The sequence below is a fragment of the Schistocerca gregaria genome, chromosome 1 (assembly GCF_023897955.1).
Source record: "Schistocerca gregaria isolate iqSchGreg1 chromosome 1, iqSchGreg1.2, whole genome shotgun sequence".
Lineage (NCBI taxonomy): Eukaryota > Metazoa > Arthropoda > Insecta > Orthoptera > Acrididae > Schistocerca > Schistocerca gregaria.
The window spans coordinates 930,279,086-930,351,174 of NC_064920.1; positions in this window are offsets into that span (position 1 = coordinate 930,279,086).

The following is a 72,089-nucleotide window of genomic DNA, read 5'->3' on the forward strand; positions in this document are numbered from 1 at the left end:
AGGCCGGGTGGATGTACCGCCGAATTGCTCAACACGTGGGGAGTGAGGTCTCCACAGTACATCGATGTTGTCGCCAGTGGTCGGCGGAAGGTGCCCGTGCCCGTCTTCCGCTCACGCCCCAACATCGTGCAGCCCGCCTCCAGTGGTGCCGCGACAGGCGTGAATGGAGGGACGAATGGAGACGTTAAGCTTCACATCTGCTTTCTGCATTGCCCTCCAGGAAAACTGATTCCTGGCTTTGCAGACCCCTGCCCTTTGCAGCTGCAGGGGATTTTACAAGAACCATAGTGAATATAATACACTCCTGGAAATTAAAATAAGAACGTGAATTCATTGTCCCAGGAAGGGGAAACTTTATTAACACATTCCTGGGTTCAGATACATCACATGATCACACTGACAGAACCACAGGCACATAGACACAGGCAACAGAGTATGCACAATGTCGGCACTAGTGCAGTGTATATCCACCTTTCGCAGCAATGCAGGCTGCTATTCTCCCATGGAGACGATCGTAGAGATGCTGGATGTAGTCCTGTGGAACGGCTTGCCATGCCATTTTCACGTGGCACCTCAGTTGGACCAGCGTTCGTGCTGGACGTGCAGACCGCGTGAGACGACGCTCCATCCAGTCCCAAACATGGTCAATGGGGGACAGATCCGGAGATCTTGCTGGCCAGGGTAGTTGACTTACACCTTCTAGAGCACGTTGGGTGGCACGGGATACATGCCGACGTGCATTGTCCTGTTGGAACAGCAAGTTCCCTTGCCGGTTTAGGAATGGTAGAACGATGGGTTCGATGACGGTTTGGATGTACCGTGCACTATTCAGTGTCCCCTCGACGATCACCAGAGGTGTACGGCCAGTGTAGGAGATCGCTCCCCACACCACGATGCCGGGTGTTGGCCCTGTGTGCCTCGGTCGTATTCAGTCCTGATTGTGGCGCTCACCTGCACGGCGCCAAACACGCATACGACCATCATTTACACCTAGGTAGAAGCGACTCTCATCGCTGAAGATGACACGTCTCCATTCGTCCCTCCATTCACGCCTGTCGCGACACCACTGGAGGCGGGCTGCACGATGTTGGGGCGTGAGCGGAAGACGGCCTAACGGTGTGCGGGACCGTAGCCCAGCTTCATGGAGACGGTTGCGAATGGTCCTCGCCAATACCCCAGGAGCAACAGTGTCCCTAATTTGCTGGGAAGTGGCGGTGCGGTTCCCTACGGCATTGCGTAGGATCCTACGCTCTTGGCGTGCATCCGTGCGTCGCTGCGGTCCGGTCCCAGGTCGACGGGCACGTGCACCTTCCGCCGACCACTGGCGACAACATCGATGTACTGTGGAGACCTCACGCCCCACGTGTTGAGCAATTCGGCGGTACGTCCACCCGGCCTCCCGCATGCCCACTATACGCCCTCGCTCAAAGTCCGTCAACTGCACATACGGTTCACGTCCACGCTGTCGCGGCATGCTACCAGTGTTAAAGACTGCGATGGAGCTCCGTATGCCACGGCAAACTGGCTGACACTGACGGCGGCGGTGCACAAATGCTGCGCAGCTAGCGCCATTCGACGGCCAACACCGCGGTTCCTGGTGTGTCCGTTGTGCCGTGCGTGTGATCATTGCTTGTACAGCCCTCTCGCAGTGTCCGGAGCAAGTATGGTGGGTCTGACACACCGGTGTCAATGCGTTCTTTTTTCCATTTCCAGGAGTGTACCTTGGGCCACATTTAAGCTCTAATGCAGCTTGATGGTAACGGAAACATCCTGTCACAACTTAGTTATGCCTCTGACTGGGCAGAGAATGCCGTTTTTATCAAGTCTGACCCTGACCGCATTTTGGACAAGCCCTTCAACTCCCCAAACGTTTCCTCTAAATGCTCAACAAAAAAACAGAGGCTTCATTGAAACAAAGGGGACCCCCTCAGCTCTCTTACATACGAGGTACTGGGCTGAATAAGGTTTGCTGCCATCCTTAGCCTGGTGTTCTTCCCATGGTGTGGCCAGGGAAGGAAATGATTTAGGGTCTAACTTCCTTGGAGAGTTGGAATGCTCAGAAACTGCTGGTGTGTGATTACCAGCAAGTGGTGATGTGTTACACTATATCTACATCTACATCTACATGACTATTCCGCAATTCACATTGAAGTGCTTGGCAGAGGGTTCATCGAACCACAATCATACTATCTCTCTACCATTCCACTCCCTAACAGAGCGCGGGAAAAACGAACACCTAAACCTTTCTGTTCGAGCTCTGATTTCTTGTTTTTTATTTTGATGATCATTCCTACCTATGTAGGTTGGGCTCAACAAAATATTTTCGCATTCGGAAGAGAAAGTTGGTGACTAAAATTTCGTAAAAAGATCTCACCGCGACGAAAAGCGTCTTTGCTGTAATGACTTCCATCCCAATTCGCGTATCATATCTGCCACACTCTCTCCCCTATTACGTGATAATACAAAACGTGCTGCCCTTTTTTGCACCATTTCGATGTCCTCCGTCAATCCCACCTGGTAAGGATCCCACAAAAAAATGGTTCAAATGGCTCTGAGCACTATGGGACGCAACTGCTGAGGTCATAAGTCCCCTAGAACTTAGAACTACTTAAACCTAACTAACCTAAGGACATCACACACATCCATGGCCGAGGCAGGATTCGAACCTGGGCCCGTAGCAGTCTCGCGGCTCCGGACTGAGCGCCTGGAACCGCTAGACCACCGCGTCCGGCAAGGATCCCACACTGCGCTGCAATATTCTAACAGAGGACGAACGAGTGTAGTGTAAGCTGTCTCTTTAGTGGACTTGTTGCATCTTCTAAGTGTCCTGCCAATGAAAGGCAACCTTTGGCTCGCCTTCCCCACAACATTAATTATGTGGTCTTTCTAACTGAAGTTGTTCATAATTTTAACACCCAGGTACTTAGTTCAATTGACAGCCTTGAGAATTGTACTATTTATCGAGTAATCGAATTCCTACGGATTTCTTTTCGAACTCATTTAGATCACCTCACACTTTTCGTTATTTAGCGTCAACTGCCACCTTACACACCATACAGCAATGTTTTCTAAATCGCTTTGCAACTGATACTGGTCTTCGGATGACCTTACTAGAAGGTAAATTACAGCATCATCTACGAACAACCTAAGAGAACTACTCAGATTGTCACCCAGGTCATTTATATAGATCAGAAACAGCAGAGGTCCCAGTACGTCTCCCTGGGGAACACCTGATAGCACTTCAGTTTTACTCGATGATTTGCCGTCTATTACTACGAACTTCGACCTTCCTGACAGGAAATCACGAATCCAGTCGCACAACTGAGACGATACCCCATAGGCCCGCAGCTTGATTCGAAGTCGCTTGTGAGGAACGGTGTCAAAGGCTTTCCGGAAATCTAGGAATACGGAATCAACTTGAGATCCCCTGTCGGTAGCAGCCATTACTTCGTGCGAATAAAGAGCTTGCTGCGTTGCACAAGAGCGATGTTTTCTGAAACCATGCTGATTACGTATCAATAGATCGTTTCCTTCGAGGTGATTCATAATGTTTGAATACAGTATATGCTCTAAAACCCTACTGCAAACCGACGTCAATGATATAGGTCTGTAGTTAGATGGATTACTCCTACTACCCTTATTAAACACTGGTGCGACCTGCGCAATTTTCCAATCTGTAGTTACAGATCTATCGGTGAGCGAGTGGTTGTATATGAGTGTTAAGTAGGGAGCTATTGTATCAGCGTAATCTGAAAGGAACCTAATCGGTATACAATCGGGACCTGAAGACTTGCCCGTATCAAGCGATTTGAGTTGCTTCGTAACCCCTAAGGTATCTACTTCTAAGAAACTCATGCTAGCAGCTGTTCGTGATTCAAATTCTGCAATATTCCATTCGTCTTCCTTGGTGCAGGAATTTCGGAAAACTGCGTTCAGTAACTCCGCTTTAGCGGCACAGTCGTCGGTAACAGTACCATCGGCACTGCGCAGCGAAGGTATTGAATGCATCTTGCCGCTTGTGTACTTTACATACGACCAGAATTTCTTCGGATTTTCTACCAAATTTCGAGACAATGTTTCGTTGTGGAACCTATTAAAGGCATCTCGCATTGAAACCGTGCTAAATTTCGCGCGTCTGTAAATTTTAGCTAATCTTCGGGATTTCGCGTTCTTCTGAACTTCGCATGCTTTTTCCGTTGCCTCTGCAACAGCGTTCGGATCTGTTTTGTGTACCACCCTGATGCCATCCGCTCCGGAAAGGGACCCTCCCCACAAGCGCCACCCAGCCGCAGCAAAGGCCACCTGGCAGGATGGACATTGCTGGGAGTCCCAATGTCCCATTGGGACGGGCATCTACTCCTTGGCATATGTGGGGAGTTCATGCTGCAGGCATCAGCAGAGGGATCCCAGTGTGGTCAGGGTGCTAAAACCAACAGCGTACAAGGCGGTCCCACCACAACGGACTGGCTACTGTGCTGGGTATAAAGTGCAACCAAGCAAACCGCTCCATTATCATTGTCAGGGCAGAAAACGATATTGCACAGTGGATGGAGGAAAACGCACCCAGGAGGGTGACCATCCCAACAGCTGCAGAATGAGTGGAAGTGCAGATCCAAATCCTTCTGGTTTACTGGAAAGCACGAATCGGGAACAGCAGCAAGTTTCAGTGTCATGTCAATGTTAATTAAGGTCTCTTTCATGGATCTGTTATAACTTTCTGTTTTATGTAAGTCGATACATACGGACCTATATTTGCAAGCATCTAGCTGTCACCATCCTTTACGAACTATGGACATATTTCTAACTTTTTGTGTTTGTGTTGTTATCATTTGATCATCATTCACGAAAGTGGCGAGTTTGAGCTGGGCATAGGTTGGGAATTTGTACTGGCGCTGATAACCGCGCAGTTGAGCGCCCTGAAAACCAAATATCATCATCATATTTATCGAACATTGGAGTACCGGGCATTTAATTTATCTGATAGGTACAGTCTTGCAAACGAAATGGAACATCTGCAATCTGTGTTAAAAGGTAATTGACATTCCCCGTAGCAGATTAAAACAGCTTTAAGGAGGAACAAACGTGACCATTCACAACACTAAGAGAAGAAGAAGCTGTTGAACTCCAGGGCTTTGATCTCATATCTCGGCAATATTTCGTCGGCATTAGGGAGAAAACTAGAAAAAGGTATCCTAAATTAATCTTCCGGTCATCTAAAAACACCTGTGCTCTTCTCGGTTAGGTAAGAGATGACATGGGTTTCTGGGAGGCTGGAGTTGACAGAATACCATGTGAATGTACATTGTTCAGCCTACATTAGTCAAACCAGATCCACAGTACTTCGAAAGTGCGTTGAACATGATCACCTAGGTTGCATTTCGCAGCCCAGTAATCCGGCCATAGCCGCCCGGATTGGCCGCGCGGTTGCAGGCGCAATGTAGCGGATTGCGTGGCCCCTCCCACCAGAGGTTCGAGTCCTCCTTCGGGCATGGGTGTGAGTGTTGTTCTTAGCGCAGGTTAGTTTACGTTAAAGTTGTGTGTAAGCCTAGGGACCGATGACCTCAGCAGTTTGGTCCTTTAGGAATTCACATACATTTCAACACTTGAAACTGGTCATAGCCAAGCGTGTTATCTCCACGAGACATTCTACAGGTTATTCTACCACGGAAATCTTGGCAACGATGAGATCCTACTGCGGTTCAGTTAGTGAGGAATCAGAAGGAACGCGTTTTGCGGAAGATCTAAGGTAAGGAGGGACACTTCTTTAACATGTTTTTAATGAAAATATTATTTATCTAAAAACGTGTCAAGGGAGAATTATTTTATTAAGTTGACATTTGATTTTTGCCTGTACGGAAGGGTAATTTGACAGAGGCCTTGCGTGCTGTGTCACCGCAATAAATTCGCCAGTGACCCTCAGATGGGGTAATATTCGATGAGGACGCTGAACTCGACAGTTTGAGGTCGTATAGTGGTAACCTAGGCGGACGTACGTCCGAGTCAGTTATTGGTATAAACTAAGAGAGGTACACCAGCAATCTCCATCGTAAATCGCTAACCTGGAGGTGACTGAATGAATGTTTGTCAGAGCGGTTATGCGCTGTGATCTGTATTGATTTTTGTGACTCCGAGAATGTAAATTTAATACCGGCCGCGGTGGTCTCGCGGTTCTAGGCGCGCAGTCCGGAACCTTGCGACTGCAACTGTCGCAGTTTCGAATCCTGCCTCGGGCATGGATGTGTGTGATGTCCTTAGGTTAGTGAGATTTAAGTAGTTCAACGTTCTAGGGGACTGATGACCACAGCAGTTGAATCTCATAGTGCTCAGAGCCATTTGAACCATTTTTTTTCTTGTAAATTTAATTTAGTTGCGAGAATGTAAACTGTCAATAACTTTAAACCAAATCAAAACTGCATGAATATACGGAACACTAAAACTGAATCTAATGTGGCAGAATTGATTTGAAACTGGGTCTGGTAATAAAACAAAACTTGATCAACTTGAAAATAATGCTATCCCTGAAATAAAATTTCTTACCTTTATCTGCGCTATGGTAACGCTCTTCGCACTGCTCTGAGTTAGTACTTTAAATTGTATAGTTAGTGAACAGGTATTGTGCAAGGCTGTTGCTTCGCATACATTTTAACTAAATCGAATGCGACCAAGACAATAACTTCTTGAGAAAAATAGTTAATCAAAAGTGATATGGATCTGGGAACTATTACTGACTTGAGGTATGTAAAAATATGGCACTATCTTTAAAGCATGTATTTTGACTCTTTGAAAATTAATAATGCTCACAATTTAATCACTCAATAGACTGATAATACAATTACAACTAGCTTTAGAAAATCATTGCAAGTGAATGCTATCTATACATTATCACACTCATCACTTATGAATACGAGCAATGCATTAGTAAGAAAACAATTTTGTTTACCTTCATTATTTCCAATTTTTGTTGAGATTCCTTTTATAGTTAAGAAACATCGTAGTTTCCTGCAAATAAAAAATAATCCCTTCCCATGAAAAGGAAGCGTATACCGAGTACACATCACATATAACACGTCCATATACTCGAGAGTCCTCCATACGTCTCTCGATCTACAGTTACTCTAACACTGTACCCATAACACTGTACCCTAGAATCAGAAGTCGCTGTTGAGCAGCGACGCTATTACTCAATCGATACAGCATTTGACTGCCTCTAGTTCAATATACACATAGGAACCAAAGTAACTAGTATACCTGCCTGAAATCGTGTAGGGCCCCGGCGAGCTCGCAGAAGTGCCGCAACACGACGTGGTATGGACTCGACTTACGTCTGAAGTAGCGCTGGGGGAATGACACCATGAATCCTGCAGGGCTGTCCATAAAGAGTACGAAGGGGTGTAGATCTCTTCCGAACAGCACGCTCCAAGGCATTCCAGATATGGTCATGGATGTTCATGTCTGGGGCGTTTGGCGCCCAGCGGAAGCGTTCCAACAGTGTTTCTGGAGTCACTTGTAGCAATTCTGGACGTGTGGAGTGCCGTATTATTCCGCTGGAATTGCACAAGTACGTAGGAATGCACAATGGACATCAATGGAGGCAGGTGATCAGGCAGGATGCTTATGTATGTTTATTCTGTCAGAGTCGTATCTAGACGTATCAGGAGTCCAATATCACTTCCACTGCACATGCCAGACACTATTATATAGCGTCCTCCAGCTTGAACAGTCCCCTGCTGACATGTAGGGTTCATGAATTCAAGAGATTGTCTCCATACCCGTACACGTCCATCCACTCGTTAAGGTTTGAAACGAGACTCGTCCGACCAGGCAACTTGTCCTCAGTTATCAAGAGTCCAATGTCGGTGTTGATGCGCCTAGGTGAAGTGTTAAACTTTGTGTCGAGTAGTCATCAAGAGTACAAGAGTGGGCCTTCCGAAAGCCCATATTGATGATGTTTAGCCGGCCGGGGTGGCCGAGCAGTTTAGGCGCTTCAGTCTAGAACCACGCGACCGCTGCGGTCGCAGGTTCGAATCCTGCCTCGTTCATGGATGTGTGTGATGTCCTTAGTTTAGTGAGGTTTAAGTAGTTCTAAGTTCTAGGGGATTGATGACCTTAGAAGTTATGTCCCATAGTGCTGAGAAGCCTTGATGATGTTTCTTTGAATGGTTCGCACACTGACACTCGTTGATGGCCCAGCGTTAAAATCTGTAGCAATTTGCGGAAGGGTTTAGCTACTGGCACGGTTAAAGATTTTCTTTCGTCGTCGTATGTTCCGTTCTGGTAGGATCTTTCTCCGGCCGCAGCGATGTCGGAGATTTGATGTTTTACCTTATTCCTGATATTCACGGTAGACACGTGAAGTGAGCGTACAGGAAAATCCCCACTTCAACGATTCGTCGGAGATGCTGTGTCCTTTCGGTCGTGCACCGACTGTTACACCGCATTCAAATTTACTTAAATCTTCCAGAATGCACAATCAATTGCATTGACTGTAATACGCTGTATATGGGTCAGACGGGCAGGTCTACAGAAAGTAGAGTTACTGAAAAGACTGTAGCTGAATATGAGCTGAGGGAACGTCACAGATACAAAGTCAATTGCTACGGATAACCGACAAAGGAACAAAACTTAATCTATCAGAAGTAGTTGATATAAAGCAGCATTTATCTCAAAAGTCCCACTTCGGTCAAATTGGTCTGTTTCGGGTCAGAAATTTCCCACATGATGCAATCAACCAGCTGCACACTCTGTCACAGACATCATGTTTATCTCCACAAAAGTATACCACAATAGACTAGTCATATACCTTACATTGTCTTTACCCACAAACTTTGTGCTACATTCATAAAACTCGAATATTTCAATGTGATGCGTTTTCGTTATGTTCTATTTGGTACTACCCATCAGTAACCTGACATTTAAAGCTGTAATTTAGCATATTTGGTGTGTAATATAACTGATCAGCTCTCGATATCAAATCTCTTAGCGTATGTTATTACCAAAGAATCTGTCGTCGCGTAGATGGTGCAAAGTACAGGAACCTTATTATGCTTCCACCACAAGACTTGATGGGTGTATCCCCGTTTGCGCCCGTGGTAAATAGGCGATTTTCGTGACTTTTTGCAGTAAAATGAGAAGTAATGTTAAATCTGATGACATAGTTTTATTCTTTAAACTTTTTCTTGAAGAAAACATTTTTGCATCCACTTCTAACGCTTCCTGTGACCAGTGCCCAGGAGAAAGGACCTCTTACAGCTGCTGATTTCTAGACGTGCGTTATCGTGTGGGGATTTATAGGACTACCATTGCTAGGTCAGAGTATCACTACACAAAGGAAGCAGCTAATCAGAAAGCAGAGTGCTTGTAGAGTGCACATTAGGTTTTTTTTAGGTTAGGCCGTATTTTGAAGTGCTCTGATGAACACTCACTAGTTGATGTGCAGTAAGGGAGTTATATGACGTTCAGAATAAAGACACGATTGTTAAAATTAATCAAGAAACTGTCTAAGTATTCGTAATAAAGTTCCCGAATTTACAGCCCTCCAGGAAAGTTATAGCGGTCAAATTATTCTTGGGACTGAGAGCTGGCTGATACAGAAGGTGGATATTTAGCGAGTAGTGGAACGTATATCGGAAAGGTAGATGCAGTACTAGATGGAGGCCATTTTAACCTATAGAGTATAGATTGGGATGTCTAGGGATTCATTGTGGGGAATACAGAGATACGGTCTTGTGAAACAATTTTTGAACACGGTTTCTGAAAGCTATCTTGTGCAGCTAGCCCGGCAGCTACACGCAGAGGAAGTATCTTAGACATTGTAGCTACAATTATGTCGGACCTTATCGACAATATCAGTATAAAAATTGGGATTAGCGATCATATTGTCATTATAGAAACTATGATCCGAAAGTTAATAAATCACTCAAGAACCGAAAGAACGCCTTTTTCCCCCTCTTACCAAGGGGGAAACTAACCAACCTGCTTCACCTGGCTAACATGAACCTAAAGGAGTTGCCGGTAGCGAGATTGCGAACCAGTGAATTAACTGAGCTCAAGACTACCTAGGGACAACAAACATACCGTAGAGCAATTTTCCATGTAATTCGACTGTGCTGTCTACCACCCACATTGAAATTTCGGACGAAAACCTTATCTCCTAGGACGCCTCGTAAGGGCTGCCTCCACTGATTATAGCGTTTCTCCTGAAGATAGGTTAACACAGTGTTGTTACTAGTCCTGTCCAAATTCTGTTCACTGACTTCATGGGTAATACAATCAGGCAAAAGAATAATTATACTCAACAGGTTGCCAGGAGCAGAATTAAGAGAGGAAGCAAACATAAGTGATGCCTTAACTGCTCAAGAGACGTGATGCTGCGCAGAATTAAAGGCGGAATTGATCCAAGGTACTGACGTATCCCATTTGGAAGGCTGAAGAAAATACAGGGTTTCATGGCATTTTTAAAATAAAAACCTTTAAACACCCTAGAAAGAAATGCTGAGGCATTGTCACTAACAAGGGCCTCAGACAGTCCAAAACACGAAAATGTTTTATTTAAGTGGCGTCTGAGAAGAAACCTAACAAACCGGGAAAATCCATCGACAACGACCAATATGTAACGATTTCCTGCCTTAATGTGGGAAAGGGAGACCACGCAATCAAAAAATATTCAATCAGTGGGACCCTGTTCCTTTTAGGACTTAAAGCCCCTTACGTGAGTTCGTGTTGGATTTAGTTATCTTATGCCGTTGGAACTTGCCTACTGAAGAACGAATGTCTTGTATAATGAAGGCTAGGTTAAGTGACGGTGCACCTTAGTCACAGTCTGATAAAGTCCCAAGTGGCCACCCAACAATGAATTTCAAAAATAATAAAAAATGTGGGCGTTAGTTCGATAGGCAAAAAAATTTTAAGTTCAGTCAGTCTACCAACTTCATGACATAACATCCCCTTCCTTATTATATAACTGGGAACCAGTTCACCAGCCAACAAACACTTCCTAATAGGTCCTGAATAAGGATCCTGAGCTTGTTTAAACCTGAGGTCGGTAAAGAGCTGAGGTACCTATACTAAGAGAAACAGTCCTCCAACTCCTGAACCTCTTCATTAAACATGCAACCAAGCTCACAAGCAATGTGGTTGTCGGCACCGTTAATGTGACGATCTGTAAAATGGAAGGCAGATATATGGACAGACCAACCTGCAATCCTGCCTGTCTTCCTAGGACGTGCTTAGTTGTGGGTCACTAAATCAAATTCTATGTGCTCGAGACAACATTCAAATTTGTCAAGAGTAAGTAAGACATCCAAGGCCTCACACTCGAAAACCGAGTATTTAAGCTCAGGACCTACTAATGCCCTGGATGCAACAGTTAGAGGACGCCTGTAAAAGAACACTGACAACTTTGGCATCAGATACATCAATGTGAACTATGAACCTCCTGCGAAAAATCGGAACAGCCAACCCAGGAGAGTCAATGGGTGCAATCTTCATAGCTTCAAAAGCAGATTGCTATCTCTCTCCCCAAACAATATTTTCTCCTTTTTTTCGAAGACTCAAGTGGGGTAGGAAGTCAAGCAAAATTAGGTACGAACTTCCTTAATTAATTGGGCATGCTAAACTGGCCACCCCCTTTCTTACTTTTGGTAGGAGGAACTTTCTTAAATCGGAAATAGGCTCTTGATCAAACCTAGAACCACCCCTGGAAATCAAATGGTCTGAAAAAGAAATCTTCTGCCTAGTGGGAGTAATCTTAGATGGTTTACCCGTTAATCCTGCCGAACGAAGCCTCATCAATACCTGATGTAGATGGGAAAGGTATTCATTGAAGGAGCGACTATAATCAATATCATCAAGTTTATTATATACACAGACGGACTTCAGATCCTGTAAAACGTGTAACCACGGGAGCCCCGGTAGCCATTTCGAACGGTACCCGATGAAATTCGTACAGATTCCAATGCATAAAAAATGCGGTAACCTGTCTGGATTCCTCACTCAGTGGTATCTGATAGTAGGCTTGATTTAAATCAAATCGTAAAACAACAAACACTAGCGAACCAAGTAATAGAGTTACGGAAATCAGGCAAGGGATCTGATTCCAAAACTACTTTGTCATTACGGGTTCTATAATCAACAACTGACCTGTAATCCTCGTCCTGCCAGGAGCATGCGTGATGCATACATAGAAACTGATGGTCAAATAATTTCATTCCGCAGCGTATCGTCAATTTTCTGCCTCATTATTCTCATGTTATCAAGTTAAAGACGATAAGGAGCACGACGCACATTTTTTGTCCCAAGAATGGAATGAAAAAATACGGAGGTAATTGCAAAATAATTAGAAAAATATGTCAAACATTGAACCACTAGAGAAAGTAAGCTCAAAGTCTCCAAATATTACCAAAATAGGTGCACGCTGAAACAATCTGATTTAGAAGATCTGAAGATTAATCATAAATCGGATAATACTATCCATTGCAGAAGAGACGTAAAATATTTGGCGGAAAATTTTAACATAAGAGCTTATAAGTAAGAGCGTGGGCCAAACAAATTTAAGAAATACGCCGCTAGCACGAACAGCTTCACTAAGGTAACGTCAGGCAGCCACAAACACACCTGCGAAATATCGTAACACCATGCCTGTGCATAACAGCAACATGTCCCAGCGGTTAAACGGTGGACCCACAATTCAAAAAACTAAGAGCTGTTAACAAACACCACTCAGGTGAAACATGAGCAAAGGAATACCAGTTAAGAAAGTGTCATTAATAACTTAATGCATAAAGCCTCCAAATTGCCTAAATAATCAAACAGTATCGTCAGTCAAAATTACATAGAGCTAACACTGCATAATAACATAAATCAGTGAAGTAATGGCATAATAACCCCCCACCCCCAAATAAAACTACTTAAGTAAATGAAGTGAAATCATTAATCTCGGAAAGTTACCTCAAACAAAAACAGTCAATAAGCCACCTCGTCTATATAGCCAGTGACTTGCAGCGTCGAAGGGAAATTTCTGTGAGAAACGAAAGTTTATGAGAAAGAGAAGTGTACGTCTATGAGGTGGTACTTATTTGCTAGCAATGGCACTTAGGTTTCAGAGCATAATTTGAACAATATACATTAGTTCGACAAAATTTCTTAAAACAATTAAAATATCGAATAATAAATCCAAGAAAATATCCCAAGCCATTAAAAACAACTATTTAATAAACAAGATTTGCCGCAGAGCTTATGAGCAATTTACAGCACTTAACATCCAATTTCATTAAATAATAAGGTAACAACAAATAGTCTGACGGATCACAGGAAAATAAAATTGGTTTGAAAGCCACCAGATTTAAAGTACCAGACAGCTTGTGGAGTAAACAAGTAACAGTAAGTCAAAACTACAAGTAGCACCTCTAATGGCAAGCAGCCACTGTTTCGCGTATGGGACGAGCACTACCCATTAAATGGATCAAATTCAAACAGTCCAGATGTGGTTAGCAATAATTACAACGAGTGAAAACATTCTGAGATCCATAAAACGACTGTCACAGAGACGGGCATATCACAGAGTGAGCGATACCAACCATTGCTACGTGAAGCAGTCGTTATTCAGTAATTTCTGGTCAGTGCAGAAGGCCAGCATCCAAAAGCGCACAGCATGGACATGAGGAAAGGAAATTCAGTTCAAACACACTGAAGGGCGTGGTGAAAACTTCGATGCAGCCACTAACGGTGCACTCCCAACCAATCAGTCTCCGCACAAATAAGTCCAACAGGCACACACAGCCGACGGCCCTACCGCTATCTGTACTACCCTCTCGCTACGTATTCAAACACTTCCCAACTCGAAACGCTCTTGCATGATTTCAAGACTCGGCGCCAGCGATAACTTACAGGAAACTGAGGGTAATTCACGCCACCTAGCGGAGCGCCAGAAAATGAAGGGGCAAGGATGACGACATGAAACCGTCACGTCTAATTTATGTGCGCCGCCGCTGATGATGCTAAAACCAGATATTATTTCCTACATGTGCCGAATAGAGCACAGGAAATCGATTCTTCCACAGACTGTAGATAAAACCGTCCGCAAATCCTCAAGCGGCTACTTGCGGGCAAGTTGCCACAGTTACTGAGCATTTGCAGAGCTACAGTAACCGCAGCTACGTCCCAGAAGATGTCAACTAGAGATCACCTGATAGTCACCGTCGAGTGCTCATCGCCGAACAGCAAAGTGTTTATTATCAACTGAATCTGAAATACAAACTGTCTTACAGCACACCAGACTGGACTAGCAGATTAGCTAGTCATCACTGAGACTAGGTTCATTTCTCTCAATACAGTGCCACACCTATTACAATCAAATTAGAGAAGGGTATTTATGTCGCACATTATTTTAATAATGCTTATAATGGTGACAATGTTGTTTGTAGTTTAGTTACGGAAGCCCTTTGACATGTCCTGGTGCCAGCGCGCCGTTTCAGTACAAAATCTACTTTCCTGTGGTAGTGGAGTTACAGTTCCTAAATTAGAATACTTTCCAACTTCTCTGTAGAAGCATTCGGCGTTCATTTCCATTGTTATTCATATTACATCACTAAAGTCACAAAGAACAGGAAATAACGTCAGCATTAACACAAATACTGTGCACGCTATCTGTCGATTCACCACGTAGTAGTCTTCCACTTGTGTATATTTCTATGTATAAAAGGCGATGTCAAGACTGACTCACTCGCTCGCTGCTTCAACGTCGCAAAGACCAAACCACTAGGAACAGAAACATGAAATTTGCTGAAGGTGTTGACCTTATATTATAGGTATTGTTTATCGAGATATTTTTCAGAATTCCAGCCCTAAGGTGGTGAAATAGGGGATGAAACGTTTTCTGAAGATTTGTCACTGTTAAGGTAATTTTGAAGCTAAACCTACGAAAATTCATATTTGGTTCCTGAGTCAGAAATAAAGAATCACGCGTTTCATAATTTTTGTAAATTCATCCTCCAGGGAGCTGAAGTATGAGATGAAAGAGCTTATGAGAGTATTTCATTATGCAAGCATTTTAGAAGTTAAATCTGAAAATTTGTACTGGGATTTACTGTTAGAATTTTTTTTTAATGTGCATTTAACAGGTTAAAACATGGGGGTGAAATGTTTTATGAAAGTATTCCATTTCAAAAGCGTTTTTGGAGCTGAATCAATGAAAATTATTTGGATTATCCGCTTAGAAATTAAAATAATGTGTTTCATTGTTTTTGGAAATTCAACGCACACGAAGGTGAAATAGGGCCAGACTGATTGACTGATTCGTCATCACTCCGCCCAAACCACCAATGACAGGAACTTGAAATTTGGAGAGGGTATCTATTGCGCATGCGGCTTCACTCCCATAGACTGTATGGTCAGCACCGATTTGTTTTTTGTTTATCTTTAATCGGATTTGTATGTTATTCACGAATTCCAACATCTTTTAAACTTTTCATGCTAATTAGGGCCATAGAGGCATTGCCTTATTTAGCGTGGAAAGTCTTTCCCAAATGTACTTCAGACCATATGGGATTCTGGCAGCTGGAGTCCAAGGTGTCATTTTGAAATCTTATAGTGATATTTTCATAGAAATTTTCATCCCTAACACATATTTCCTGTTTCACCTGCTTACGGGTTGAACTTCCGAAGAACAATGAAACATATAATTTTAATCCAACCTGTATGTCAAATACCAATTTCCACAGATGCAGCCTTAAATATGAGCCTTTAACAGTACTTCATTAATGATTTATTTTCAAAATAAACTTTCACCCTCTATTTTACCCCTTCCCCTATTCCAAAATGTTGAAGCACGCATTTTTAATCAATATTAAAAGGGTACTAAACCATTTTTAAAGTTACACATCTGAACACTGGCATTTGACTTGTCAGAAATTAAAAAAAAAAGTGTCTTAGTATTTTTCGAAATTCAGTCCCTAGGGGTGGGAGGAAGGTGAAATATGGGATGAAATTTTTTAATAGCTATTTCTTTAAGAAACCACTTTTAAAGCTAAATCCATGAAAATTCGTATTTGGCCTCTCGGTTAGATATAAAAAAGGTGCATGTTTACTGTTTATAGAAATTCAACCCTTAAAGGGATAGTGCTAGTAGTGCTAGTGTTTGTTTTCCGTACCGTCCAGAGACAGGTAGTGCTATTTTCCTTGTTTCTACAAGAAGTGGTTAGCAATCACAGTTTAGTCAATAATCAACCGCCTTTAGTGAATTAGCAGTCTAGTTAAAACTTGATTAACACTCTATAGTAAATTGATTTCTTAGGATGGATAGGATGTGTGGCTGCTGTGTACGGACGCAGGAGGAGCTGGCTACTCTTCGCGAACAGCTGAGCGTGTTGATGGCCGCGGTCAGCCGTCTTCAGGCTGCTGCCTCGGAGTGTAGCGGCAGTGGGGAGTCTGGTGCGTCGCATGGTGCACCCCAGGTGTTAGATGCTTCACCCACTGTCCCTGCTGTCGAGACATCTTCGCGGGTACCGGGCGCGGTTGGGCCACCCTCTCCCCAAGGGGAGTGGGGGGTTCAGCGGCGTTCGCGGCGCACGAGGCGGAGGGTCAATGTGGAGGCTGGCCGTGTGGCATCGCCCGCTCTGCCTGTGAGTGGACATGTGGCTGCTCCTTCAGCAAGGTCCGAGCAGGCACACGGGGGGAGGGGTTTATTAGTTATTGGGAGCTCCAACGTTAGGCGGGTGATGGAGCCCCTTAGGTAAATAGCGGAAAGGTCGGGGAAGAAGGCCAGTGTTCACTCTCTCTGCTTGCCGGGGGGTCTCATCCGAGATGTGGAGGAGGCCCTACCGGCGGCGATAGAGAGCACTGGGTGCACCCGACTGCAAATTGTTGCTCATGTCGGCACCAATGACTCTTGCCGTCTGGGTTCAGAGGTTATCCTCAGTTCGTACAGGCGGTTGGCGGAGTTGGTGAAGGTGGAAAGCCTCGCTCGCGGGGTGGAATCAGAGCTAACTATTTGTAGTATCATTCCGAGAACCGATCGCGGTCCTCTGGTTTGGAGCCGAGTGGAAGGCTTAAACCAGAGGCTCAGACGATTCTGCGGAGAGCTGGGGTGCAAATTTCTCGACCTCCGCTATCGGGTGGAGAAATGTAGGGTCCCCCTGAATAGGTCAGGCGTGCACTACACGCCGGAAGCGGCTACGAGGGTAGCGGAGTACGTGTGGAGTGCACATGGGTTTTTTTTAGGTTAGTGAATTCCCTCCCTAGGCCCGACAAGACGCCTCCTGAGACGCGGCAAGGCAGGAGTAGGCAAAATGCAACAAGGAATAACAATATTAATGTGCTAATAGTAAACTGCAGGAGCGTCTATAGAAAGGTCCCAGAACTGCTCTCATTAATAAACGGTCACAACGCCCATATAGTACTAGGAACAGAAAGTTGGCTGAAACCAGACGTAAACAGTAATGAAATCCTAAACTCTGATTGGAATGTATACCGCAGAGATAGGCTGGACAGTGAAGGGGGAGGCGTGTTTATAGCGATAAGAAGTGCAATAGTATCGAAGGAAATTGACGGAGATTCGAATTGTGAAATGATTTGGGTGAAGGTCACGGTTAAAGCAGGCTCAGACATGGTAATTGGATGTCTCTATAGGCCCCCGGGCTCAGCAGCTGTTGTGGCTCAGCACCTGAAGAATAATTTGGAAAATATTTCCAGTAGATTTCCCCACCATGTTATAGTTCTGGGTGGAGATTTTAATTTGCCGGATATAGACTGGGAGACTCAAACGTTCATAACGGGTGGCAGGGACAAAGAATCCAGTGAAATATTTTTAAGTGCTTTATCTGAAAACTACCTTGAGCAGTTAAACAGAAAACCGACTCGTGGCGATAACATATTAGACCTTCTGGTGACAAACAGACCCGAACTATTTGAATCAGTTAATGCAGAACAGGGAATCAGCGATCATAAAGCGGTTACTGCATCGATGATTTCATCCGTAAATAGAAATATTAAAAAAGGTAGGAAGATTTTTCTGTTTAGCAAAAGGGACAAAAAGCAGATTACAGAGTACCTGACGGCTCAACACAAAAGTTTTGTCTCAAGTGCAGATAGTGTTGAGGATCAGTGGACAAAGTTCAAAACCATGGTACAATATGCGTTAGATGAGTATGTGCCAAGCAAGATCGTAAGAGATGGAAAAGAGCCACCGTGGTACAACAACCGAGTTAGAAAACTGCTGCGGAAGCAAAGGGAACTTCACAGCAAACATAAACATATCCAAAGCCTTGCAGACAAACAAAAATTACGCGAAGCGAAATGTAGTGTGAGGAGGGCTATGCGAGAGGCTTTCAATGAATTCGAAAGTAAAGTTCTATGTACTGACTTGGCAGAAAATCCTAAGAAATTTTGGTCCTATGTCAAAGCGGTAGGTGTATCAAAACAAAATGTCCAGACACTCTGTGACCAAAATGGTACTGAAACAGAGGATGACAGACTAAAGGCCGAAATACTAAATGTCTACATCCAAAGCTGTTTCACAGAGGAAGACTGCACTGTGCTTCCTTCTCTAGATTGTCGCACAGTTGACAAAATGGTAGATATCGAAGTAGACGACAGAGGGATAGAGAAACAATTAAAATCGCTCAAAAGAGGAAAGGCCGCTGGTCCTGATGGGATACTAGTTCGATTTTACACAGAGTACGCGAAGGAACTTGCCCCCCTTCTTGCAGCGGTGTACCGTAGGTCTCTAGAAGAGCGAAGCGTTCCAAATGATTGGAAAAGGGCACAGGTCATCCCCGTTCTCAAGAAGGGACGTCGAACAGATGTGCAGAACTATAGACCTATATCTCTAACGTCGATCAGTTGAAGAATTTTGGAACACGTATTATGTTTGATTATAATGTCTTTTCTGGAGACTAGAAATCTACTCTGTAGGAATTAGCATGGGTTTCGAAAAAGACGATCGTGTGAAACCCAGCTCGCGCTATTCGTCCACGAGACTCAGAGGGCCTTAGACACGGGTTCACAGGTAGATGCCGTGTTTCTTGACTTCCGCAAGGCGTTTGACACAGTTCCCCACAGTCGTTTAATGAACAAAGTAAGAGCATACGGACTATCAGATCAATTGTGTGATTGGATTGAGGAGTTCCTAGATAACAGAACGCAGCACGTCATTCTCAATGGAGAGAAGTCTTCCGAAGTAAGAGTGATTTCAGGTGTGCCGCAGGGGAGTGTCATAGGACCGTTGCTATTCACAATATACATAAATGACCTAGTGGATGACATCGGAAGTTCACTGAGGCTTTTTGCAGATGATGCTGTGGTGTATCGAGAGGTTGCAACAATGGAAAATTGTACTGAAATGCAGGAGGATCTGCAGCGAATTGACGCATGGTGCACGGAATGGCAATTGAATCTCAGTGTAGCGAAGTGTAATGTGATGCGAATACATAGAAAGATAGGTCCCTTATCATTTAGCTACAAAATAGCAGGTCAGCAACTGGAAGCAGTTAATTCCATAAATTATCTGGGAGTACGCATTAGGAGTGATTTAAAATGGAATGATCATATAAAGTTGATCGTCGGTAAAGCAGATGCCAGACTGAGATTCATTGGAAGAATCCTAAGGAAATGCAATCCGACAGCAAAGGAAGTAGGTTACAGTACGCTTGTTCGCCCAATGCTTGAATACTGCTCAGCAGTGTGGGATCCGCACCAGGTAGGGTTGATAGAACAGATAGAGAAGATCCAACGGAGAGCAGCGCGCTTCGTTACAGAATCATTTAGTAATTGCGAAAGCGTTACGGAGATGATAGATAAACTCCAGTGGAAGACTCTGCAGGAGAGACGCTCAGTAGCTCGGTACGGGCTTTTGGTGAAGTTTCGAGAACATAACTTCACCGAAGAGTCAAGCAGTATATTGCTCCCTCCTACGTATATCTCGCGAAGAGACCATGAGGATAAAATCAGAGAGATTAGAGCCCACACAGAAGTATACCGACAATCCTTCTTTCCACGTACAATACGAGACTGGAATAGAAGGGAGAACCGATAGAGGTACTCAGGGTACCCTCCGCCACACACCGTCAGGTGGCTTGCGGAGTACGGATGTAGATGTAGATGTAGGGGATGAAAATTTTTAAGAAATTGTTTCACTGTATTAAAATAATTTTAACGCTACATCTATGAAAATTGGTGTATCACCTTTCGGTTAGATTTAAAGAAATGTGTGTTAGAGAACGAAAATTTCAATGTAAATATCACCACATGATCGCAATAGTCATGAATAACAGGATTCTTGGACTCTGGGTATCAGAATCGCTTTTTGGTTATATGAACATTCAGAAAAGTCCATATTTCTATCACCTTAATCAGAGTCAAAAATTTAGAACGTTAGTCTCGCGATGTCGGTCTCGTAGGTTGTGTGATTTGCGTAGATTTTTTCCTTTTTCATAAATCGAATTGGGAAAGAAAAATATCTACGCAGACCATACAGTCTACGCTGCGAAGCACCGATAACAAAGCTAGTAATACATAAATGCGAATCACACAAGACTATTATCTTGATATTCTTGCTGCTGAGTGATCGTGATTCCGCCAGCTAATGCTGTGTCTGCGATTAAGTCCATGACATATGGAGCATCATCAGGTGTGATAGATTAAGTAATAGTTGCATATAAGTAAAAGCATTCCACTTTCTTGGGAGGTGCCAATGATGGTCGTATGCGTGTTTGGCGCCTTGCTGGTGAGCGCCACAATCAGGACTGCATAGGACCGAGGCACACAGGGCCAACACCCGGCATCATGGTGTGGGGAGCGATCTCCTACACTGGCCGTACACCTCTGGTGATCGTCGAGGGGACACTGAATAGTGCACGGTACATCCAAACCGTCATCGAACCCATCGTTCTACCATTCCTAGACCGGCAAGGGAACTTGCTGTTCCAACAGGACAATGCACGTCAGCATGTATCCCGTGCCACCCAACGTGCTCTAGAAGGTGTAAGTCAACTACCCTGGCCAGCAAGATCTCCGGATCTGTCCCCCATTGAGCATGTTTGGGACTGGATGAAGCGTCGTCTCACGCGGTCTGCACGTCCAGCACGAACGCTGGTCCAACTGAGGCGCCAGGTGGAAATGGCATGGCAAGCAGTTCCACAGGACTACATCCAGCATCTCTACGATCGTCTCCATGGGAGAATAGCAGCCTGCATTGCTGCGAAAGGTGGATATACACTGTACTAGTGCCGACATTGTGCGTGCTCTGTTGCCTGTGTCTATGTGCCTGTGGTTCTGTCAGTGTGATCATGTGATAGATCTGACCCCAGGAATGTGTCAATAAAGTTTCCCCTTCCTGGGACAATGAATTCACGGTGTTCTTTTTTCAATTTCCAGGAGTGTATTATATTCAATACAAGACAAAAAATTACTGTAGCGTAAGACTACCCAATACCCGTATGGTGACAAGCGTTTAGTATTTCCAGAGGTTGACTTCCCTCGCTTAAGGTATCAATAAACCGAAATGTGCTATAAAATATCATGCCTTGATTAGCGCCAGATTTACAGTGCCAACAGCTAATTTTTGGTGGTTTTGCGCTGGTTGAAGTTCCACATCACTTACTTGAACCTCTTGAGAGGTAGCAACCGTAAACGCTTCGAGTTTACCCGGTGGCGTCTCTCGTAAACAGTGAAGTTGTTGGATGGGGAGGGGGAGAGCAGACGGCGGAGAGCGAGAGATTCCAGTTCCGGAGAAACACGACGTGGACGCCTGCAGAAGTACGTGGTCTCGAAATTTCACATTACTTGTATGTCATGTTGCAGTTTTGAAGCGACTGCGAGCTTTTGTCTACACGTGCATATTCGAACCCTCTGAGCCACTGTGAAGTGCATGGAAGGGGATAATTAACATGGTACTACATCTTGCTCTAATAGTGCAAGCGACATGAGAAGAATGGCTGCTGAAAAGGCTTTGTGGACGCTTGTAATTAATATAATCTTGTGTTAGCGAGCGCTACAAGAATGATACGCAATGGGATGAAGTATAGATGCTTCACTTACTATTGACTCTTAAAAGCTAGCAATCAGGCTTTCGCAGTATAATTGACGTGTGTCTACATTGAAGCGTCTGCCGTTTCTGGTTTCTCCGCATTTCTGTAACAGTCTTCCGTGGGTCAAACGAACCTGTGACCAATTGCATATGTCTTCTGTGAATGTGTTAAGTTGTTGTTGTTTTTGTGGGAGGAGCGTCCGCCGTTTCTGGTTTCTCCGAATTTCTGTAACAGTCTTCCGTGGGTCAAACGAACCTGTGACCAATTGCATGTGTCTTCTGTGAATCTGTTCAGTTGTTGTTGTTTTTTGTGGGAGGAGACCAGACAGCGAGGTCATCCGTCTCATCGGATTAGTGAAGAATGGGGAAGGAAGTCGGCCGTGCCCTTTCAAAGGAACCATCCCGGCATTTGCCTGGAGCGATTTACGGAAATCACGGAAAACCTAAATCAGCATGGCCGGACGCGGGATTGAACCGACGTCCTCCCGAATGCGAATGAGTTCAGTACCTTCTACTCTATTTGGTACGGGTCCCACACATTTGAGCATTATTCTAAAATGTTTCCCTTGAGTGATATCTGTTTTGTAGACTGACGACATTATCCCATGATCCTGCAAGTGGTTTGAGGTCTGTCGCCTGCTTTAATTACGGCTAATTCTCGTATGATCCTTTCACTTCATATCTATACATACCTTTTTTAGTATTAGTTTACTCAGTTCAGTTTTTGCTTATTTATACTGCAGCCACAGGCTACTGTTTGTGAAGGATACAAGTTTTTCATTTCTATGTAAGTTATCAATATTTGCACTACAGTGAAATCTTATTATGATCTGACTAGTTATTTGTGGCGCTTTCTTTAGAGATGTTGATTTGCGTAGCTGCATTAATTTGGGGGGGGGGGGGGGGGGGTCCAAATATCTCCCAGTATACATAAGAAGGCTCCCTACCTCACGATAGTAATGATGTCTTTCATGCGGACACTTACTAAACAATTCATTAGGTATGGGAGATGAGGTAAATAGGATTTGTAAAGTGATTAATAAGGAATGAGATGAGAATTTAGTTTGAGACTAACACACATAAAACATGGTGCAACGAAACATTGTATTAGCTGTTTATGTTTCAGTGGAATGGCGTGCTTTTCAAGTAGTCGATAGATGACAGATGTTGTAGAGAATACCTTAAAATTAGCTAATATTTCGTATCAAACTTAGTCTTGAAATGTTCTTGAAATTGTAGTAAATGTTTCATGCAAAACAGAGTTTCAGTATTGTGATCCAGTGTTAACGCGATACTCGTTTGAATAAAAATGCGACCACAAATTTGGGTTACCCGCTATCGTAAATGAACTTTTCGCCGGGGAGTGACTACTTTCAGTTTTAAAGCAGGAATATTGAATTTTTTAAAGTTGTTCCACGTTGGTTAATTTATAACGCTCTTTCTCAGATGGATATAATTGTCGTACGATTGAGTTGCGCCATTGTAAACATACTAGTCAGTGATAGTGTTTGTATTCCGTAGATTCATATCGTCGTCAGAGATGCGACACCTCAATATTTATAGCGGAGGCGTATGTAGAGGATATGTAATACACGAAATATTGATTATAGTGTCACTGGTATTTGATAAACTTGTTTTTTGGTTGTGTATTCCAGGTCATGGGCTCTTGGGTCACGGGACTTATTTCCTGCTATAAAGATGTGCCACCTTGGTATCCGGCCAGATGGTTTTTACATGCGGCTAGTTGTTGGCCACTTGTGACTTTTACAGGTTACTTTTAGAACGTCCTCATACTAGTATTTTTAACTATATATTATGCAATACTATGCAAGCATGGTGGAATCGTCTGATCTCGTCTTTGATAGATCAATGTATTAAACACGGAAATCAAGAAAACTAAAGGAAACGGACGAAAATAAATGGAATTTCATTAATGGGGTTGACCTAATGTATAGAATAATTTTTCGTTTGTGTCCTATTTTGCTTCCAGTAATTTCTGGCAAAGAGTATTCTGTAATATATGAATCCTCTGCTGATACGCAGCAGCATTTTTTTCTTTCAACAACTTCTGTTTTCCAGTCTTAATTCCTACTTATTTCGTTTGGATATTCCCGGTTTCGAAAGTTCCGGAGGTTCCGTAGGTTCCAAGAACCCGCGCCTTATTGTTATGCTTAACTACAAACAGCATAGCTTTAATGTCTCTTACATAGCATAACGTGCAAGGAACTAAGTCCTGCCAACATACTCTATACAGGCATGAAGCCGAAAAGCTATCCGAGTATCGTCAGACTGTTTTAGGTAATGTGGGAGATTACCGATTAATTTATTTCTTTATCTCTTATGTTCAATAAACCCACATGTCAACAGTATTTAGGATGCATTGTACTAATAAAAAAAATTTACAACTTAATCATGATAACGTCATAAAAATCATTTTAATGAAAAATATCGCAAAATTTAATAAAGTATTAGGAAAATAGGAATTTCCGTTTCCGATACGGTCTCTGTATGCGTTCAGTTCACAATCGCACTGAATTATCGTTAGGGGAAGGACTAATTCGGAAGTATGTAAATGTGGCAGTAAGAGTACCTATATAAATCCAGTTAACAAATCATTCGGTGCCACAGTTAAGTCAACACAACTTAGAGTAGCTGAAAAAGCTGGCATAATAAATGTGAAATTCTCTGAAGTTTTTCACCTTTAGAGTCATAAGATACAACCAAGATGGCGACAAAACTTCTGGGGAGATGTTGCCTTAAGAGTTCTTTACTCGTAGTCGATATGTCTCGCAGTGATCCTTTCACAGGATAGGCAAATGTCTTATCACCACCGAGATGAGAACCGAAAACTGACTCAGTCCAGCTTGAAGGTCGCAAATATTCCCGAAAAGTTATCACACAAATGTATCAGAAATCGCTACCTTGTTATCTGAGTGATGACTAAGACGAAGTAAACTACAGTTTATGTTGGAACGACCTTCCTGCGCTCAAAAGCATAAATTCTCTATTCCACCCTTTAAGTGAGAACCATTCAGAATCTTTAATATAAATGACAAGAAACAATCCAGTGAATTTACTAGGATAATTCTGAACCACTCTAGAAAATGAATCAACGGTCGCGGTGTTTCCAAACGCTTTTTACAGTGTTTCCAATTTTCCATTAGACGAGCAACAGGCAGAATATGTCTGCTCAGCCGATATGTTACTTGAGATCGTAAGCACTGAGGAAGTTTGGGCTTCAATGATGCGGTGGTACCAGCTGACTGGGACCAGAATTATCTAGTATTGGTCAATACCTTTTAGTAGCATCTCTGTAACTATAATTTGGGTCTGCAGTGTAGTTACGAGTAATATTCAGATGCACTGACTGCTACTCAAACGTCATAAATATGGAGCAGAAGAAATTACTTCTTTCGTTGAAATTACAATTTACACAATGGGCAATGTTAAGACCAATAAATTATTATAGTACAAAATATTACGGGTTAAATAGTTATAATGTAAAATTTTGTGACGTCTGGAGATTGAATGGGCACTCTTCATTTTTGTTGTGAAACAAAAATTTTTTATAATTGTAAACTAATTATTGTGTTATAATATTGTCCGTTGCATGAAGTTTAATTTACAATGCACGAAAACATGTTTGTTGCACAACACAAACGAAGAGTGCTGAGCTTAACAGTTTCTCGACTAATGTCAAGACCTCACAAAATTTAGGATTATAATCATTTAACCCACAATATTGTGTAGTTTAATTATCTGTTCTGCTTAGAAAATGTTCATTGTCTAGATTGTAATTTCAACGTTAAGAAAGACGTTGTTTGATGAACAGTAGTCAGTTCATGTGGATTCTATCTTTGCTTATAATGTTTGGTTATCTAAGAACTACTGTCCCCTTCAGACGCTAGTCAGATGTTTCTGAAGATAGTCCAATAAACCGAAAACTAGTTTGACATAAACAAAAATCAGAAAAAAAGCAGTGTAATTATTATTCAGCCTTAAATATGGCTCTACCAAGAACTAATGAAAGAATCCATGAATAGCTATTTTTGAATATCTTATTTGAGCGAAATGAAAACCAAAAATCTCTTTCATAGGAAGAAATTCGCTTTTCTAGCATTACCAGACCATTAACATTATGAGTAAATAACAGCCATTTCAGCACTATAAGGCCTATAGTTGAAAACAGATTTTCTTATGACCGCTTTCATTGGCACCGCCTCTAACACATAGTAAGAAAATGAAAAGACATCTTAAAACTGACCAGAAAATGTGAACATCCAGAAAGAAATTCCGTAAGCTCTGAATGACGTACAGTTTCAAATCAGAAAATCAAACGGTGCGAGGAAAACTTTTGCAAATACGGAAAAATAGGACTCCAAATTGGGAAAGAAAATTAAAGAAGCGAATGACTGCAGTGAAAATCGGATTCCAGCTTCTGATAACATGAAAGAGAAAGTATTTGCGATGGGAATGTGAAACAAGGGGAAAAAAATGCTGACGATAATGTATGTGCTGAAAACGTCACTCTTAAGCAAAACTGACATTCTTCAATCAAAACCAAAAGAACGAAAAGTATCGACTACGCGTAACGATTACAATGTGATTGTCGGTGATGCTTTGTCAGTAAAAGCAAAAAGCGCCTCATCAATGAGCTTTTATCAGACAACAAAGTAAATAGGAATAGGTTACCCTAGGTAAGCGTGGGACGAAATTTCTGTGCAACACAACACAGTTGTGCACTTTACTCGAAGTTTACTTCTTGGTTGTTCACACTAAGGAAGCATCTCGGCTATCATAACATTCATATGAGAATAATCGAAGTGTAATACCATTAAAAGAGACCGCTATATTAAGTACAGGATGTATCAGAAAGAATCATAACTATTAAGTTATTTGAGATGTGTGCGGGAGCAACATATCGTTGGAAAGGAAAATCTCGCGAGTTTTACATGGTTCCCTCTAGGTGGGAGCAGTGTGTGCTCACTTCAGTTCTAGGAAAAATGGAGTCGGGACAGTAGACAGTGTTTTGTGTTCTGCGTTTGTCGCAATGCAGGTCAATAATAACTGATCAGCTTGACTTTCGTACTAGGTATGGTATTGATCCTCCTACAACATAGAGCATTAGACCATGGCATGAACAATTCCGAGAAACAGATATTTTTTTGTAAAGGCAAATCGCCGAACCGTCCCCGAGCGTCTGATGCAGACCTCGAACGCATCCCCCGTAGTTTCACAAGGAGTCCGCAGAAATCCGTTCACCGTGCAACTCGACAGCTCAACAGCCCCCGACGTCCTTCTGGCGCGGGTTGCGACACGAAACCATACAAAATTCAGCTACCGCAAGTTCTTCGTGAAGGTGACAATCAACAACGTGTGGAATTACGTAATTTCGTTCTTGGAAAGTAGCAGGATGACGGTTCTCTTCCACGCTTTGTGTTGACTAGGCAACATTCCAATAAAATGGAAAGGTAAACCGTCATAATCTGAGAACATAGGGTACGGTACAAACAGAAGACGTTGTACAGAATGAGAGAGACTCTCCAAAATGTAATGTGTTTTGTGCAGCTTCACGGGAAAAGGTGTATGGTCCATTTTATTTTGCTGAGAACAATGTTGCAGGAATCACAATTTCGGTATGTTAGAGAACTTTCTGTTCCCACACTTGCAAACTGATTCGAAAGACATAGATCAGTCCCACTAGAACAAATGATTCAACCTTACATTACTGACCTACGAGGTCACTGCACCTGACTGTGTGTGATTATTTCTTGTGGGGACTTATAGAACACTCTGTTTATGTGCATCCGTTACGAGTAACAACGAATGAACTGAGACATCGCGTAACAGCAGCTGTGCAAGCTGTAACTCAAGGCATGCTTGCTGCAGGGTGGGAACAATTTGAATACCGCATTGATATATGCCGTGGCTCTCAAAGGGGCCATGTTGAGCGATTATGAAAAAGTACGAAAAAAATACTTCTGGAGCTTCTCGTTCATCGAAAACAAAATTTGTTGTACATGTTTATTAGTTTCAGAAACACGGATTTGCCAAATCGGATGAATCTTTTTGATATACCCGTTACTATGGAGAATGCCACCAAATCTGACATGCTTTACAACGCCTGTTGTAATTCCGCTTCAGCTTGGATTCTGTTAGAAAGACTTAATAATGCTATTAAGATAGGTCCTGTCAGCATCAACTGTTCTCCACATTGCTCATCGGCTCTTGCTTAACTAAATAATTGAGGGTCATATAAAAAGGGCAAAACCAGAAGGACAATTAGACGTGGAGACTAGACACCTCGCTCTCAACATCACTGTGGAATAAGCCGAATATATTCAACATTGGTAAGGTAGCGAATTTAGGTGAAATGAGGTTGATTCTAAGATCAAACCAAAATAATAGCTTTAGTAAGTTCTCTCGTTTCGATATCTAGAGAGCTAAACTTTTAGACACGTACTTTGATAATGGAGAGTGGAGAGTGTCCACCGCCCAGTTCTATCGTTATCACAGTCGCAGTGGGATGCAGCATACGAACTCAATATATGATACAGTTGTATCTTTACCGGAAATATATCTAACTGGAGCCAGTTTGACTCCCTTTGCCTTGGTACTAACGAAATAGCTTAGGTGAGGCTCACCAATTTCGCTTCTGACCAGATAGATGATGATAAACATGAATTCTATACCACCATCATCTCTGTAGCAGTCAGGCTACCTCTACATAAGTTCCAATATCATGCTATTGAACTAGAAACCTGCACCACTTCCAGTCTCCACATAATGTCTAATTAGCATCCTGCAATTTCAGCCAAAAGCGCACCTAACAAGGGGACCCAGCACAGGTTAGTCTTTGAAAGAGTCAAAACTGCTTGGTGAAAGAGGGATGAAACTGAAGGGACACCTACTTGGTCATAGGTGCCAATTCGTAATACTTTCCGAGAAAACGACAAAGTTTTGATACTACTTCATCAGAATGAGATTTTCACTCTGCAGCGGAGTGTGCGCTGATATGAAACTTCCTGGCAGATTAAAACTGTGTGCCCGACCATGTCTCCGCAGTATCCTTTCTTTCAGGATAGCTAGTTCGACAAGGTTTTGCAGAAAAGCTTCTATAAAGTTTGGAAGGTAGGAGACAAGATACTGGCAGAAGTAAAGCTGTGAGTATCGGGCGTGAGGCGTACTTCGGTAGCTCAGATGGTAGAGCACTTGCCCGCGAAAGGTAATGGTCCCGAGTTCGAGTCTCGGTTGGGCCCACAGTTTTAATCTGCCAGGAAATTTCATTACTTCATCAGTACACAAGTGTTGCTTTAAACCATGCGAGTCCGTAATGTAGTGGCTAAGAACAAAGTTTGAAATTTTTGAAGTATGTGTCTGAATCGAAAGGTATTTTTTTTTTCTTTTGCTATCACGGATGCATGTGGCAACAATGAAATCAATATTTTTTATGATATCGAGAAAAACAGTAGGATTAATAAAGAAAGAAATATGCTTTCAAATATGATTGAAAGTACATTTTATCATCACCATTTCCGTATAACCTTATATAATTAACAGAAACTGAGAATGGATAAGTGTACATTCTAGTATTTCAATTTTTGCTTTGACGTTTTTGCTTTTATGCTTCAAGTGAACAAACGCATTCCGCAGGTGATATACACTCCTGGAAATTGAAATAAGAACACCGTGAATTCATTGTCCCAGGAAGGGGAAACTTTATTGACACATTCCTGGGGTCAGATACATCACATGATCACACTGACAGAACCACAGGCACATAGCACAGGCAACAGAGCATGCACAATGTCGGCACTAGTACAGTGTATATCCACCTTTCGCAGCAATGCAGGCTGCTATTCTCCCATGGAGACGATCGTAGAGATGCTGGATGTAGTCCTGTGGAACGGCTTGCCATGCCATTTCCACCTGGCGCCTCAGTTGGACCAGCGTTCGTGCTGGACGTGCAGACCGCGTGATATGGCGATTCATCCAGTCCAAAACATTCTCAATGGGGGACAGATCAGGAGATGTTGCTGGCCAGGGCAGTTGACTTACACCTTCTAGAGCACGTTGGGTGGCACGGGATACATGCTGACGTGCATTGTCCTGTTGGAACAGCAAGTTCCCTTGCCGGTCTAGGAATGGTAGAACGATGGGTTCGATGACGGTTTGGATGTACCGTGCACTATTCAGTGTCCCCTCGACGATCACCAGAGGTGTACGGCCAGTGTAGGAGATCGCTCCCCACACCATGATGCCGGGTGTTGGCTCTGTGTGCCTTGGTCGTATTCAGTCCTGATTGTGGCGCTCACCTGCACGGCGCCAAACACGCATACGACCATCATTGGCACCAAGGGAGAAGCGACTCTCATCGCTGAAGACGACACGTCTCCATTCGTCCCTCCATTCACGCCTGTCGCGACACCACTGGAGGCGGGCTGCACGATGTTGGGGCGTGAGCGGAAGACGGCCTAACGGTGTGCGGGACCGTAGCCCAGCTTCATGGAGACGGTTACGAATGGTCCTCGCCGATACCCCAGGAGCAACAGTGTCCCAAATTTGCTTGGAAGTGGCGGTGCGGTCCCCTACGGCACTGCGTAGGATCCTACGGTCTTGGCGTGCATCCGTGCGTCGCTGCGGTCCGGTCCCAGGTCGACGGGCACGTGCACCCTCCGCTGACCACTGGCGACAACGTCGATGTACTGTGGAGACCTCACGCCCCACGTGTTGAGCAATTCGGCGGTACGTCCACCCGGCCTGCCGCATGCCCACTATAACGCCCTCGCTCAAAGTCCGTCAACTGCACATAAGGTTCACGTCCACGCTGTCGTGGCATGCTACCAGTGTTAAAGACTGCGATGGAGCTCCGTATGCCACGGCAAACTGGCTGACACTGACAGCGGCGGTGCACAAATGCTACGCAGCTAGCGCCATTCGATGGCCAACACCGCGGTTCCTGGTGTGTCTGCTGTGCCGTGCGTGTGATCATTGCTTGTACAGCCCTGTCGCAGTGTCCGGCGCCAGTATGGTGGGTCTGACACACCGGTGTCAATGTGTTCTTTCTTCCATTTCCAGGAGTGTATATCATAAAGACATTCAAAGCATAAAAATCATGAGCACCGCGAGCGAAATGTGAAGCCACATATGGAAAAGTCCCATTTTTAGTGGGAATGTCATTAGAAAAACAACCTTCATTATTACGGATCCAGCCGTGTATTTTATTAATTGCATAGTTTCTGCTTGTGATTTTCGATTTCTTTGTGACGAGAACAGGTCACTTATGTACCATGAACCATGAACCATGGACTTAGCAGTTGGTGGGGAGGCTTGCGTGCCTCAGCGATACAGATAACCGTACCATAGGTGCAACCACAACAGAGTGGTATCTGTTGAGAGGCCAGACAAACGTGTAGTTCCTGAAGAGGGGCAGCAGCCTTTTCAGTAGTTGCAAGGGCAACAGTCTGGATGATTGACTGATCTGGCCTTGTAACAATAATCAAAATGGCCTCGCTGTGCTGGTACTGCGAACGGCTGAAAGCAAGGGGAATCTACGGCCGTAATTTTTCCCGAGGGCATGCAGCTTTACTGTATGACTAAATGATGATGGCGTCCTCTTAGGTAAAATATTCTGGAGGTAAAATAGTCCCCCATTCGGATCTCCGGGCGCGGACTACTCAAGAGGATGTCGTTATCAGCAGAAAGAAAACTGGCGTTCTACGGATCGGAGCGTGGAATGTCAGATCCCTTAATCGGGCAGGTAGGTTACACAATTTAAAAAGGAAAATGGATAGGTTAAAGTTAGATATAGTAGGAATTAGTGAAGTTCGGTGGCAGGAGGAACAAGACTTTTGATCAGGTGACTACAGGGTTATAAACACAAAATCAAATAGGGGTAATGCAGGAGTAGGTTTAATAATGAATAGGAAAATAGGAATGCTGGTAAGCTACTACAAACAGCATAGTGAACGCATTATTGTGGCCAAGATAGATACAAAGCCCACACCTACTACAGTAGTACAAGTTTATATGCGAACTAGCTCTGCAGATGACGAAGAAATTGAAGAAATGTATGACGAAATAAAATATATTATTCAGCTAGTGAAGGGTGATGAAAAATTGATAGTCCTGGGTGACTGGAATTCGGCAGTAGGAAAAGGGAGAGAAGGAAACGTAGTAGGTGAATGTGGATTGGCGGAAAGAAATGAAAGAGGAACCCGCCTGGTAGAATTTTGCACAGAGCACAACTTAATCATAGCTAATACTTGGTTTAAGAATCATGAAAGAAGGTTGTATACATGGAACAACCCTGGAGGTACTAAAAGGTATCAGATAGATTATATAATTTATATAGAGATTTAGGAACCAGGTTTTAAATTGTAAGACATTTCCAGGGGCAGATGTGGACTCTGATCACAGAAGAAATATTGAATGTAATTGATGAAAGGAGAAAATATAAAAATGCAGTAAATGAAGCAGGCAAAAAGGATTACAAACGTCTCAAAAATGAGATCGACAGGAGTGCATAATGGGTAAGGAGGGATGGCTAGCGGACAAATGTAAGAATGTAGAGGCTTATCTCACTAGGGGTAAGATAGACACTGCCTACAGGAAAATTAAAGAGACCTTTGGAGATAAGAGAACCACTTGTATGAACATCAAGAGCTCAGATGGAAACCCAGTTCTAAGCAGAAAGGTGGAAGGAGTATATAGAGGGTCTATACAAGGGCGATGTACTTGAGGACAATATTATGGAAATGGAAGAGGATGTAGACGAAGACGAAATGGGAGGTAAGATACTGCATGAAGAGTTTGACAGAGCACTGAAAGACCTGAGTCGAAACAAGGCCCCCGGAGTAGACAACATTCCATTGGAACTACTGACGACCTTGGAAGAGCCAGTCATGACAAAACTCTACCACCTGGTGAACAAGATGTATGAAACAGGTGAAATACCCGCAGACTTCAAGCAGAATATAATAATTCCAATCCCAAAGAAAGCAGGTGTTGACAGATGTGAAAATTAGCGAACAATCAGTTTAATAAGCCACAGCTGCAAAATACTAACACGAATTCTTTACAGACGAATGGAAAAACTAGTAGAGGCCGACTTCGGGGAAGATCAGTTTGGATTCCGTAGAAATGTTGGAACACGTGAGGCAATACTGGCCTTTCGACTTATCTTAGAAGAAAGATTAAGGAAAGGCAAACCTACATTTCTAGCATTCGTAGACTTAGAGAAAGCTTTTGACAATGTTGACTGGAATACTCTCTTTCAAATTCTAAAGGTGGCAGGGGTAAAATACAGGGAGCGAAAGGCTATTTACAATTTGTTCAGAAACCAGATGGCAGTTATAAGAGTCGAGGGACATGAAAGGGAAGCAGTTGTTGGGAAGGGAGTAAGACAGGGTTGTAGCTCTCCCCGATGTTATTCAATCTGTATATTGAGCAAGCAGTAAAGGGAACAAAAGGAAAATTCGGGGTAGGTATTAAAATCCATGGAGAAGAAATAGAAACTTTGAGGTTTGCCGATGACATCGTAATTCTGTCAGAGACAGCAAAGGACTTGGAAGAGCAGTTGAATGGAATGGATAGTGTCTTGAAAGGAGGATATAAGATGAACATCAACAAAAGCAAAACGAGGATAATGGAATGTAGTCGAATTAAGTCGGGTGCTGCTGAGGGAATTAGATTACGAAATGAGACACTTAAAGTAGTAAAGGAGTTTTGCTATTTGGGGAGCAAAATAACTGATGATGGTCGAAGTAGAGAGGATATAAAATGTAGACTGGCAATGGCAAGGAAAGCGTTTCTGAAGAAGAGAAATTTGTTAACAACGAGTATAGATTTAAGTGTCAGGAAGTCATTTCTGAAAGTATTTGTATGGAGTGTAGCCATGTATGGAAGTGAAACATGGACAATAACTAGTTTGGACAAGAAGAGAATAGAAGCTTTCGAAATGTGGTGCTACAGAAGAACTCTGAGGATTAGATGGGTAGATCACATAACTAATGAGGAAGTATTGAATAGGATTGGGGAGAAGAGAAGTTTGTGGCACAATTTGACCAGAAGAAGGGATCGGCTGGTAGGACATGTTCTGAGGCATCAAGGGATCACCAATTTAGTATTGGAGGGCAGTGTGGAGGGTAAAAATCGTAGAGGGAGACCAAGAGATGAATATACTAAGTAGATTCAGAAGGATGTAGGTTGCAGTAGGTACTGGGAGATGAAGAAGCTTGCACAGGATAGGGTAGCATGGAAAGCTGCATCAAACCAGTCTCAGGACTGAAGACCACAACAACAACAACATGTAACTGGCGAATGGATTTCTTCACCTGACAGTAAAAAATATGCGTCTTAGGGTTGTCAAAACTGCATTTAGTTTGACAGAATTACTTTTAATCAATACGTCGATAGGCCACTATCATCGGCAACCAGGCAGTCCTAATACAGAGGGTTGTTCGAGTCAATAATGTTCATAAAAGTCCCCATCTTTACATGATGTTATAAAACGTTCTCAGAACCCTACTTCAGTATGATTTTGGACTGAACGTAGGCACAGATAATTTCGAAGTCGAAAGGGCGTATTATCCCTCTAATTCGTGGCAATTTGTGATACTTCCTCTTGTTAAAAAGTAATTTTTTCGTAGCATTATCATGATAAGTTGTAACTAATTTGTGTTAGTCAAGCCAGCCGGAGTGGTCTTGCGGTTCTAGGCGTTACAGTTTGGAACCGAGCGACCGCTACGGTCCCAGGTTCGAATCCTGCCTCGGGCATGGTTGTGTGTGATGTCCTTAGGTTCGTTAGGTTTAATTAGTTCTAAGTTCTAGGCAACTGATGACCTCAGAAGTTAAGTCGCATAGTGCTCAGACCCATTTTATGTTAGTCAAGTGCATACTACGTAGAGTTCTTTCGTTAATTTATTGTACACAACGGATGAGCATAATAATAAGGCGAGGGGTCTTGCGAATTCTGTCACCGACTGTTGAAACACTGATAATATGTTTCAATAGCGTAGGTTGGTAGCTTTACACTCCAGTGTAATTCCTTGATACTAAATGATTATCATCATGCAAATCGCGTAACTGACATCCGCTCATCGTAGTAGCCACTACTTGAGTAATAAATGCTGGTAACATGGGAATACTGCAGTTTACAAGTATTAATGCAAGGCTAGTACTTCCGGGTAGTAAGCTATCCTCATACTGATATGGATTTACTTTGCACTGAATAAGACAACATTTTATTGAAGTGATTCGAAACTTGACAGTCCGTTTGCATATTCGATCCCGAGGAACCTTACAGTGTTTTTTTCTCGTGGTTGTAAACTATTTGGAAAGATATATACGCATTACATCTACATCTACATCTACATCCGTACTCCGCAAGCCACCCGACGGTGTGTGGCGGAGGGTACCCTGAGTACCTCTATCGGTTCTCCCTTCTATTCCAGTCTCGTATTGTACGTGGAAAGAAGGATTGTCGGTATGCTTCTGTGTGGGCTCTAATCTCTCTGATTTTATCCTCATGGTCTCTTCGCGAGATATACGTAGGAGGGAGCAATATACTGCTTGACTCTTCGGTGAAGGTATGTTCTCGAAACTTCAACAAAAGCCCGTACCGAGCTACTGAGCGTCTCTCCTGCAGAGTCTTCCACTGGAGTTTATCTATCATCTCCGTAACGCTTTCGCAATTACTAAATGATCCTGTAACGAAGCGCGCTGCTCTCCGTTGGATCTTCTCTATCTCTTCTATCAACCCTACCTGGTGCGGATCCCACACTGCTGAGCAGTATTCAAGCATTGGGCGAACAAGCGTACTGTAACCTACTTCCTTTGTTGTCGGATTGCATTTCCTTAGGATTCTTCCAATGAATCTCAGTCTGGCATCTGCTTTACCGACGATCAACTTTATATGATCATTCCATTTTAAATCACTCCTAATGCGTACTCCCAGATAATTTATGGAATTAACTGCTTCCAGTTGCTGACCTGCTATTTTGTAGCTAAATGATAAGGGACCTATCTTTCTATGTATTCGCATCACATTACACTTCGCTACATTGAGATTCAATTGCCATTCCGTGCACCATGCGTCAATTCGCTGCAGATCCTCCTGCATTTCAGTACAATTTTCCATTGTTGCAACCTCTCGATACACCACAGCATCATCTGCAAAAAGCCTCAGTGAACTTCCGATGTCATCCACTAGGTCATTTATGTATATTGTGAATAGCAACGGTCCTATGACACTCCCCTGCGGCACACCTGAAATCACTCTTACTTCGGAAGACTTCTCTCCATTGAGAATGACGTGCTGCGTTCTGTTATCTAGGAACTCCTCAATCCAATCACACAATTGATCTGATAGTCCGTATGCTCTTACTTTGTTCATTAAACGACTATGGGGAACTGTGTCAAACGCCTTGCGGAAGTCAAGAAACACGGCATCTACCTGTGAACCCGTGTCTAAGGCCCTCTGAGTCTCGTGGACGAATAGCGCGAGCTGGGTTTCACACGATCGTCTTTTTCGAAACCCATGCTGATTCCTACAGAGTAGATTTCTAGTCTCCAGAAAAGACATTATACTCGAACATAATACGTTAATGTGAAATGTATACCTTCCAAAACCAAAGTAATTTATTTAGTCACTATCTTTTGCCACGAAGAGTAACTCCGAAAGTATTATAACAGCTGAAAAGTTTGTGCGATAAAGGCTGCATGGGATAACGGGGGCCGTAATACGACGTTGGATTTTTGTTACTAGGGGGGGTTGCTTCTGAAATATGAAGGTCAACTTTGTTTTCTTAAATGGGATGCTATAGTTTGGTACTTATTTTCTGATAGCGGCTACCAAGACGAATCCAATGATGTCTAACAGTAAGGTCTTTAAAGGTCAACGAAGGTCATAAAGATGGCATGAACGTCCATTTACAGAGGTGTTCGAAGTGATAACCATTGGTATCAATGTAGTGCTGCAATCTTTTTTCATGGATTGAATGGTATTCTGTATCATATCGGCACTTATCGAAGTACATGCTCTGAGAATTCTCTCTCTCTCTTATATTGCGCAAATAGTAAATATTCGCCACATACGGCCTATCCATCTAACGTGCCATTGACTTGTAAACACCATTCGAAGGTTTCGCCATACAACACTAATAGGAACGGTAAGAATAGCATCTTCGAATCAAGCCAAATTGAATACGTATTCCTTCGAAGAACAAGTCGACATACTTCTCATCCACGGAGAATTCCAACGAAATTCAGTGAGATCTAGAGACTTATACGCTGAAAGATATCCTCAACGTACTCGCCAATCAAGTCTTCGGAAAATTTGTCGGCGAGAGTGATTTAGCATGACAATAGTGAGTTTAGGAATAAACGATATTTCCTTATATGTGTTGCAAACTAGTGGTCCACTTTAGAATCACATGAAAGAAAGCGCACTAGAGACTGCGATAAATAGTTTCCTCCATTTTCTACTGTCTTTCTTGATGTGAAATACGAGATTGTGTTTTGTGCAGCATGTGTAAATACTTTTAGTTCTACATGTTCAAGCGCTGCGTAATAAATTAAATAGAAGGTATTAAAAGTTCTTCAGTTACAGAATTATATATGGAATAAAATTATACATATTTTTAAGACTATTCATGTACCATGTGGGGGAGTCACGCAATGCATTGTCGGTCGTGCTCCATCTGTATCTCGGAACAGAAGAAGACCCGCTACTAAAGAACATATGAAATTAGCGGAGTAACTGAGTTTCTTTACTGTTTCAACATTTCTTACCCATTTTGAGAATCGCTTCTAATTTAAAACATATTTAACTTCTAACATGTGTTTTTAACAATACTTCTACTTAATTTCATTTCAGTTACAGGTTACTGGTGTCTAGGAGAGTAATAATGTAACAGATAGACTATCAACTACCGTATTAACAAGATTCCCTCGACTTTAAAACTTTTAAATTTCAGTAGGGTATTCCTTCCTAGGACCTTGACAAGTGTTCTGCCTTGGTTCATTTTCGACATTAGGAAAAACCTTGTGTTTCCAGAGTTGTTTTTACGATTTTAGGAAAAGACTGCAGCACACGAAAAACGAAGGCTACCATTTAAAAAATACATAAAAAAATACATAACAGTTCTATTACAGGGCTGCCTAGAGCTGAATGTCTGAAAAGCGTTCCAAGGTACAACTCACTCCCCTGCATGTCAGCTTTCCAGCGTCCGGAAACCTAACATCACAGAGCAACACATGCAGCCTACGTCCTCAGTTGTTTACTGTGTGTATTCCAATCTGTGTCTCACTCTACAATTTTTATCCTCTACAGCTCACTTTAGTAACCTGCCTGTTATTCCCTGATGTCTTAACGTATGTCTTACCATCCTGTTCCTTCTTCTTGTCCCTGTTTTGAATATATTTCATTCCTCTCCGATTCAGCGGAGAATGACCTGAGTTCTTACCCTACCAGCCCATTTAATTTTCAACATTTTTCTGCAACGCCGCATCTGTGATGCTTCGATTTCCTCCTGTTCCCGTTTTCCCTCCGCCCATATTTCGTTACCATTAGATGCTGTGTTCCAAACACACATTCTCAGAAATTTCTTCCACAAATTAAGGCCATCTTTTCGGCAGGAATACTCTTTTTGCCAGTGCTAGTCTGCTTTTTTATCCTCCTTGCTCCACCCGTCATAGGTTATTTTGCTGCCCACATAGCAGAATTCCTTAATTCCATATTTTCTTGACAACCACTCCTGATGTTAAGTTTCTCTGCTACTTCTCCTTAATTTCGACTCTCTTCGATTTACTTTAAATTCATATTCTGTAATCGTTATACTGTCCACTCCGTTCAACACATCCTGTAATATTTCTGCACTATCACTGAGTATAGCCATGACATCGTCGAATTTTAATTCAACTTTTGAACCTTTCTTTAATTTCCGTCATTGCTTCTTCGATGTATGGATTTCACAGCAGGGGTGAAAGACTACGCTTTTATCTTACACCCTCTTTAATCTGAGCACTTCGTTCTTGGTCTTCCCACTCTTCTTGTTCCCTCTTGACTCTTGTAGATATTGTATATCACCCATCTGTGCCTATAACTTACCCCTACATGTCTCAGAGCTTCGAAAATCTTTCACCATTTTACACTCTCGAACACTTTTCCCTGGTTGTCAAATCCAATGAACGTGTCAAGATTTTTCTTTAGTCTTCATTCCATGATCAACCACGTCAGAATCGCCTCTCGGTTGTCTTTGCCGTTCCTAAGTGATCGTCGTCTAACATATCCTAAAGTTTCTTCTTCTGTTACACAAAACATTTTCATTCGTTGAACTTCAGTAAGAACATACATCTGTCATACAGAACAATTTAAATTAAGTCGTATTATATAATTTAATGTGAAACGTGCTGTAATAGGTTTTAGTTCTCAAAAGCTACTGAAGTGTTGGAATGCAAAACCCTGACTAGAGTTTCTTTCAAACAAATGGCTTGTGTTCGGGAGGATTAGATGTACCTTTTCCTTTTTTTTTCGATTATTACTCCGCAAACTAAGTACTAGTTTACTGATTACATTCTCAGACCGTTTCCTAGACCGACGTTTTCTTAAAGAAAGGAGTAGTTTTGTTTTTGATTACGACTTCATGATCTCTGAAAAGAGAAATCTAACTTCCATTTTGTCAAACAATGAGTACATTTTGAAACAACGAAAATAGCTGTTATAATGAGACACATAATGACAATTAAACTATAGTAGAAAATATCACTGTTTAGTGCCGTCAACAGTCCTTTGCTGTTTCGGTGAACAAAAAACGATCTATGTTCCATCTTGATAGTATTGGCATCTATACATTTGCTGTTACTATCTGTTGGCTTTGCTTCAGAAGACCCGACACCCTTTTAGGAATCGGTTTTGACTTTATTGCTATCTACAAAGCCTAAAAAGAATATCTGGCGAAATCCTGTCGTTATGTAGGAAATAAAGCACGGTTCTTGTCTCTTGTTCGTGGATGCTTTTAAAATTGTAATTCACTGTAGTCAGCTATCGTCGCAAAGTTAAAATGAGATGAATAACAATCTATTTGAAGTGAATATTGATGAAGGCCGTTTCCGACCCTTCCAACGGTGGACCAAAAGTTGGTCAATACGATAACATGTCGATGCACTTACATACCTGAAGAGTTTTATTGAAAATTACAAAGTCCACGTAATGCTACGTTCAGTCAAATAAACACTTCTTTCATACAGGTAAATAACTACTCGACATCAAAGTGAAGGGCAGACACATGACAGGATGATAAATGCATTACTCGTCGTTTCCAGCCGAAAAGAGTCAGTTAACTTGATTCGCTAACCCATTATGAAATGACACGCATGTTTAGGTAATTCAGGTGATACGTCTCTACGTAGGGAAGTATCACAACCTTTTTGGTGACCCATTACGGTTGAGCGATGGCAATATATTGCCTTCGGGCGATGCAGATTAGCTGCACGTACGTTGCAATGTCCGGCGGACAGGATTCGATGGGTGAGCATCAGTCATACAGGAGTGCCAGCAGAGAAGCAATCTATCTCAATTAATTAGTTCTGTAAGCTCGGCGCCGCAGGTGCCCCGAGCCGAGACAAGCCCGGAGATAACGCGGGGACTAATGGATAGACTCAGGTGTGATGCCAGCGCTGGGGAGGTACGCTTATATTGTTCTTAAGGGCAATGAATAGATGCTTCTTAAAATAAGAATGTAGTTTTCATTGTGGGTGTTAATCTGAAGATGTAGCAGAAGCCTCGCTGTCAGCAGAATTACTCGCTGTGAGAAAATAGAAAAATCTTTTGTTAGTCTTAGTCTTTGACTGAGCCAAAATATCTAGATATTGCCAGCAGGATACCATGGTTCACACGACCAGGTAACACTACACTGTACGTAGAAACCTGTTAGTACGAGCCCGACAAGTCTATGATCTCTTGGTCAACCTGTGACCACAAATTCATTTGGGAATTTCACCCATGAATATTCCTCTCCCACTGCTTTTCACTCAAATCAAAAGCCACAGAATTTGATTATACGTAAACCCAGACGTAAGACAGATGTGAAAAAGGCAGGTATGTCCATTTTACCTAGCACCGAGTGCCTCATTGTACTTAAGAACCTTTTTAATGTATTTAAAAAATTATAAAATAAACGTAAATTCTGCTTTTTCTCTTTATGGTTTGTTTTGTATTCCTAATGAGATGGTCTGCATTCCAGCGGAAGTGTCTGGCCAGTGCACAGAACACCTAACGAATTTTTAAATGGCCTGTAATAGGAAACGCTTTTTTTACTACCCACTCTCACCTAACCCACAAATGAATCTTTTGGATAATTATGAAAAGGTAACTCGCGGTGCAATGAGAAATCAGTATTTGCTCTGTGTTTACTTCCAACATTCAAAGTTCTGACTATTTGTACTGTCACCAATAATGCTATGAAAATGCTATCGCGCAGAAATAGTGTGATAATTCTCTGTCAGAGTGACTGTGCCAGCAGCAGTTTGCATTGAAGGCACTCAAGACGCATAAAAATGTAGGAATAAAGTTCTCGTTGTCTTGTACAGTGTAATTACGTCGCTTTCTTTGTTCGTACTGCTTTTTGACATCTAAAGGTCCAGTGAATAGTTCTTTATCCTGTATGATGTCTGTATGAAACGCTCAAAACACGTTAATGTTCGTAAAATGAGAAAATTTCATCCTCAGTGCACATCTTCCAGGTCTAATCCTTGTGGTAATGTTCGCCTCAGAAACACGTCTGAAGAAATTACCGTGTCGCAATTTCAGTACAGGCTACCTTTCGCAAACGTAAAAAGGGCCGTTTTTGCTCCAACGGACACACAAATTGACACAAGAATATTGAAAAGGAAAAAACCAAATAATTGGGACTGTTCTATTAAACAACGTTACCGCTCCATGTGCAGTTAATAATTTAAATATTTATTAATTCCTTGTGTTAGTAGTTTGGGTAAGACATAACTTGGTTTAACATTGAACATTTAAATTTCCTTATGATAGCAGGGGACTGCGCAAAACTATTAATCAGGCTCGTTCTTCCCTATCAAGAACACAATTACTTGTTGACTGTAAGCAATCATTCATATGAGACTCTGTGTGGTCGCTCTTACCACAAGCACATGAAAGACTTACACAAAAAAACGAAACATGTTACCTTATCGGAGTCGCTCAAGGAAGTAGCGAATAACTTAATATTCTTGGATGCACAAATTAGTAATATTAAACTGTTACAAACCTAAAGCCTGTTGCTTTTGAAAATCGTATTTATTCTGGAATATTAATTTTTACATATTTTAATGTCTGAAAGTAATACATATAACATGTGCTCGCATTACTTTCGCTTCCAAAATAGCGAATCTCAGAGTGATGATTACTTCGTATCTGCCATGTGTCACTCCTGTCACTTACAAAGTCGATATAGGGTAAAATTTTTACTTGTTAAACAAGGGAGGAAACGAATGTGTTACTACTGCATTAGGGATATTCTTCTCATCGCAACAGGATCACAGTATTGGAATATAACGTAATAAAGACGATATTATGTAGCCACTCAAATCTATTTGTCAGCTTTCGAAAAGCAAAGAAGTGATGATGTGATGGACCTAAAGGAAGAACAATTACATACTTTGATGAAAATGACAGACTACGTTAAAAACGTGCTTGCATTAGTAGGAAAGCAGTGGACATTCTGGCAAAACTTTTACTCATGTCAGCGTCAGCAGTCCCGGAATCACTGACGTCATCATCAGTTTTTACAAAATTCCTGACACCAACATTAGCATTCTCAGAACGGTAAACGAGAAAATTGGCAGCGTCGCTCGTAAGAGGTTTAAATCATTTATTACAGTAAATCGATTTGTCTCCGTGTGAATATCTACAGTGCGAATATTGAAGACTCATACAATAAAAGCACATATCACAACTTCAACAAGGCGTCCATGCACAATAACATAACAACTAAAAAAAAATTTCCAACAGTTCTCATAGCTCCTCCCCTCCCCCCTTATTTCTCGGAATTCCTACCCCTCCCGCTCCATCCACACCCATGGCCAATGACACTAATCCTGCTCTCAACCAGTTTCGTCGGTCTCCTGGAGCAACGATGGTTTGCAAGTTCTGTGCCGTCGCCCATCGAACAATTTTAATTTTTATATTTAAATTGCGTGAATCCAATCATATGCTGACTACTCTTCGAAGATGAAGTGGCTCCTACTGCTGTCGAGTAATACGTTCTCCATAGTATTTAATTGGTTGGGTATGTGTTGTAACAAACTGATTTTTTACTGTGAGATATTTATTGTGTGATTTTATTATTATTGTGACAACCATGCGAAGCTGTAGTGAGAAGGGCACAGCATAAGATAATGACGCTATAACATGTCGAGAATGTTAGTCGAGTGGCACCAAATCCTGTGAGAACATACGGCCCCAAAATTATCTGAATTATCTCATGACGTCGCACCGGCGTATATATGGCTTACGCCGTGAAACTGGATCATATACACAACGAATGCACGGCGTGAAGCCAGTGTGACACTGGCGTACAGGCGTCGTCTCTGCGTCGTGTTGCATCAACGCCATCATTTAGTACTCAAAAGTATTTGTATGGTTTATCAGTGACGCACTGTTGCTCTCCATTCGAGGCGTGTGCCCTATTCTGAGGGCATCAGGTACTGTAGGAAGACGTAGAACTAAAAACAAAGAAAAAAAGACGAGGTAACATACTTTGGCACTGCAGTGTGTATGACTTCATAGCACATTCCACAAAAGGAATTGTCCAGTAGCACAAAATCAAGAAAATCTGTAGTATTCATTGTAAAACTGGCAGTTTGGTATGGCAACAAATTCAGAAAAATTGCGAATAAGTAGAATAGACCAAAATGCAGATGTACCATTAATAGAATTGCTAGATGTGTAAATATAACTATTCTTGCAGGTGCTCATTCACATTAGGTAGGTTTGTGTGTGTGTGTGTGTGTGTGTGTGTGTGTGTGTGTGTGTGAGTTGTACAACAGTAGCAGTAACGTAATAAAAAATTATGTATATTTTCTATAAGCACTCCAAAAATATGGAGAGTGTGCAAAGAATTTGCATTAAGTAATGGGATGTTGCAAATATCTCTTGTGGTAGAGCATTTGTTCAACGTAATATGTGGATTAGGTAATTAATACAGCGCCATTTCTAACATGTCAGTGATTGCTAAAAATATTGACTAAGTACTTTCGAAGGCCCAAGCTTACCAGGATGAATATTCCGAAGGCATGCAGAAAAATAATGCCTTCGAATATTTTATGTGAAAACCCTTAAGCCTTTCAAAACAAAAAAATCTTATTAACATTCGACGTCCTTATCTCATGCCTACGTGTTTATTTCTCAACTTGGCCACTCTCACAACGAACACATTTTGCCCAATGAGTGACCAGTTTCTTAATACCGTCACTGTAGAACGTTTGACTTCGTTGACGAAGCCACAATATATTCTCTCATTACTTCTTATCAGAGTAAAGTTCCAGAGGGTGTTCTATAAGTTTGGGAAACAAATGAAAATGGAATGGGGGCAACTCGGGACTGGAGCATGATGGATGACAACAAAGCTTAGTATCGATGCAGATGTCGCAGCGCTCGTATATGATCTAGTTTTGTCATGTTGAAGGAGAGGCTGTTACATGTTTGGACCAACTCTTCGAATTCGAAACTTGGTTTCAGGCACCGGCAAAGATACGATAGACTGCGCCAAGTCACACGCTTCAATTCGGAGTCCTCCAGTGGAAGACAGCTGCACATATGTAACCACAAAGAATAACGATGCAGATGTTGATAACGTTAAAAGAGATATCTGGAAGGGAAACGCAGTATTATGATCTTTCTAGGACAGATTACGTTTATTGGGCATTGTTGTTCAATCAATAGATGATTTGGAATTTTACTTGAAAGGTTGAGAAAACTGCCTCAGATTACTATAATTAATATGTCTCACTATAATCCTCTTAATAGCGACACTCTCTTTTACAGCATGAAATGGATTTTGGTTTAGTGCCTACTAATGAGGCATGTTAATTTTCTATGAGGAGAAGAATGGTAAGCAATTTATCTATGCATATCAGTTGCACGTGCAAGAATCATTTGGAATCAGACAAGAATTTAAGTCCTATCACGAAAGTATTTCATCACACAGCACGTCATGGTAACCGAAGATCCGACCGACCATACTACGACAAAAATCAAGTTTCTTCATTCTGTTTACGAGTGCTTGTTTCGTTTTTAACAAGTGCTTTGCGGTCTCGTACATTATCTCTTCGAGGCTGTATAATCACTAAAAGGTCGTTTCATTGGCCAACAAAAAATTTACCAAATGAAGTGTCTTACTTTCAAATACGAATGACAAGAGTGACTAGTTTATGAGATACACTCTCATCTTCCAATTTAACCTGATCTTACTGGACTAACCCTCAACTCAGAAGTGACATCTCTCAATAAGGAATTAGGTAAACGATTGGAGGGAAAAGGGAGGTATATGCGGGAGTCTGGCCGTCGTCGAACGAGAATTGCAATAATCACTGCTAAGTACTCTGAATAACTGGCGTGCAAGCTGCAGAAACAGGAGAACTCGCTACATTGTGGTCAAAAGAACAAAGTGGTCTCCCGCCCGCATTTTCCATAACTTTATTTCTATCGCGAACACAATTATTTATCAGTCAATTTCACTGTCGCAAACAGTCAGCCACATGCGATGAGGTCTCAGGATCTCACACAAAACAACGAGATGCTGCCTACTGGAAATTACGCACTCGGCAATATATTGTATTCATTTTAGCATACGAATCAAAGAACAGAGTGAAGAATCAACACTGACCAAACTGCTTCAAAATCAGCGCGAAAGGCGTTAATTAGATTTGGTACCCAGTGAGTCCACGTCTATGAAAACTAGGTAACGGACATGGCTCAAACACGAAGTACAAAGCGGTTCAAAACTAAGTGAATATGTCTATTCGTCGACTTGAGCTTCTGTGGCCTTCTATGTCGCCAGAGTTCTATCACCTTGGTAAGATTAGCATGGAGGAAACGCACTACCAATTTCCTTCAAACGTGGGCAAGAATGAGACAATGTCATTCTAGAGGAGAAACTGCTGCAGTCTCCCACATTGGAACTATGCTGTACGGGCAAAGGATGTGGAGGAAAAAAAAAATGACAAATACATTCCTGCTTATACCTTACGTAAACCGCGTTATCTGTAGATAAAATATTACATATACTTAAACAGAATAAGAATTCTTGGATCTGTTGAATAGAATGAACTGTCTAATGAGTACAGAGTAGGAACTGAGGTTGACCAGAGAAAGATAAAAATAATAAGAAGTAACATAAATGAGAACAGTGAGCAACTTTATATCTGGATTGGTGGTCAAAATAGGAGACGAAGTTAAGGAATTCTGCTACCTAGGCAGCAAAATAACCCGGAGCAAAGAGGACGTAAAAGCAAACTAACACTTGCGAAACGGCATTCCTGGCCAAGAGCAGCCTACTATTATCAAACATAGGACATTATTTGGAGAAGAAATATTTCGGAAAAAGTACGTTAGTGAAACGTTGACTGTGGGAAAACAGGAAGAGAAGAGAATCGAAGCATTCGAGATGCGGTGGTACAGTAGAATGTTGGAAATTAGGTGGACAGATAAGGTGTGAAGTGAGGAGCTTCTGCGCAGAATCGGCGAGGAAAGGAACATGTGGAAAGCACTGAAAAGAGGAAGGGACATGATTTCAAGACCACAGTTAAGTCATTACTGAATAACTTCCATGTTATTAGATGGAAATGTAGAGCGTAAAAACTCTACAACGAAAACAGAGATTGAAATACATCCAGCAAATAACTGAGGATGTATGTTGCAGTTGCTACTCTGAGATGAAAAGGTTGGCCCAGGAGAGGAGTTCGAGACGGGCCGCATCAAAGCAGTTTGAAAACTGATGACTCAAAAACAAAATAAATAAAAAAGTAAATAAAAAATTAAACGTGACATATTCTTTTCACGTGTGAATTAGCTTATTTCACATGAGGACTTCAGTTAACATGAGCAACCAAGTGGTGGCGGTGAAATAAGTTTTTAGCACACCAATAGAAAAAAACCACATGATCTGCCAGCGCAATGTTATATATGCTTTTCGATCACATGCGGAACCAAGTGGAGGTGGTGAAATTTTATGTTTTTCACACACAAAAAAGAACACTTACGCCAGAGATGATATGCACAAGTTGACAGACTAGTAAAATGATTTTAAAGCGGAATTTTGTGTGCCGATTCGATAGAGCATTTCCCTAAATATTCTAAAGGTCTATCACTCGACATAAACCGAATATGGTGCGTTGAAATGATACATTGCTATTAACGAGTCATAATCCTAACGTCCTGTCCCTAGTGAAGTCCTCTGCATGAAGCTCCGTACAGGTTGGGTAAAAAAATCTCACAGGCTTCTGCAATAAGCCAAAAAATATTCCAAGAAATGAAAATGAGTATTTCTCTACACAAAAAATTGTCTTAATAAATATCGTCACACATATTTACAAACTTAGTCGACCCCCATCTGAGTACTAATCCTCGATATTCTGCAATACGCTACACACTACCAGTACCGCTACAATCAGTATATCTTTTATTTGACATTTCATTTCTCTCCACCCCCAAAACACCAACTTAGGCACCAAATGTAGCTATGTATATATACATATTTGCAAAAGTGACAACTTATATTATAACATCATCCAGTAAAGCAAATTTCGGGACATATACTGTATTTGACCATTAAGAAACACATAGAAGGAACAGCATGTATACAAAAAGTGAAGTCCCCAGAATGTTGTATTTTTCAATCGTCACTCCGCTTGCTAGTAATGGCTGCACACGGAGCTCTCGCAGGTGCGACGTTTCATGAAAAAGTGGCTTTTGTTACTGAGACCACAATTTTGAAGTAAGAAGATGCTATGTATGATATTATTCGTAGCTTTTGTAGATAAACATCAGTGCATAACTATGCTGCAATGCGACGACAAGGTAACACCAGTGTTACGCTGGCGTAACACCAACTTTACTCCGGTCTTATGATGGCGCACCGCCGTTCATACGTATCATTACGACAAAGTTTTGCCATGTGCACCGCGTATATGCAGGTGCGTGTTCGCATACTTTGGATACAAGCCCTGTCACGGGATACGGGGACACTCGACATTTTGTAGGTCATGCATTGATGTCATTATTTTATACTGTATACTTCTCACCACAGCGTGGTGTAATTGTGGTAAAAGATCAATTTCGTTATAACGTATACCCATGTATAAAGCTGCAAAGGAAAGCTCTAAAGCAGTGGGAGCCCATTCATCCTCGAAGTGTAGACGGTAAATGGTAGCGTTCACACAATCTAATCATAAAAATTAAAATTGTTCCAGGGGTGAAGCGCTGAACTTGCACATCTTTGGCTGAAACGTCAGTGCTCCAAGGTGCAGATGAAATTGGATAAGAGCAAGCTGACTTCAATGCACATACGTAGTGCCATTGACCGAAGGGAAGGGGGAAAGAGCAGAGCGATGAAATTTAAGAAATGGGTCAGCGAGGGAATTCCGAGAATGCCGATGCAGATGTCATCGAATCTGAGAATGCTGATATTGATGTTGGCAACTCTGGGAATGCTGATGCTGATATCCGTGATTCCATGAATGCTGATGCCATCAATTCCAAAAATGCTGATGTTGTTGCTTGGAACTTAGGGAATGTAGATGCTAATGTCAGCGAAATTCTTCCAGCATGCACGCTGTTCTACTGCTTACATCCGTCAGATCAGACCAATACGTTGTAGAGATATTCACATGTCACCTGAAAAAGCGCATTTGTGTACCTTGATTTCTTATAATGATAGCTGAATCTCGTTCGCTTCTTTGGATGGCTCTTAAGAAATGAGCTTTGAAAAACAAGGAACTTTGTGGTCACACAGAGAGGGTCTGCTGCTTTCATGTATCACTCACCCTCTACTTCTTAATGACTTGGGTTTTGCGAGTACAATGTGTTACACAGTCCTTTTTGTAACTGCAATTGGCATAGGCAGCTGTTTACTGTCCAGTAATCACATTTAAAGTCGAATGGAGCATATTAATTGTCGCTAAAATGCTGCTTGAGTGATAAATAGGTGACATGAAACACTATTTTGGGACTTAAAAAGTTAATTAACTATCTAATTAGTAGATGTTAAAACTACAAAAGGCTTGCCTGGACGAAACCAATTAAATAACTTCTTAATGACTACAATGTATACAGTGCAAAACCATCATCAAGATTTGACACTGTGATGGTAAGATAAATTGCAGATCTGTTGAACAAAATAGTAAGAAATTTACAACTCAGAGATAAAAGAATATTTTGTAGAAACAATATGTAACAGGAACATTCTTTCATTTCACTGCTGATAATTTTACTCCACATTTATGATCTGAGGAAAATCTGTTCATATACATAGAAGTTTCATGTCTTTTTATTGGAAGCATGGCATTTAGGCTGGAAAAATAAACTTCCTCTTGTCTCAACTGGCCCCTTTCCTCCTCAGTTTCCTATTGTTTGCCTCCCACTCCGAAAATTTTGTTTTCTGCTTCTCCTCATCCCCTCTCCTCCTCCAATTTCTACGATACTAAGTGTGGTGATCCGCTCAATTAACATGCAATTTTATCCATAGATTTTCTGCAACTATTGGTATTTACATCCTCTGCTGTTACTCGTTCTGTAATAGATAGTTGGAGAACAATTTCATTCCCAGTCAAGGGTCAAAATATAACATTCTTATAGTATTGCCGATTTCGTCACTTGAAGAGCATCCTCAGATCTGTATCGTTTGTGCTTTGTTTAGCTTGCTATGCCATAATTTCCCAGGTTTTGACACAACGGAACGGGTTTTAATATATCAGATAAAGATTTAATGTTGAAACTTAAAAATTTGCAACCTTTAATTTTTTAAAATAAAGAACAAACCGCCTTCAGTCACAAGTTGCATTTATTTATTGCACTATGCATTTCGAGCCCTGGAGGCTCATCTTCAGGTGCTTTTTAGTGATTTACTTCATGTGTTTTAGTTGTTTGCCTGTTGATATTACATTTTTGGTTACAACATGGTATATTGTAAATATAAGTTTAACAGCGTTAATAATATACCATGTTGTAACCAAAAATGTAATATCAACAGGCAAACAACTAAAACACATGAAGTAAATCACTAAAAAGCACCTGAAGATGAGCCTCCAGGGCTCGAAATGCATAGTGCAATAAATAAATGCAACTTGTGACTGAAGGCGGTTTGTTCTTTATTTTACGAAAGTAAAACAGTCGCGGACGAAACACTGGTAAACAATGGATAAAATTAACTTTAATTTTTTATTTTTACGTAACTTCTATTATTGCATGTTTCCGCCTGGCCGCGCGGGATTAGCCGAGCGGTCTAGGGCGCTGCAGTCATGGACTGTGAGGCTGGTCCCGGCGGAGGTTCGAGTCCTCCCTCGAGCATGGGTGTGTGTGTTTGTTAAGTAGTGTGTAAGCTTAGGGACTGATGACCTTAGCAGTTTAGTCCCATAAGATTTCACACACATTTGAACATTTTTGTTCTCGCCTGGAAAAGGCTAAAAAGTTAATGGCCTAGTTTACTTAATGCTAAACCGAAAATGCCGTCTTCGAGAATTTAATTTAGCTCTGAAACGTGTTGGACGTAAGAGGGACAGTATAGTCACTGGGAACTTTTTAATTCTAATAAATACTATTACCTGTGATGGTACGCTCAAAAGAGGAAACATTTAAGGCAATGATATAACAGGTTCTCCAGTGAACTGTTTTCGATCGCTGAATCTCTCCCATGTAAGTCTACTTTACATACCTTCACAGTAAGTTATATCTTCCCTTAACCTTCCGCGCAAATAAAACTTCCGTCGTTCAACATCTTTCTTTCTCGTCTCAATAAACACTATGCATTATGGTTAAAGTTGTGAGTGAATTTACCGCCGAGCCTCTATTATTGTTTCTAACAGATGCTTCGCCCGAATTGGGACATTTTGTGACTGACAATGCGTCGTCCCTTGGGCCCTTGGCACTGATGCATCGGGGCGTTGCGCTGGGCTGTGCTATGAGACGCTGCAGCAGTTGGGCTGTGGCCTGTTTGTCTCTCTGCGTTCGACCGGAGATTGGCGTCGTCCCTGGGAGGCAATTTCCTGAGCCGAGAGAACTGAGAGTAAGTCCTTTGACAGGCGGCCAAGTGTTCCCATAAACCTTGGAGCTCTCCATTCAGAGTCTGCGACGCAAGCGTTAAATAGATGCACAACAGCTCTGATGGGGCAGCGTTTAGTCTCGCTTCCAGAATCAGATCATTAGTCTCCTTCACAGAAGAGATTTCCATAAGGACAGACGTTCGTTTTATCCAACGAAGCTCACGCAATAATTAAGAGGAAGATAATTACTAGCCAGTTCTAGATAACTCACACGTTTACTTTTTTTAAATTAAAATGTTCGATGATGGGTCAGCCAGCTGGCCTACTTGCGAAGTAATATAGTTTTCACAGCGGAGGCAAATTCTGTTTGAACCCTCGTTAACCCCCTCCCCATCGGGCGCGCTGGAGTATAGAATATGCCAAAAGCAAATTAAGTTTTTGTGAGTTCAGATCATCACACCTGGTTCTTCGTTATTGCTTCGGATACCTTGCTGATAGGTTGCATTAATTGTCGTACGCCTGTAGTGCGTCTCTGGGAAGTCTCAAAAGAAGAGAGAATGTCACGTTTGGCGGACAACATATACCGTGCGCCTGGTCATGTAAGTAAAATTTCTTCTGTTTAGTTTCTCTGCTTTCACTAATGTAGGTGCTGCCTTGTTCCTTATTTTGTACGCAAGTACTCTATAAAGTAGTGAAGATATTATTCTTGTTCAGACCGCAGTGTCACGACTGATGAGTTTCGTGGAATATACAATGCGAATTGCGAAGGTTATAGAATACTGAGGTGGATAGGATGACAGTTCTGACGATGGAAACGAGGCCTTTGATTGTAGCGAGCATATAACAAAGTGACAATGGTTAAGGTAATAGTGGATTTGCCAATGACAAGTATTTTCGTCAAACTTTTTTTTTTTTTGTTTTCTGATGTTTCTTAGTTTCTACAAAATTCATGGAGGTATGCTCCGTCTTTGTAACTAAATGAAAGACAGTTTGTTTTTCGCTTCTTTTATTTATGAAGCATCTTCACTGGCCCATCAGAAACAACTTTTGCAGTACAAGTTTCGTGAGGTTAAATTATCGTTTGGTTTTACAATTTCTAATGGCACTACAGATGTGTTTACTCCGTCCCCAAACTCCAGACCGCGGATTTTCAGTGTCCTCTCACCCACATTAATTAAGTGACTTCACTTGCAATCTTCACTGTATGTTGAACGTGTGTGTGCTTAAAATACGTAGTGGTGGTAACTGTCTCTCGCTATGTGTTAAGTTTCGTCCTTTGCTTGTGTTGTGTATGTGTGGTTCAATATTTGTTCACTTGTTGTGTGGGTGTGCGTGTGTGTGCGTGTGTATGATTGCTACGTTTCATGCATTATACTTCGTGAGAATGGATTAGTGTGTGTATGTGTGTGTGTGTGTGTGTGTGTGTGTGTGTGTGATATAACTGAAAAAAAACAGGAGTGAAAACAAAAAACGTAGTGAAAACATTTTTGTTTATTATGGTAAAGTTGGAAATTGTAAACCTTACCAAAAGAAACAATTTAATTTACGTAATAAAACAAAATAGCTTTATCTTATGCAGGGCCGGCCGCGGTGGTCTCGTGGTTCTAGGCGCGCAGTCCGGAACCGTGCGACTGCTACGGTCGCAGGTTCGAATCCTGCCTCGGGCATGGATGTGTGTGATGTCCTTAGGTTAGTTGGGTTTAAGTAGTTCTAAGTTCTAGGGGACTAATGACCACAGCAGTTGAGTCCCACAGTGCTCAGAGCCATTTGAACCATTTGAACCTTTATCTTATAAAGTTAGCAGCCTTTAGTTATTATCGACCCTTATATATAATTGTAGCAGGAGTACACCATCTGCAGCAACGACTGCCCATTAAGCGACTTGCAATAATAATAAAATACTGTATGAAGGTGTTGTTGTACAATTCAATGAATGTTAAGATCTATATTATGCGATACACAGCTGTAACGGTATATTTCATTAGAGTCGAGCGACTTCGGCTTAGGATCTGACCGTCAACGAGTCCGAAAACTATCACAGCTATGCTTTTGCGTAATTGGCACAATAACTATCAGATGTATATTGCTCCATCATCAATGATGCAATAATGTACATCTGCTAACTATTACGCTGATTATGCAAATGCGTAGCTGAGATGTTTTTTGGACCTGCTGGTGGTGCGGTATCGAAACGAAATAGTTTGTCTCTAGTAAAATATACAGTTACAGTTGTGTTTCGATTACCCAACTATTAACAATAGTAAAATATTAATAAATGTGGTATTCCTTAAATACTGCTACATAGAGGTGTTGGATATCTGATAGATTCGGATGGAATACAAACTGCGCTGCACGTCGACCAGCGCAAGCTAGCAAGTGTCCGGTCGAGGGTTAAGGATGACCTGCTTCACCCGGAATACACACTGCATTTGGAACACAGTCAATCAGCGTAGAAATTAAATAAGAAATTGCCGAGTAAGAGTGGAGCTTGCGCTCTTCGATGATCCTTTCATTTGTTTCTCCGCGGAGTCCTTCCTATCCTCAGTCCACTATGTCCCTGATATCTTTGGGACTTCATTCTCTGACCTGGCATTCCACTTGCATATCTTATCTGTGTATATGTCTTGAGCTTCTACTGGATAGATCTGTGTCATTTACAGGTCAAGTTTGGCTTGTGTGATCCATGGTATTAATGACTCTATGCCTTGTATATACGTCACAGTTGTGTTGGTTACTCTTGTTGGTGGTAGCTTGCCGGTCCCCATAGACGCTTTGCTCACAAACAATCGGGTTGCGAGGTATACGGACAATAGACATAAATCAGTTGCAACACTTAACACGAACTTAAATATTTCTTTTGCTGATGAGACGCAAGACTCGAAATTAAGAGTTTCAGATTCCGCGCAGTCTGACGGTATTGCCACGCAGACGACGCAAAATTTTTCGATAAAAGCAGCAGTGAATGAAAACACAATAAATAATACGAATTCTACGCAGAAAAACGAACTTGCACTTACGATTAAGCACTTATCAGAAGACTGTAACGAAACAGAAGCAGATCAATTATTAAGTCACTTTGAAACAGAATTACAAGAAAACAACAAATAACTGAAACAAAATTATAAGAAAACAACCAAAAATTTAAAGAAAATCGCAAGAAAATGGCAATATACTTGAACCCAAACACTCCTATATCTATTGTCCAATAGCAAAGAATGTAACGACAAGGATGAAAGCAGAATTAAGCAAAATATGTACAAGAATAGAAGAAATAGCAGAAAAACAGACACAATTAGAACGTCAAATTTCTCAGAGAGTTGCTGAGGTTGACACAATATTTATAAAAATTGCCAGTACATACTGAAAAGAGTAAGCTTCAACTATCGAAGAAATTAATAAAGTAGTTCCTAGTGCAGCGGACGTAAAATTGCAGCAAACAAGTCACAAAAGTATTCGGAACAGATACAGAATTTGGAAACAGAAACAAATAAAATTGACATTAGAGCAAAAGAACAACTTGAAACACTGAATCACAAATCAGTGAACTTTCAAACAAAACTGATAAAATTGAAGTGATTACAGACGATCCCTCAGCAGACACACAACCAGTTTAAGGACCCCGCAGAATTTCAGTCTTTCGACCGTTTTTTAGAAGGACAGCATAGTGAATGGACTATTGTGGCCAAGACAGATACGAAGCCCACGCCTACCCCATTAGTACAAGTTTATGTGCCAAATAGCTCCACAGAAAACGAACAGATTGATGAAATGTTGGATGAGATAAGGAAGTTATATAGATAGTGAAGGGAGACGAAAATTTAATGGTCATTGGTGACTGGAATTCGATAGCAGGAAAAAGAAGAGAAGGAAATGTAGTAGGTCAATATGAAATAGGGGTAATAAGTGAAAGAGCAAGCCGATTGGTAGAATTTTGCAATGAGCAACACTTGGTTCAAGAACCATAAAACGAGGTTGTATACATGGAAGAACACTGGAGATACTGGAAGCTTTCAGATAGATTATATAATGGTAAGACAGAGATTTAGGAACCCGGTTTCCAATTGTAAGACATATCCAGGGGCAGATGTGGACTCTGACCACAATCTATGGGTTATGAACTGTAGATTAAAACTGAAGAAACAGAAGAAAGGGGGAATTTAAGGAGGTGGAACCTGGATAAACTGACAGAACCAGAGGTTGTAGAGAGTTTCAGGGAGAGCATTCAGGAACGATTGACAGGAAAGAGGAGAAAGATACAGTAGAAGAAGAATGAGTAGCTTTGAGAGATGAAATAGTGAATTCAGCAGAGGATCAAGTAGGTAAAAAGACGACGGCTAATAAAAATCCTTAGGTAACAGAACATATATTGAATTTGATTGATGAAAGCAGAAAACATAAAAATGCAGTAAATGAAGCAGGCAAAAAGGAATAGAAAAGTCTCAAAAACGAGATGGACAGGAAGCGCGAAATGGCTAAGCAGCGATGGCTAGAGGACAAATGTAAGGATGTAGAGGCGCATATCACTAGGGGAAGATAGATAGTGCGTACAGGAAAGTTAAAGAGACCTTTGGAGAAAAGAGAACCAGCTGCATGAATATCAAGAGCTCAGATGGAAACCCAGGTCTAAGCAAAGAAGGGAAAGCTGAAAGGTGGAAGGAGTACATAGAGGCTCTATACAGGGTTGATGTTCTTGAGGACAATATTATGGAAATGGAAGAGGATGTAGATGAAGATGAAATAGGAGCTATGCTAGTGCTTGAAGAGTTTGGCAGAGCACTGAAAGACATAAGTCGAAACAAGGCCCCGGGAGTAGACAACATTCTATTAGAACTACTGATAGCCTTGGGATACCCAGCCCTGAACAAAGTCTACCATCTGGTGAGCAAGATGTATGAGACAGCCGAATTACCCTCAGACTTCGAGAACAAAATAATAAAAGGTGTTGACAGATGTGAAAATTACCGAACTATCAGTTTAATAATACACGGCTGCAAAATACTAACACGAATTCATTACAAACGAATGGAAAAATTAGGTAGAAGCCGACCTCGGGGAAGATCAGTTTGGATTCCAGAGAAATGTTGAAACACGTGAGGCAATACTGACCCTACGACTTATTTTAGAAAATAGTTTAAGGAAAGGCAAACCTACGTTTCTAGCATTTGTGGACTTAAGAGTAAGCTTATGGCAACGTTGACTGTCTAACAATACCACCACTTGTAAAGTAGATTGGAAATCAGATTAATAATGATGCTCAAGCAACTGATGTTCGCTTTATCGGGCAACAACAATATCACTGGCTGTGGATGGCATCGTCAGAATAGAAATAATGAAGTCTCTGTAAAAAGGTCATTAATTTTGCACGTGGAGTCCCACGTAAATTTCGTCGAAGTCGTTATGGCTCATCTTGTTGATTCTAGGGTGATTCCACTTTGGCTGCTAGAAGGTCCGGATCTGTATTTTAGCAATATCTGAAGACCTAACAATTGCGTTTTTCAGGAAATTCTTAATGATCAGACAGTCCCAAATCGGAATAATGGCATGATAGAAATAATTTTTGACTTGGTGTTCAATCTTCACATATTTTATTTCCACATTAATCAAACACAAGACTTGACGGTTCTTTTACACAGCAAAATAACAACATAGTTTCTTCAAAGTGAAACAGACTGCTCTGTGCGCATTCACGCCAAAACGGTTACAAGTAAGTCAAAGATTATAACAGTCTCAACAAAAAATGCATGCACACAAGAACCATATGACTGTAATATATCGATACATTGGAGTACCTATACGTTAATGAAACCAAATGTGAATATTGCCACAAAAATATGTCTGTTACTTCGCAGAAAAGTAGTTCGATATTATTGGTAACGAGAAGTGGGGTCGGAGTGCCGTAATGGTAACGTAAATACAGAACCATTACACCTGGAATACTCTATTTCAAATTCTGAAGGTGGCGAGGGTAAGATACAGGGAGCCAAAGGCTATTCACAATTTGTACTGAAACCAGATGGCAGTTACAAGAGTCGAGGAGCACGAAAGGGAAGCAGTGGTTGGGAAGGGTGTGAGACAGGATTGTAGCCTCTCTCCAATGTTGTTCAATCTGTATATTGAGCAAGCAGTAAAGGAAACAAAAGAAAAATTTGGAGTAGATATGAACATCCATGGAGAAGAAACAAAAACTTTGAAGTTCGCTGATGACATTGTAATTCTCTCTGTCAGTAAAAGACCTGGAAGAGCAGCTGAACGGAATGGACCGCATCTTGAAAGGAGGATATTAGATGAACATCAACAAAAACAAAACAAGGATAATGGAATGTAGTTGAATTAAATAGGGTGATCCGTAGGGAATTAGATTACGAAATGAGACACCTAAAGTAGGAAATGAGTTTTGCTATTTGGGGAGCTAAATAACTGATGATGGTCGAAGTCGAGACGATATAAAATGTAGGCTAGCAATGGAAAGGAAAGCGTTTCTGAAGAAGAGATATTTCTTAACATCGAGTATAGATTTAAGGGTCAGGAATTCGTTTCTGGAAGTATTTGTATGGAGTGTAGCCACGCACGGAAGAGAAACGTGGACAGTAAATAGTTAAGACAAGAAGAGAATTGCTTTCGAAATGTGATGTTACAGAGGAATGTTGAAGATTAGATGGGTAGATCACATAACAAATGAGGAGATATTGAGTAGAATTGGGGAGAAGCCATGACAATGAGAGGAATGCAGGACAGGAGAGGGTCGCCCAGGCAAGGCGTTTCGAGAGTGTCGTAAAACGCCCCTTGTGTAAAGGAAAGGTGGCCGTAAAATTCTGCGAGTTTCCACATTCACCTTGGACTGGATACGACCGATTGAGCCGTCAGGTGGCGTCGTCCCTCCGAATGCGAAGTTTTTTTGAGAAGCCTCAAGCCTTCGGAAGAGTTTTAGGAGGGAACGGAACATTTTTGGTAGCTCTGAAACAGTCTATGTTGGGAAACAAAAGTACTCCTCTTAGTTTAGCCATGGCTCCTGGTTGGACATGTTGTAACATTAAGCCCATCCAGGTAATGATCTCTGTGACAAATGTGTAGGCCTAAACGGAGACTGAAAACACGTTATCTAAAATGGCCATTGAAAAACAGTTTACGGGAGTAGTCTTCTCCTCCCTGCGTGTGAATTTTGTTTAGGATTGTCCAGAGCGTAGACCAGACGAGCGAGAGGAAAGACATGGCAGTTGTGGAGTCTTGGGATTGGTACAAAACTTTTGTGGAGTTGGCTGTATGGGTACTTTTTTCGAGTTTACTGAGGTTTTATGAAAAGGGAAAAGCAGAGAAACATGGCCTTCTGTTTCAGACTCCGATCTGGAGAGAAGGTTCTCGTCTTGTCTCTTGCTGTAGTGGATTGTATGACTATGCCCTTGTATTGCTCTTGATTGGGAAGCCTGTGGTGAAGTGTTAGCTGTACCAAGAGTTTAGACCTCAGTCTTCTCAGACAACTCGCTGTGCCAACAATAATCTCGATAATATTGGGCCTGCTGCCTTGACGTTTGATCTCCCTGCGTGCAGCGCCATGTGTGTGAGTCATGGTGGTCCAAGGTACGACTGGCGAACGACTGGAATGTGCCGATAATTGCAGTCCTTCTAATAGATCGCCAGTCTGTGACTTTGCATATTTCATGAAAGTGATAAGGAATCGCAAGGGCCGCACATCGCAACTCTGTGGTCAATTGCACCATGACCATCACCTGAGACAGCACTACGCACTGAGAAAGGGGTACAGGACTGCTACTCCAGCTTGTTAGGGTAAACCGAATCATAGTCTAGCCACTTGTTCTCAGGTGCAACAACATAGTCTAACATCCGTGTAAAATAAATCCTTCAAACTCTTTTCAGAGTTAGATAATTTCATATTGAGTTATCCATGCTTTGGGCCAGAGTAAACAGACTAAACAGATAAATCCGAGTCTTTGCAAAACGCCACCCAGTAGAGTGCTTATGATTTGCGATTTCTAGTCATGTGGCCAACATTTCATGGTAATTTGTCAAAAGGCTTACATTTCGTTGTTTCTCCTATTTTATGATCAATAAACTTTTGCCATTTCTATAAAATATTAAGACGATGATGATACACTAATCACCCACCAATAATTGAGTAGAATAGTGACATGGTCACCATTTCATTAAATTAATTCGGCATTCAAGTTTTACTTAAGATTCTAATAGAAGTGCTAACTTACAATGCAGGCTAGCAACAACAACCATTTTCAGAGGGCAGAATCAGTTTAGCTTACAATGCAAGCTAGCAACAACAACCACTTTCAGAGGGCAGAATCAGTTTAGCAGGCGTTTGGCCACGTAGACACGTGGAAGGCATACAAGTTAAAGTGATTGTTGTCAGATTATAGAATAACAGTGGCTTGTAGTCTTCCAAATCAAACCGCAAGATCAGCGTAGTCTAGCACTTTTTACGATATTCCGTTCCCTAAAGAGCTGTGGACACTTATGTCAGTTAAATGGTAAGAATTGAAATTGTTTTTGGGACGAACGATCTGAAAGGGAATTACATAAATTGAAACAAGCTTTACCAAAAGCATCTTAAGTTTCTGGCCCAGACCTTTCGCGTGATTTTTGCGTCGCTACTGACTCTCAAAGACAGTCCTTGCTGGCGTTAATATGTTTCAAGAAACACAGAAAAATGGTGTTATTGTTACTAAAAGCATTGCATTTGCCTGCCGTGTTCTTTATGCTTCTGAACGAAATTATTCTGTCACAGAACTTGAGGCAAAATGTGTCTTATGGGCTTGCAAAGCGTTTTTATATATTTTATTTGACAAACATAACAAAAGTATACACAGGTCACCTTGTGTTACAATTTATTTTGCCTGCCAAATTTCCTCACTATCACTTGGGGCGATGAGTATTATATTTACAAGACTTTCATTTCACTGTTTTTCATGTTTCTGGAGAAGAGAATACTATTACTGATGCCTTTTCACGGTCTCTTTGTGGCTCAAAAATTGGTTCATACAAAGGAGTCTGTTAGTCCAGTTTCAGTATTTTATACATACTACAGATTGCTTTCGAAATTATGTTTCTTCTCTGTAATGGACATTGCAAAAGGACAACGTTGGGATCCCATGTGGAAGAATATCAAACCGCTGTGGTGAGCACAAACAACTCAACAATGAGACATTATTACTTCGTTAGGAACAATATTCGCTTGAAATGTTTGAAACCTCACAGAAATACTTGGCTTGTTTGCCCTCCACATAATTTGGTCAACAACCTAGTTTGTTAAATTTATCGTTGATACCCCCAGTATAGAACGACAAAATGTTTTACACACTACATCTCCATGGAAACCCGATGTGTTCTGAACAAAACTAAAATTAGTCAAATAGCTGAAACGTCCACTACTTCACACTGCGTCATTTAGCAGTCATTTGGCAGCTGTGGACCTATATTTACCTGTTCCAATGAGCAGACTATGCTTTTTCTATTTTTTTGTGGCAGTAAATTTGTCTCTTTTACACCACTTCATAAAGTCACTGCGAAAACAGTTTCTGCAGCTTTTAGTAAGGAGTTTTGAAACAGAAGTGGGACATTTCGATAAAATTGTCTCTGACAATGGACGTCAGTTTCATTCAACTCTTTAGATACATACATTGAAAAACAGAAAAATTACACCAATTTTAATTTCCCAGCAGATCTGAAAGAATCATGAAAATAATAGGTAAATTACGCAGATTGTACTGTCACAAAAATCACACACAATGGGATAGGTATATTTAAATCTTTCAGTACACAATAAATTCTTCACCTAATGATTCCACTTTACTCTCTCCACATTTGGTACTTAAAAATGACGAAATGCCTGACAAGATCAGAGAAACTGAACATTTTCCATAGTCACGATGCCTAAGGCATCATGAAATCACTGAAATAGCTCTTAAAAAAATAAAACAGGCAGCAGAGAAGAGAAAATGACTACAAAAGAAGATATGTAACATAAGGTATTCTAATTAGGTCAAAAGGTTTTAGTTCAGTAACAACAATTATCGTGCAAATGAAAGAACTAATTGAAAACATTTTTCTTAATCTACAATGGATCATTCCATATTAGCTGAGTAGCTCACATGAAGAATTTGTGCACACAGAACCATCTTGTTGTCTAAACCATATTTCATTCTATGTAAGTCTAGGTCGCAATTATTCCTCCTTACGTAAGTTAAAGAGGTATAGAGGTTGACCATTTCTTTGTATTTATTTCGCTATTTACGTATTTTTGTTAATATTACTTACTGCACCGAAACATACAAAAATTACAAAGTCCCTAATAATGAAAGTTTTTAGCGGTATGTGTCATATAAAGATTCTGGCTCAGTCACATTGCAAAAAGAAGCAACACAAAACCATTTGTGATGGATGGTAACACCGGGTCATCTGCAAATTAATGGAAATTTCCTTGCAGATTGGCACTATGAATTACGTAACAACTAGAAGGTATTTGGCAAATCATGTACAATACCTAACAGTGGAACAGGTAGAGCATTTTTGGCGGTATTTAACATCTTCTCTTACTAATCGGGGGAAGTTTAATAGTTTCAGCAGTGAGCATTGAAGGACTAAGAAGTATGGGTGTAATGTGATATGAACTTTTTTGAATACTATATAGTATGTGATGGAAGTGGTAGTTTACGATGATTATTGTATGACACGATAAAGTTGATTGTTTTGTGGATCGCTTAACTATGTATTTTAGGAGAGATATTTTAAGATTTCAGGAGATACGCAATGAGGTAGGAGGCTGTTAAAGGTCTATGATATGATTTGCTTGTGGTGGACGCTTTGAGTTCTTGTGTTTCATTGATTTCCGTTTGGGGTAGGAGATTTATTATTAATGGAAAATTTGCTACGTTCTTCGATACATTATGATGAGAACTTTTTGGCAAGCAAGCATTTTTCTGTGTGGGTAGTGATATTTATGATAAATGATCCTTGTGTTCTTGATTTAACAACTGTTTGCTTTTGCTTGTCCCAACAATTTTTCTTTCTTGATTGGCAGTTTAATGACCTTTCTTTCCTTTATTGGCTCAGCTTAACTAATTTAAATATGTTTGCTAAACATTTAGCACAACTATCAATTATCTTATTTGTATATAGGTGTAAAGGCATTATTTGGTACCGCTTTGTCTTTCTTGCATTTGGGGTACACTGAGTATTTTCTAGATGATAACGATTAGTTATCACATGTATAAGGTAAACATGTGTGGCATGAACATCTGTGACCACATTTTCAATTTCGTTATGTTTTGTGACAGACTGACAACTAATGCTTTAATGTAATTAATTTCTTTTTACAGGTACACCAATAACTTTTTGTTCAAATCTTTATTCACTTTCTTCATCGACTTACCTTCTGAATAGCTGGTCAGGCTAGAAATTTTTGTAGAAAATAGTATTATGTTTCATGATTACTGTATCTCGTAAGAGAACCTTAAAGGAATTTTTATTTTTGGAACCGAATTTTGACAGATACTTGTACGATAAAGCTATGACTTTTATTCTCAGTTCATGTTTTATACGCACACAGCATTTGTCACATGTTCATACCAGAATTCTCTGTGACACTGATGTAAGGAATTTCATTTAGGTGTTACTATGCAACCATTATCGTAATTTCTCAACTTTAGCTATACATTGTTGACTGGTCTTGAAAGCCACTACCAAACCCATTCTCTTATGGAAATTTATTTTAGGAATTTTTTTGTATAACAGTATGGTAACACAGCCACGTTTCTACTTTTTATTCTAGCTTATATACATACTCATTTGCAACAATGTTTGTCTATAATGTATTATGGTGAGTCAGAATATCCATTAAAATATTTAAGTACGATTTTCAGTATCGTGAGAAACTTACACAATGAATGAACTTTTTTTACAACTTCATATTAGGTCACTTCAACTGGATTTATGTAATAATTTCACAGATATCTGGTGAACTAACGATAGGCTTCCACCTTACTATGGAATTTTACAGTACTCTTCTAAGAGACATCGGCTCTGAGTTGTCAGTGGAATATTTACAAACCAATACTACACCTCTGGGTCTGCTCTTACCCTCCCACAAATAAACCAATAGAGTGATACAAGTCGTACTACGTTTAGCCACAAAGTATTCGACAGAACATGTTTACGTTTAAACACACATTTATGAGTTTTCTTCCGTGGTGTACTGGGAACGTTCAAGTTAGTTACGATTTTCACCGAATACGTATAATTCAACGATGGCAACACAATTTTCGCAGTAGTATAAAAAATGTGACATTTCAGTGAGATTTTATTTTTATCTTTGTGACGCAACAACGTTTTTGACAGTGAACTCAAATACTATCTGCAGACCATCAGCCAATTACTATGAATGATGTTCCTAGATTTGCTTTCTTACTAATGAACTGCCAAATCGCAAATCATACATAGTACGTGCGATTTGACAGTTCATTTCTTGCTACTCATCGCACATGTCATATATTTTTTAGAGATGACTCTGTAGAAAAGGACGCTTTCTTCTGACTCATATTTTGACATTTGCTTACGAAAGATTTGAGTCTATTTTACTTCTGAAAATGACAGTTTAAAAAGTTTACATCGGTAAAGTAAACTAAACGAAGGTTTCATTGTGCAATTGACAGCTGACGTTTTGTTTGTGTTGAACTATTCTGCAGCTGCTGAACTACGGCTCTGAACGAAATCGTGAGATCACATCCAGTTTGTGTTTCTTTATCACTCTTGAAATTTTTGAGGAAATATTTCTTCTTACTCTTATTTTCCTTGGTCTCGCATATCCATGTGCAGAGCTCTGTTAATTTTATGTCTTATGTATCCATTCTGATGAAATATTTCTTCCAACTGTGTCAGTTCACCCTGTAGGCTCTCAGCGTGGAAACCTACATGAGCCTTTTGTACTAAAGTTTGAAGTACACTTACAGTTTATGAAGTGTTCTGGCAGCTAGACGATTTAATGTATAATTCGGTATAAGTGGGATTACAGTAACCGTTATGTTAGTTACAGCCATCTAATACACCCAGAAACTGTAGACAGCCATTTATTTCGCGTTCCGTTGTACAACTGATATTTTCGTTAATGAAGTTAAATCTCGATGAAACTCTATCAATTTTTATTCTCCATAGAGCCAAACTACGAATGTGTTACCAACATGTCTCTTGAACGCTGTCGGATATAAAACTGCGGAGATGAGTGCTTCTTTTCGAAATTTCCATGAACACCTTAGCTGCCATGGGACTGCCCGTGGAAACACCCATCGGTCTGTTTCAATAAAAAGTAAGAGGGAGTTAGCGCATGCTTAAGCAATGCCTTTAAGTCTTTTTCAAATTTCCTGCTAATCAATGATGACAGACTACAGAGTGAACTGATACACTAGGAAAAAGTATTTAACAAGAATGGCTGTACAGGGCATCACATTATGAAAGCTCTGCCAACACATACGCCAGAGCAACCAACAGAAGAGCAAATGGAAAGATGTGAGTAGTCTCCTACTGCCTTTCTACCGTATGTGGGATACACTTATTCAAAAACTGTAAGAGTAATGAAGAAGCACAAAGTTGATGTGATCTTCTTTCGACAGTCCAAGACGGAAGCTTTTTTGGGATGTGTGAAACATGGTCTGCTTTTACGAAAGGCGGGTATATACGAAATTACAAATTAATGTGTTAAAAGACACATAGAACAAACAACTTCCCCAGTAATAAATTCCAAGAATTACAGGAAAGTAAAGATACTGGCCAAAGCCTCATCCTACTCTGATTAAGTTGTCAATGAAGCTGTGGAAAAACAGTTAGCAGACAACTTGCTCAATTGATGCGATGGATTTGGGAAACCCGTCATTTCACGTGTACGTTCTCAGAGGAAATATTCTGACTTAGTGCTATCCGTAATTATCAACAACACACTTCGTAAGCACTGTGGATTCGCTGATTTTGCGCTAGCTTCATTGTACTCTTACACGCGTCAGGTTTAATGTGACTGGCGCTCTTGTTACCAACAGTGATATCTATGTCAAATGCGTGTTTACTCCGCAGAGTGTAAAGTGATTTAAAAACTTGCAGGGAACTCACCTAGAAAATTACCCACAGGTTTTCAGCCAAAATAACTAAATATGAATTAAAAATATCCCTAATAGTGATGGGATAGCCACTAGGTGCTTTATTTATAATCTGGTCATCGCTTTTGATTATGTTGATTAGGCTACTCTGATACAACAGATTAAGTCTTAATGGTATTAGTGATAATACAAATAGATTGCTTTAAATTGTACGTAACAAAGAATTTAAAAATACGTGCTGAATAGTCAAACTGTAAAGAACGGTTTTGTGATTTGGAAAAAAGTGCCAAATTAACCATACGGAGCTTTGGTGCGGTTCTCTCCTGTTTCTCATATACATGGGGACGGTTGACTGCCCGCTCATCCTTAGCTATTATTTAAAATGACACTATACATTGTTTTCAGTTTCTAAATTTTGATCTGATAATATAAACAGCCAAAATGACGTTATGTATAAGATATCTTAAGCGGTTTAGATGACTTTATTCACAAAAATACCTAGGTGTAACTATCGTTAAGTTACAGTGGACAATAAAGTTCATTTCTGATATATGCGAGTAATTTCTAATGCTTTGTTACTGCTGAGTTAAGACTCCGACTTTTATTTTAATGGAATTACGGTCATATATTTTTTTCTTTGACATTAGGAAGAGCCTCTAACGGTATAACGTGTATGGAAATTGGTCAAATAGTGAGAAGATATAATGTCTTCAAAACGAAAGCGCCTCATAAAAATTTCCTCTACTGTACCAGATGAAAGCAGACACTTAAATCAGAAACGGTTCGCGTGCTTATTAGCTGACAAGATATCTGTATGGCGATAAAAGTGGCAGTTCACTCTAAATAATGAAAAGTGTGAAGTCTTCCACGTGAGTAATAAAAGAAATCTGCTAAATTTCGGTTACTCGATAAAACACACAAATCTAAAGACCGTAAATTCAACTAAATACTCAGGGATTATAATTACGAATAACTTATATTGAGATGGCCATATAGATAATTTTGTGGTTAAAGCAATCCACAGATGCGACTCATTGGCAGAACACTTAGAGAATGCTTACACCACACTTGTCTGTGCTCTTCAAAATACTGAAACAGACCACTAATGCATGCTGTAAACCGACAGCGGACGTACAATACTGCACTGGAATTCCGCCTACACTTACCACAGCAAGGGCTAGGGTTGTACGACATTTCATTTCCCGTTGTGTCTTCAGTGTTTCCTTATACACTTCATTAATTACTCCACAGATGGAATTCCAGAGCTGTTAAAAGCGGTAAGGGCGTGAGCCGTGTTGCATTTCCCGAACGACCAGCCAACAACCTCCAGATGTAGCTGTTAGGAAAGACTGTACGTATCAGTGTGGACTGGCCGGCACACGTTTAATGTTAACACTACGTGACACGTTTTCTGTCCACTGAGGTATCTTCCATAATATGGCATCAAAAAAAAATTGTTCAAATGGCTCTGAGCACTATGGGACTCGACATCTTAGGTCATAAGTCCCCTAGAACTTAGAACTACTTAAACCTAACTAACCTAAGGACAGCACACACACCCATGCCCGAGGCAGGATTCGAACCTGCGACCGTAGCAGCCCCGCGATTCCGGACTGCAGCGCCAGAACCGCACGGCCACCGCGGCCGGCACTATGGCATCATATATGTTAGAAACTGTAGACACTTACGGCTATTTAGAGTTCCGTCAGTAAAACAGGGCAAAATGAGATGATATCTAAGAACCCCATATAAAATGTTGACAGACATAGCTGACTGATCATCCAGCACTTCCAGCCAAAGCGGATTTTCATCTGACCAACAGCGCAGGTTGAGTCGCCAGTGTTTTGTAAAAAGTACTTGATGCCTAAACAGAACCTTGTATACAATATTAGGATCGCTATGCAGTTTTCGCAGACATCCTCCGGAGAACGGTAGCCGATTTTCAGAGTCTTTTCCGAGAAGCTGTTGGTGAGTTAAAATGTGGAAAGGTTGAAATACGGTGAAATGCAATATTGACAAAACACAGCTCTGACTGGTAATACAAGCTCATTCAGGCTAAGTCGGAGTGCCATATGGTTAGTGTTTTAGTGCTGCTGGTATGCTAGTTCGATTTCTCTCACCTTTTCCTTTAAATACGTGTGTTTATTTATTTTAAATTTCCTATTGCTTAATTTTTTGCGCTTCCAAAACAAATGGTAAGATTTTGGCACGACAAGGATACCTGTAGGCATACATCATCACCGTTTTCCTGCGTATTATATTGTGGAAAACTGAAGTGACGAGTAAATGAATTTTCATTATTAATAACAGACACTGCCAGAAATTTAGAATGGTGTAACTTATGACTGTTAACTTATGTCTTTTGCCCTTTATACAATTTCTGACTGGTTGAAATGCAAAGTTCAAATCCAATCCGAAGTATTCGTTTCTAGACAACTCCTCAAACGAGGGTTGAAACTCTAATAGCGGCATCTATTTATTTACAACTTTTGCAAAATGGAAACATTTATCACTGTTCTTCAGAGAAGCCGCCAGCATTGTGTATAAACCGTTGCCAGCGATGTGTAAGTCGTCGCACAGCCAGTTGTGTTGATAGTTCGAGTGGATCTCTCTACTACCTGACGAATCTCTGTAACAGTTCCGAAGTGAATGTCTTGAAGCTCTTCCTTCATATTACAAAACCAAGTTAAAGTCAAAGAGCTTAAGTCTGAAGAGTGTGGTGGAACAGCGCTTCCCATCCCCACCAATCGCAGAAATCTGTTAAAACTTGATGCCATGTGCGCCCGAGGATTGTACAGCAAAATGATATGCGGTTCCTGTGTCGACGCTTCGTTCTCTAAACCGATCGCCAGCTGGAAATTGAGTCTTTGTCATCCTGTACGGCAGCTGCAACATTCTCCCAGGAATTACAAATTGCTCCACCACGAGCGCCGCTCAGTTTTCGTTTTGAAGACAGACTATACCTCTCCAGCACTTTCTGTCCACTTCTCTTGTTTGTACAGATAAAACAACTTCACTGAGATAGTGTTTATGTAGTGAATGTATTCTCATATTATTAAAATAAGTGCTTACTCGCAGTTTTCAAGTGAGATATTATATGAAAACGCCCAACAATTTGTGCTGTCAAGTGTCTGCTACATCGTAGAGCCTGTCGCAATTGTAACGTGCTGTCAGAATGCATTCAACGTATCGATTTTGTTGTCTCCACTATCACTGGCTGCAATACTTCTCATAGCATGAGGATTATCAAGCCTCAGCTGTTTCAACGTCACGAGATACCCAGAGCCTTAAGGTTTCTTCTTCCACAACTTAATCAGGGCGTCCAGGCATTATGGAACTTCTGATAGTTTAACGTATGTCACGCAGTGCATTAGAGCAGATTGTTCCTCTAGGCTTGAACACGATCTGTCCCATTCCATCAGACATATTCACACCGAGTTTACTAGATTTATTGTGGACGTGTGTTACGTGGCTCCATCCACCCAGTGTAGCCCACTCTGCAAGTGCCGAGCAATTCGTGAATGTAAGAGATTTATGCAGTCTACCAGTAACGTAATTAATGGTGAGAAGTGCAGTCCTATTCTGGTCATTCATTAAATCACCATTAAGTGACTAAAACATAATTACATACTTTTACAGGACCCTGTAAACTACAGACAGAAACGAGGTGACACATTTATTGATCCAGTACCTTTCACAGTAGCATTGCAAAGGTCACTGATAATAACACACTTAAAAATTATACACTTTTCACAAACTTTTTATAGGAACATGCTTCACATACAAGCTGACTTAGCAACTGCAAAATAAGTACTCGATAAACTGTAAAAAACGTGATCTTCTCACATAAGGGAACGGTACATATAATTCTTGGAAGGTATAGCCTGTAAATTGAAAAGCACGCAGAAACTGTCTTTCCCAGAAGGACGCTAATCTACCGTACAGAACACCTCGCCCGCCTAGCAGAGCGGTTTAACGCGCTGCTTCTCGAGCGGGAAGGCGTGCCGGTCCCCGGCAGGGATCCGCCCTGCGAATTAGTGTCGAGGTCCGTTGTCCCAGCCAGCCAGTGCTTGGTTTTTGAGGCCGTTTTCCATCTACCTCCGCGAATGCGGGCTGGTTTTATTCCGCCTCAGTTACACTGCGTAGGCGATTGATGCGCAAACATCGTTTCCACGTACGCGTACACGTAAATTTTTCTACGACGCAGACAGTTGGGGTTACACTGGTGTGGTCTCAGACTTTCTCGGAGTGGAGGGGGGAGGGGGGGGATGAGGTGTACTACGTTGGCCTGTTGTGGGGATGCGAATCACTGGGGGCTACGTCGGGATGAAGTCTCTCGTTAGTTTATACGTCCCCGGTCTAATACATACGCGCATACTGTACAGGATGATTGAGAATGAAGTTCTCTTCTACCAGTGTGGAACACTGTACAGAGATTTATGTAGATACTTTGCTAACGAGTATCTTGTATTAATATTGTTAATAACTTGACGCACTTCGTGGAAACTAGATATCCCTGGGCACGTCTGCGCACTTGCTCACCAGTGATTCATAAGGTGCTGCAGGGATCATCTACTAGCTCTTCAGTTTGAAGACTTATGACGGAAGGAACTGCATGACCACGATCTGGCGATCTACCTTCTCTCACCCTGCTACACTCCACCCTCACCTCCTCCAGCCTGTTCCATCTCCTGAACGCAATATGTCTCTTAACTGCCAGTTTTTGAAGATAAGAAATAACAGCAACTGGACGCATCAAGAGACCAAATTCCAACCAAAAAGAATGTAGATATTTACATCACTGAAACGACATTAAGACACTAAGACCAACAAATATAGAACGTTACCCGAAACTCATTAAGTAACATTGGTCTATATTGATCACAGCAGTTAACCTGAAAAGCCTTCAGAAAAATATAATTTAACAAAATATATTACACTAATTAAAACTTCCGGGCTAAAAGGCCGTGGTCCAATAGTAGAAATACTTCTCCCTGACGTTTCGTTGACCAGATCTGGCTCTTAGTACTATGGGACTTAACATCTGTGGTCATCAGTCCCATAGAACTTAGAACAACTCAAACCTAACTAACCTAAGGACAGCACACACATCCATGCCCCAGGCAGGATTCGAACGGCAGCCGTAGAGGTCACGCGGTTCCGGACTAAAGCGCCTAGAACCGCATGGCCACACCGACCGGCAAAAGACAGGGCATTAGTAAACATAAATGAAATACGTTTCCTACATGTTCGTTACAGGTTTCTACCATGCTGCCATGTATGTCAAAATTTAACAGTTGTGACTATTAGTTTCCGGCCTTTTGCTGTATTACAGATCGAAACTGTTTGGTAATATTGCAATTTTTTGTTTGAACGAACGGTTCAGATTACGCGTCTAGGCTTTTGCTTCAGTGTAGTTGTCCTACAAATTAAAAGAGTCTCGGTGCCAGTGTAAAGGATTTCGAAGCCTTCCTCCATCTCTGCCGATGTTGGGCTTATCTTAACACACCTACTGCACCCTACATCCTTGGAAATCTGTGTTGCAAATTATAATACTTGCTCCCGTATATGCTCTTCTGTTGCTCTGTTTATCGCCAGGTTAACTGTTCCTATACTTCTTAGAAAATATATCAGTAACTTATCTCCTTTTATGATAAGAGATTTCTAAGAACTTATCTCTTCTTACTTGCCCTTCTCCCTTTGTGGTAAGAGTTTTCCAAGTCCTCATCTATTCTGTATAATACTCCTTCATTTGATAGGTTTTGTATGTTACTGATTTGTAAGATCTTTCTGCTGCATAATACTTGAAAAGATTTACGTTCAGTTAATTACCTTTCCACACTCATAAATATTTCGTTACAGTCCAAATGGATATAAGACACCAATGCGATCATGTTTTTATTTATTATCGTATGGCTTTTTAAACACTGAGAGAAAAATATATATAGCGTTAGAGCGTAATATTTGCAACAAAAAACCTTGTTAACAAACATCGAAAGTCTAGAGCACTTGTGGAGTCTATCAGCTTTGGAGTCGCCATCAGGATGTCTTATGATCCACCATCACATGAACTGTGATTCTCTGCAACCACTAAGTGGATATGGTTGCATATCCCATTTGTGTGAAAAACATGCGCATCTGCGTGTTAGATTCTGATTCTGTTTAGCAGAGGAAATATTTTGCGTGGCAATTCAAAACCCTGTGGTTTTCGGGAGACACACACTGTACTTTCATTTTGTTAAACAGTACATACTTGAGCCGAGGCACAAAGTTCAACCCGTCTTCCATAGCGACGCCTGTTGTTGTCGTTGATCATTTAGAGTGAAAGCGATTATAGTTTTCAGATCGACACCTTGATGAATTTGTAGAATTCTATTACCCAGGGTCTTTTAGGTTGGTGCAAAGTACTGGCACGGTTTTGTTGGGAAAGGATGGAGTGAACCATTGATGAAGATAATTGACTCCTATTTGTAGCAGCAGACTTCAGACATCTGTCTGACAGTTATGATGATATTTGTGATTTCCAAAAAAAGTTAAGACATTAGTATTTTATGAATATAATTTGTATAAAAGATATAGTTTATGTTATTGAAACAACTAATATGAAGCGATGATTTAAGAGTAGCATTTTTATTCAATGTCTATGAAAATAAAAAAGGATCAAAAAGAGACACGATTGTACGTCCGAGAAGGAAGGCTGT